This window comes from Culex quinquefasciatus, chromosome 3 (assembly GCF_015732765.1).
Source record: "Culex quinquefasciatus strain JHB chromosome 3, VPISU_Cqui_1.0_pri_paternal, whole genome shotgun sequence".
Taxonomy (NCBI): Eukaryota; Metazoa; Arthropoda; class Insecta; order Diptera; family Culicidae; genus Culex; species Culex quinquefasciatus.
In genome coordinates this window covers 143456219-143517166 of record NC_051863.1, presented here as the reverse complement: position 1 = coordinate 143517166, position 60948 = coordinate 143456219, and the positions used below count along the sequence as shown (strand labels likewise).

General features: G+C 36.5%; 5 protein-coding genes across 6 annotated transcripts in view; 2 read left to right on the top strand and 3 right to left on the bottom strand.

Moving 5' to 3' along the window:
* The first annotated feature begins 1840 nt into the window (after window positions 1-1840).
* Window positions 1841-21789, top strand: LOC6054526 (UDP-sugar transporter UST74c). The gene is made up of 5 exons (XM_038261254.1): window positions 1841-3429; window positions 17189-17433; window positions 17496-17700; window positions 17758-17981; window positions 21617-21789. Exons 1-5 carry the CDS (start codon window positions 2416-2418, stop codon window positions 21771-21773), a joined length of 1845 nt encoding a protein of 614 aa, XP_038117182.1. The 5' UTR covers window positions 1841-2415; the 3' UTR covers window positions 21774-21789.
* A 55-nt stretch (window positions 21790-21844) lies between these two features.
* On the bottom strand, window positions 21845-23433 carry LOC6038236. The gene is made up of 3 exons (XM_001848010.2): window positions 23312-23433; window positions 22223-23245; window positions 21845-22160 (listed from the first exon to the last, which is right to left on the bottom strand). Exons 2-3 carry the CDS (start codon window positions 23229-23231, stop codon window positions 21925-21927), a joined length of 1245 nt encoding a protein of 414 aa, XP_001848062.2. The 5' UTR covers window positions 23232-23245; window positions 23312-23433; the 3' UTR covers window positions 21845-21924.
* A 4306-nt stretch (window positions 23434-27739) lies between these two features.
* Window positions 27740-41286, top strand: LOC6038238 (ubiquitin-conjugating enzyme E2 N). Its single transcript, XM_038262310.1, has 2 exons — window positions 27740-29052; window positions 40438-41286. Exon 1 carries the CDS (start codon window positions 28084-28086, stop codon window positions 28540-28542), a length of 459 nt encoding a protein of 152 aa, XP_038118238.1. The 5' UTR covers window positions 27740-28083; the 3' UTR covers window positions 28543-29052; window positions 40438-41286.
* Window positions 41287-45256: 3970 nt separating this feature from the next.
* LOC6038239 (chymotrypsin-2) lies at window positions 45257-51088 on the bottom strand. The gene is made up of 3 exons (XM_001848013.2): window positions 50676-51088; window positions 45522-45915; window positions 45257-45453 (listed from the first exon to the last, which is right to left on the bottom strand). The coding sequence occupies exons 1-3, from the start codon at window positions 50945-50947 to the stop codon at window positions 45301-45303; spliced, it is 819 nt and encodes a 272-aa protein (XP_001848065.2). The 5' UTR covers window positions 50948-51088; the 3' UTR covers window positions 45257-45300.
* An 8464-nt stretch (window positions 51089-59552) lies between these two features.
* Window positions 59553-60948, bottom strand: part of LOC6038240 (glutaminase kidney isoform, mitochondrial) — a 20984-nt gene continuing 19588 nt past the window's right edge. For both annotated transcript variants that reach the window (XM_038262286.1, XM_001848014.2), the window contains one exon: window positions 59553-60948. This exon is cut by the window's right edge and continues 644 nt beyond it. In XM_038262286.1, coding sequence (XP_038118214.1) covers window positions 59988-60948 — 961 coding nt within the window. In that variant the 3' untranslated portion in view covers window positions 59553-59987.

Genomic DNA, 60948 nt, shown 5'->3' with positions numbered 1-60948 from the left:
TCTAAGTTTGTTTAAACCTCGGTTTAAACAACCCATCATTTTCTAATGTCGATATCTTAGCAACTAATGTTCCGACACAGAGTGTGTGTGGTTCCGATCTTCGATGTTAAAACATGAAAAATTCGTGAAATTTTCCAATCTTTTCGAAAACAATCAATATTTTGAAATTTTTTGAATCAACACATTTTGAAAGGCCCGAATGATTACATCTATAGTTCAGTAACAACATTTCAAAAGGGCGAAACCTACGATCCTGCCATTTCGGGAAAATCAACATTCAAAATTTTGCAATTCCGATCAATTCCTATTTCCACAAAAAAGCATGAAAACCATCAATTTTGTCAAAACGTAATAGAAAATAGCAATTTGAAATTAATTAAGGTGTTTTTGCTATTAAAAATTGAGAAAAACAAATTACGCCTTTTTGAAGAGCGTGCCTCCATTTTCGCCCCACCGTATTCGCCACCCACTCAACCAAAACAACGGTTTAGCCCGTCAGGTTACGCCGCAAAGCAAAAGTAAACAACAGATTCGCCCTTTTGTTTTTTGTTCATTTTTCGGGTTTTTAAAGAAAAAAGTGGTGAAACAACTATTTTATCACTGTGAAACGTTACAGTCAGTGATAATACAGTGATATTTGCAACCTCAGTGATAAAAAAATTGGTCTAGAAAGCCTTCAGAAGGAGTCCGATTCAGGCCAAGAATCGTTGAGCCAGGATACACCGTAAGTAGCAAGTTGGTTTGACGATGTGGTCTATATTGAAGTGACGTTCCTTGGGGTGTCCCCGCCGGAAGTGGGAGACATGGCACCTGACGACTAGGCCACCCCGCGACACCATCCTGCCTTCTCTATCTTTGCATAGCTTCAATGGTTACGGAGGCGATGATTTTGTACGGCATTCCTCCTAAACCTCCCTACACTAACTTTTGTCCTGCAACTGCTAGACCCAGAATCCCCGGATGTTCCAAGAACCGGTAAATTATGGACCTTCATATCTAGATTCTGAATCCAGACCAGATCCGATACTACAATAATTGAAATTAAAAAGTTTTGTATTTAGGATCATACAAATCTGTGTTTGTTGTGGAATTGTGGTCAGAGACATCAGAAACATACATTTTGATCCATTTTGAGGATTGTCAGGTTAAAATTCACTAAATTATAACGAAAATTTGGTGTTTCTAAATATACGTCGGAACTTGCAGAAAACACTACATTCGCCCCTCGTGATTGGATGAAAACACAAGGGCGGAAACTCAATTTGGTTTGTTTTGATTGATGTTGTTGATTAGCCCTTTTGTTTTTTGCTTGTAAAACTACGTATTTTCGGAATTTTGTGATGATGGAGGGTGTTTTAGGATCAGTTTTGTTCGCTTTATATGATTCTGACAAAAACTCAGTTTGTTTACATCTGAGGGATTCGCCCTATTGAAAAGTTGTTACTGAGTTTTATTTAATTTCAACACGCAGAAAAATAAGGCATATTTGAATCAACAAAACGTTTTGTTGATTTGAAAATCATGATTTTTGCTGAATCAACGCTAAACGTCAAAGCAGCTTTTTCAAAACAACAAAAGGCTTTTGTTGAATTGAGAAAATCAAGGTTTGTTTCAACGCAAAATCGGCGTTGATTATATTCAACAAAAATTTTGTTGATTCAAACCTCGTACAGGCTGATTTTACAAAACATTTTTCTGCGTGAATAAATCAAATTTAGATAAAATAAATTCAACTCTTTTCGCCTGCAACAAACGTAAAACTCTCTATCTCCTTTCTTTGTTCGCTCTTCCTGCTGCTCTCTCTTCATTCACGCCAGCGCTGCTGCTGAGCTGTCATTCTATCGTCATTCTTTCGCGAGTTGTCAGCGCAGCCGGTCGCGGTTTCAATTTTCCGTCGCGGGTGTTGATTTCTTTCCTCCTCGAGCAAAATTCCAAAAGGAGGAGAAGGAAGACGGTTCGGTTCTCTGTGTTCTGTCGACTAATCTGGACTAATTAATTGGCAGAAGTTTGGATCTACGTCGGGCAAATCCAAGGAAAAAAGTGCCACGTTAATCAATAGTTTTCGGGGCGGCGATGACGAGCCGTGTTCCGACCGCGAAAGACGGAGGAGGAGGCTGAATCGGGAATCTCTCTTGCTAGTGCTGCGTGTAGTTGTGCACGTGTGAGTGTGTGTGTGTGTGTGCGCCCCTGGAAGAACCTTGAGCGCTGTGTGTGCCATCAAAGACGGAACGTCAAAAGTTAAGTTCTTTTTTGCCACTTGAGCATCGGTTCCGAACTAATCGAAGGCTATCATCAAATTAAAGTTAGTTGTGAAGGGGATGAAGTGGGAGGTTTCGTGGACGTAGAATGATAAAGCTAAAACAAGAGAATCGACGAAACCTTTCGACAGTTTGAGATAAGCAAGAGTGGGTCGCGATGGGAGCGATGGACGGGGCCGGAAACGGCGCCGATGGGGTGACTCATCTGATGAAGCTGTCCAGTGCGCTGTTTTACGGGATGGCCTCGTTCCTGATCACCGTGGTCAACAAGACGGTGCTGACTTCGTACCAGTTTCCGTCGTTTCTGGTGCTGAGTTTGGGCCAGCTGGCCGCCAGCATCGTAGTCCTGTTTCTGGGCAAACGCTTCAACATAGTCAAGTTTCCCGACTTTAGCCGGGATATCCCGCGGAGAATCTTCCCGCTGCCATTGATCTACCTGGGCAACATGATGTTTGGCCTCGGTGGAACGCAAGCCCTCAGTTTACCCATGTTTGCCGCGCTCCGGCGATTCTCCATCCTCATGACGATGATCCTGGAGCTGCGAATCCTCGGCATCCGGCCAACCACCGCCGTTCAGGTCAGTGTGTACTCCATGGTCGGAGGCGCCCTGCTGGCGGCCAGCGATGACCTCAGCTTTAACCTGCACGGGTACATGTTTGTCATGATCACAAACGCCCTAACGGCGGCCAACGGAGTCTACATGAAGAAGAAGCTCGACACCGCCGACATGGGCAAGTACGGCCTCATGTACTACAACTCCCTGTTCATGTTCGTGCCGGCCCTCATCGGCACCTGGGCTTGCGGCGACCTCGATCGAGCCTTCGAGTTCCCCACCTGGGACGATCCCTTCTTCGTCGCCCAGTTCCTGCTGTCCTGCGTGATGGGTTTCATCTTGTCGTACAGCACCATCCTCTGCACCCAGTACAACTCCGCCCTCACCACCACGATCGTCGGCTGCCTCAAGAACATCAGCGTCACCTACATCGGCATGTTCATCGGCGGCGACTACGTCTTCTCCTGGCTCAACAGCATCGGCATCAACATCAGCGTGGCCGGCTCGCTGCTGTACGCGTACGTCACCTTCCGCAAGAAGACACCCGCGGCGGCGTCCAGCGGAGGCGACGACCGGAAGCTGCTACTACCGTCGGCCAGCGGCCGTATCGACAACGTGTGACGAAACAGCTGCGGCTGTTGAATTTGATTTCGCGAGAGCTGTGTTGGCTGTGACTGGCCCGAGAGGAAACCAAAGTGCGTGTGCGTGAGCGCGATTGCGAGTGTTGAAACTGTGTGCGATATAGAAGATTTTTTACCGAGAAGAAAGCACTATTTAAGTTCACCATTAAGCCGAGTTTAGTTTATTTTAGCATGTATTGGATCAGTAAACGCGGAGTTCGACGTCGACGGCGCCGAACTCGGAAGAAGTGAATTTATATGAATTTTTACATTCGTGGAAAGAAAATGTCCCTTCTTGACTCAGCTCGTCAGATATTTGCGGTAAGTTGTCATTCTCAATGTTCACACCTGGGTGTGACATTTGATTCCACATACATCTTGAAACGTTCCAACGTCTCAAGACTAATCAGTCTCGGAATAGCTGTAACCTGCCGCTGTTATCAATCATCGTTGTTGATAATGTGGAACGACACTCCGTTATCAATGGGAACTTTGATTCAGTTTAGAAGTTGAACTCTCAAAATGATTCTGTCTTGATGATTAAAAATGACGAAAACAATTAATTTTCCAACCCGAGCAGACGGAAATAACTTAGGAATAACATTTTTAGATATTTGAAAATACTAGGCCATGTATGTTATTTATAACAAGATTTGTTATTCGTCGTGATTTTTTTTTTGTTATTGGATTGTTACTGTAATAACAGACTTATAACATTTTAAGTTATTCTTAGAACAAATCTTTGTCATTATTTTTTTTAACAACTAATCCGATCATCCCAATAACATTTGAAGATATGCTTCCATAACAGAAAATCTTATTCCCAAGTTGTTTGGGCTTTCAACCAGTATCAGAACAATAACAATTTTTGTTATGATAACATAAACTGTTATTAAACTCTAATGCAAATATTTATTTATTATTTTGCAAAAATTGATTTTCCAAGAAGATTGCACAACACTTTCTGTTATTTTAACAGTATTTGTTATTGAAATGGTATGGATTTTGTTATTACCGTCTGTCCGGGAATTGTTTGCTCAACACTGAATAATTTTGTGAAACTCAACAGTGACTCAACACTCCTTTTCTTGCATTGTTAAAAAAATCTTTTTGGTTCTATCAAGTCTTGGTCCTGAACTCTACAGTAGAGTGCTCAGAAAAAAATTACCCCCTGCTCCACAAGCGATGAACAGTTCTGGAGTTTTTTTTTTAAAGGTCCAATAAACCAAATTTCTAGTTTTTGCCTTTTGGGTGTTTTGAAACCGCCTTGAGTCAGGGATATTAAAAAACACCCAAAAAGCAAAAACTGAAAATTTCGTGTATCGGACCTTTTAAAAAAAAAACTCCAGAATTGTATGGGCTATTTCAAACTCCTGTGGCAATTTTGAGCGAAATTGGTTAAGATTAACCCATTGATACCCGAGCCTGAAGTTGGCGAAGAAAATGCTTTTCATACGAACACGACTTTTTTAAATCGCTAATAACCTTTCAGGATCGAGTTTGACAGCTTTGGTATATTCCACAAAGTTGTAGTGCATTAAATTTCCAATGAGAATTTCACTTTTGGGAATATTTGAATTGAAGTAACGCACCCTGCAGACAAACCCGTAAAAATGTTTGGTTTTTCATACATTTCGACGCCAACATTTCAAAAAGCATCATGTACAAACCATGCGTTTTGAGAAAAACGCATTTGAATGTTGAGCATCCATTTTCAATTCCCATTTTAATATAAAAGCAAAATAAGATGTTCTAATAATAACAAACGATGAAAAACGTTGCTTTCGTTGATACTTGATCATTCAAATTCAATAAAACATTATTTCCGTCGTTTTATTTAAGAAAAACAAACATAACCTTTTTTTGAAATTACCAACGTCTATGTCACCCTGCTGTCATTGAGGAGGGCGCTTTGTTATGATTCGTTTTTCTTCGCCGAATGTACATGGCGCTTTGTTCATGATGCTTTTTTTTCGCCACGAGGTTTATGTAGTCTTTTATTTGACAGGTTGACAGGGCTATATAAACAGGGACTGCTGATGGCAGAGATTTTGTTTATGTTACTTTATTTAAAATCATGATTAAACAGACTTTACTGAAGTAACTTTTGCTCATTTTTGGTGGAGAGGTAGCTTATTAGGAGTACTTTTAGAATATGCAATAACCCAGAAAGTGTTAAAATGTACATGATGCCTTTTGAAATGTTACCGTCGATTTTTCGATTTTTCCTCGAGCAGCAATGGAAGAATCTTCATCAAAAGAAAATCTTAAAACGCTCATCAAGAAAAAAAATCAGAAGGAAACATGGCTCTCCTTTCTAGCGCACGAGAGATCGGTAAAAAGAAACTCAAAAAAATCATCTGGATTATTCGGCAGAACACCGATTTCACTACTACACTCACACGGCGAAAAGTTACCTGGCACTTTTCGTAAATAAACAATCTTGTCAACAAAACGAAATAAATGAATTTAAGTGGCGCTAACATTGAAATTCACAAAAAAATCATCAACTGATTGATTTTCTTCGATAATTTCAAGAGCGATTTTCTTTTGCGTGTTTCGCCTTCTCTCTATTTTGCGGGTGATTAAAGTTCGCAAGATTATTTTGCGATTATTCCATCCCTGCCCTCGAGTATCAATGGGTACATGTTGACCGATTTTGCTCTTATTTGGTCCAGTCCAGTCCAGTCCAGTGTCCTAAAATAGCTCAAGGAACAATATTCAGCTTGTGGAGCGACGATTCATAGTTCCATATTCTTGGCACCCTACTCTACAGCTCCTAATTTGCCTACCTCTGTACTTCGTTGCAATATTATTTTTAATCAAATTTCATTAGAAATAATTCACCTCAAGTTTAATATAAATTCACGGACGACCTTATAAAATTTAATAATGAATACGCCTGCAAAAAAAAGAATGAATGCTCAAAAAACTTAATCGCGTTCACAGAAGAGTAATTCTCTAGAAATCCTCAAATTTCATCGAGTTTTAAAACTTTAAAATATATAGTTTATATTTGTTGATATTGATGATGCATGCATCTCGAAGCCATTTTGCATCATAAGTTTTTCCATACAGGGGAAGGAACCTAATGCTCCATAAAATTGTGCTGGCTGACCGTACAAAAAGATCACACGTTGATATTCGAAAATCTGTACCTTGAGAAAAAAAATCTGATCGATTTGGTGTCTTCGGCAAAGTTGTTTGTTGTGATTAAGATTTTTCATAAAAATAGGTACTCGGAAATCCAAAATACCCGTTTTTTATTTGACTTTTTATTACTACAAGTTAATTTCCGAAACAAGTATTTTTTATTTTCGTTTTTTTTTAATACTTTAAAGACATATTTTGAATTAGAGTATAGGACGGTGCAAAAACTGTTTATGATTTAAAAAGAATTGATTTTTTGGAAAAATCTAAAATATTGTCAAATCAAATTTATAAAATAATTTCTAATGTCTATATTCTAATGTTCTATGCTTTTTCAATTTACTAGTTTTTTTTTAATAGGGGAAATATACCATTTCTCAGCCTATTTCTATTATCGGCCAATCAGCACTTTGATCATGAATTACAGCTTTCATAAAGTGTTTTTGACTGTTCCAAAGTAATAAATAGCTCAAACAAAAGTGAGCAAGCAACTCTCCATTGTTGATACATCTGAAAACGTTGATTTAATAGCGCAAAACGGCAAAAGTGATGAGAATTGGTCGAACGGCTTAGACTGATTAAAATGGGTATATTTCCCCTACTAAAAGTTTCACAAAATATCGTATTTTTTCGAAAGAACTCCAATTTTTCTAATATGCAATACGAATTGAAATTTTATATGCTTTTTCATTTTATTAGAGTTTTTTTGGAAAGTAATAAAATGTTCACAAATTACCGTATTTTTTTCGAAAATACTCAAATTTTCCAAATATGCAATATGGGTATCAAACGAAGCTAAATTTTGCATGCTTCATACATATATTCAAATTATATGATACAAAATTTTGCGTCGTTTGATACCCATATTGCAAATTAAAAAAAATGAGTATTTCCGAAATTCGTATCATATAAAATACGGTATTTTGTGATTTTTTTTTTGTATTTTACAAAAAAAAACTCTAATAAAGTGAAAAAATTGAGAAAATTCGTTTGATATCCATATTGCAAATTATGAAAATTTGAGTACCTTCGAAAAAATACGGTATTTTGTGAAAAATTTTGAGTACATAGGGGAAATATACCCATTTTAATCACTCTAAGCCGTTCGACCAATTCTCATCACTTTCGCCGTTTTCCGCTATTAAATCAACATTTTAAGATATATCAACAATGGAGAGTTGCTTGCTCACTTTTATTTGAGCTATTCATTACTTTGGAACAGTCAAAAACACTTTATGAAAGCTGGAATACATGATCAAAGTGCTGACAGGCTGATAATAGAAATAGGCTGAAAAAGGGTATAGTTCCCCTACTTTACTTTGAAACTTACTAGATTTTCAAAAAATATATTCTTAGTGAAAGTATTGAAAATGTAACATGATACGGTTTAATTAATCGATTTTAGACAGATTTTAAAAATGAGTTATCGTCCATTATCGGCGATAAGATGATCGCCGATAGAATTATCGCAATAATGATAACGATAGATTATCGTTATCTTCCCGACGTTAACGATAGAATTAGTGTTATCGTTATCCAGCCTCGATAATTTTATCGTTAACAACCTTGAAAGCAAAGTCGATTTGCGATACTGTAAAACATTACTTAGTCCCGAAGTATATGAAAAATCTCCATTTTGAACTCAGACAATCATAGAAGATTGATCCATGATTATTTAAAAAAAAATTGGACGTAGATTAGATTGGCCTTCCTCTCTCCTTTGATTCAATGAAAACCTACTGTTTTCACATTGACCTTTTAACATTTTGACCTCATCGCGATACTAAAAAAAATTGCAATATTTTTCAAATTTTGGTAACGTTTTCCTTCTAGCCCACAAGATATTGAATTTAAAAGGCCTGATATTGTTTTTCTATACCGTCATTGGGGGTGACCATGGATCAAAAAACGATACACCTCTCGTAATTTCTTAATAACAAAAACAATTTAAATAACATCGAAAATCTTTCAACGTAGATTTGTTCTTAGATAGTTAACTAACATTTTCCCAAAATATGGTGGATTATGATGAACACTACCTTAAATGCCAATAGTTTGAAAATTGACCCAATCTCACCCCTTAGAGGGGTTGACATTGAGTCAAATGAAACTAAAATGATGCTCAAATACAACGATATGTTAAAAACAAGTCATTCAACAGTGTTTCTTGTTCGAGGGAATCGTATTGACATGCTACAATGTTTGAAGTGAAGAATTTTAAACATTTGGGTAGTTTTCGAGCAATTCCAATAAAAATATTAGAAAAATGATTTTTCGAGAGGTCATTTTTGGCGTACCTGAACTTTAGACAGCTGCCAAAATAACAGGATTTGTTCTAGGAACAAGATATTTTTTAGAGAAGTCTTCTTAATATGTCCCCTACACAACCCTTTAAACACAATTTAGTTTCATTGAGAAGAATCTGAGAAATTGTATAATCCGTAAGAAATCACTTTGACCCAATCTCACCCCCCAGACCCAATGTCACCCCCACTGATGGTAATAAAATAAGATTCGTTAAAGAAATCGTGCCTTCCATTTCAATAGGGCACATATTTTTTTGCAAACAAGAGTGTATCGGTGTATCCCTCTCACACCTTAAATAAATTGTAATTCTAGAGTAAATTTTCAAAACAACCTATGAGTCATGCATAGGAATTGCAGATAGAGCCTTTTGAAAATTTAATCTAGGTTTTAGTAAATCTCAAATGACTCACTTTTGTTTACAAAAGTTATATGCCCTATTGAAATGTTAGGCTCCAAATCTGTGGTTAGTTACATTTTCTGTTTTGAAATTCAAATAATGCCACAACTTTAAATTATTCTACACATGTCCGTATCACTCTTTTTGGATTTGTAGTTATGTATGATACCGTTGTATCTTGTTCGTCAACTTCTTCAACCGAAAAGATTGCGAAAAGAGCAACCACCAAAGCAGCAAGTTCTGATGAATTTGCACCCCAAAAACTGAACAACGCTCATAAAATTGACTGGACGCGTACAAATCTCTCCTCACTTCCTCAGCTTTAACTCTATTCCGTTGGCACATAGGGGAAATATACCCATTTTAATCACACTAAGCCGTTCGACCAATTCTCATCACTTTCGCCGTTTTCCGCTATTAAATCAACATTTTAAGATATATCAACAATGGAGAGTTGCTTGCTCACTTTTATTTGAGCTATTCATTACTTTGGAACAGTCAAAAACACTTTATGAAAGCTGGAATACATGATCAAAGTGCTGACAGGCTGATAATAGAAATAGGCTGAAAAAGGGTATAGTTCCCCTACATTATAATGTGTGCGGTGGCATTTTAAAGTGGCATGACGACGGAGTTCCCCCCGCGAGGCTTGTGCTCCAAGTCCAAGTTCAAGTTCGCCTTTGTGGCATGGTGGCCTCATCGTATAGAAGAGGAGCTCTCGCGGGAAAGCAAAACGAACGCGGCGATAAAGTTCGAGGCAAAAGCGAATAGTTGAACGAATAGTGTGCCTCAGCCTATATTTATTGGAACGAGCGGAATTTTGTCCAACCTGGCTTTCGGACAAGACAATGACCTCGGGCAAATTAACCGTACACACACTTGACGAGTTAAGCGCTTTATCCGGAATGCAACGCAAAATTTCTTAAGAACTTTCAATGTCAAGCAAAAGTGACGAAAGCTTGTCGTATGACGTGTGGCACGTGCTGTCCGAAAAGTCACATACAAAAAATAAGCACCTGGGTGCAACAGAAATATGTGCTACCGATATGGTGGAAGTGCTTATTATGAATAACAACAACAGTTTGCTGACTCTCTTTTCATGCCCAATCGTGCAGGTAAATTACGCAAGGTCAACGCGATTTAATGATGGTGATGTAAGCACGAACTCATCATCCATTTGATTCTCGTCATTTGTTTGGGATTGATTGGAGGTTAAACGTGTTTTTCTCAGTTGTTTTAAGGGTTCCTAGCAGATTTAATCTAATAATTAACCAGTCAATTCTCATATTTTTTTTTGCGTTTCGAAACCTTCAATACCAAAAATATTGACATACTAAAACATTTAGGTTTAAGCTCTAGGTTCTTACAATTAGCATTTATTGTTATTTTGTTTGCAAATGTTGAGCTTGACACAATAAAAATTAAAGCAGAAAATAATACTTGAATGCAAATTTTAAATTTGTCTTGGACCAAATTTCACTTAAATGATTGAAAATTGATTTTTTTTTTCTTTTAATCAAACATTGCATTGTACAGTAGTTGTTCGGTAACTGGGCGTTGTTTAACTGGGCTGCTTTTTAACTGGGCGCTCGATAACTGGGCCGTAGCCCAGTTAAAAAGCAGACAAACGTCAAAAAACCAAAACAAACCAAAATGACCTAGGGGTTAATGGATGCAATAATCATATTCAATAAATAAAAGAACTTTTTTCAAACTTTTGTTTAATTTCAAGTTACAATTAAAGAAATATGAAAAGTAAGCATTGTAAATAAATTTGAGTAACTTTTATTTTTATATTTCATCTGGAAAATATTATGCATCAGTGGTCCCCTCGTTATTTTTTGTTCAGTCTAGTTAACGAGCTGCATTCGGTGACTGGGCTACGTTCTCAGCCCAGTTAACGAACAACTACTGTATTGTTTTACGACAAGTTTGACGCATTTTTTTTCAGAAGTTTCGATGCCATTTGAATAAACACAGCTTGACTTACGTTGATATTAGACAAGAAATAAATATACCTTTGATACTAAGGATTTCGGCAGACATTTGCAACCTCTTTCTTTTCATCACACTTTTATCAAGTGATATTCGCCCGATCAGAGGTAAATAACACAGGAGTACCAAATTTTGGTATTAGGGGAAATATACCCATTTTAATCACTCTAAGCCGTTCGACCAATTCTCATCACTTTCGCCGTTTACCGCTATTAAATCAACATTTTTAGATGTATAAACAATGGAGAGTTGCTTGCTCACTTTTATTTGAGCTATTTATTACTTTAGAACAGTCAAAAACACTTTATGAAAGCTGTAATCCATGATCAAAGTGCTGATAGGCCGATAATAGAAATAGGCTGAAAAAGGGTATGGTTCCCCTACTTGGGAAAAAAACAGGGACCAAAATGAGCAATTGGTTGCCTAGTAAGATGGTAAAATACCATGAAATCATACCAAAACCTTGTGTGTGGAAGACCACAACAATACTAAACCATGTTATTCCAAGGGTAAACCATGTTATTCAAAAAAAAAACAATTTCGTTTGCGTACTTTCTTCAACCGCGCAATAGAGAGGTGGCAAATTACGCAAAAGAAAATCGCTCACGAAATTCTCCAAGAAAATCAATCTACTGATGATTTTTTGTGAATTTCCTTGTCAGCACCACTTAATAATATTTATTTCACTTTATTTACACACATTGCCTATCTACAAAATGTGACATGTCATTTTTCGACGTGTGACATTACACTTGCAAGTGTAGTAGTGAAAAAGATGTTCCACCGAATAATCAAGATGACCATTTTTTTAAATTCTTTTTACCGATCTTTCGTGCGCGAGAGAGGAGAGCCATGCTCCCTTCGGATTTTTTCTTCTGATGAACGTCCAGAGATTTTCTTTTGATGATGATTATTCCATCGCTGAATATAACAAAATATTTTGCAACCACACGGAGAAAAAAGAGTTCCCAAAATCGTGAACACGCGTTCATGAAAATGGGAACCCCGAACTAAGTGTTCAATTTGCATGGTACGTTTTTCAAAAACGTACCATGGGATTTGAACACTTTGGTCGTGGTTCCCATTTTCATGAACGCATGTTCAAGATTTTCGGAACTCTTTTTTCTCCGTGCAGAAGCATCCAATTTGGTCAATTCTACCAAAAGTTATAATATTTTTAAGAAAAAAAATAGGGGTCAAATGACTAACCGTGCGTTTGACTGATAATGCCACAAAATTAAACTGTCAATACCTGGATTTTGCAACATTGGTAGTACCATGGTTTTTTTATTGTATTCCAACGCCCATGAAATATAAGATTTTGGTATGCCTGTGGTCTTCCACATCCATGAAACCAAGGGCACATTTTGGTCGCTGGCATTTGTAAAACCAAGCTTTGGTACCGTAAAACGAGGTGACTTAGATGGCATTCATAGGTTTGAGATTTTTCCGCAAAATGGAGAGTACAAATTAAATACAAGGGTCCTGATTTTCGGTTCAATGAACAGAAACCACTCACTCATTGCCTATCCATTCGTCGCCTATTCCAACCCGCTAGCATTCATGAGCGAATGATACTCGCAAGCAGCCAGCGAGTGGTCCGAACTGTTCACTCAGCGAACAAATACATCGTGTAAATATTTGCCTACTCCGTCAGTTTGCCATCAATTTGATTTTGGATCTTGGTGGAATTTTTTTTGAATGGTGTCTATAATGTTATGAAATCAAAAAAAAATGCAAAATTTAATTGATAACATTGATTTTAAGCAACCCAAATCAATGAGTATAACGCATTGTATCAGAGAAAAAATGTTTTCAGTTTAGAGTGATCGGTGACGTTCGGCCTGCCTGAGCCGTTCGGAGACTGAGCCGATCAGAGAGAGAAGGAGAGTAGAAGAGAGAGTGTTCGGGAGCGAATGGTGTGAAAGTGACAAACGGTAGGAATTCATCAGGGCAGTATCGCGTCGCCTGCTATTTGTGCTCGCGAGTGGAGTGGTTGTATGTATGTTAACTATAATTGTATGTTATAAGTATGTTAACTATAATTAAGAAAATGTTGATGAATAGCATTATTTTAATCTTCTCAAAGTGTCACGATTTTCTCAATGAACATGATTTTGAATCGGAAAATGGAATGCATTTTTGGATTTTTTGGACACTAGGAGAAAAAATAAATAAATAAAAAATAAATATTTATTTTGAAACATGATTCAGAAAAAATCTCCAAATTCAATATAAATTGTGAAAACTTTTGATTCGTGCTTCGATATTTCTATAAACAAAACTAGTTTTAAAGAATTTCTGGCAAAAATCTGACTTTTTAACAATTTTACCTAAAATATAGATGTATTTTGTTGAAAAGCTTATAAACTTAGCTAACTAAATATAAACATTGATTTTTTTCATTAAAAACTTTATTAGCAACACAGCAAAAAATCCGATGGTAAAATCGCATGCAAAAGCATGCACATCACCTTCGTCAAAATAAACACTTAATATTACACACTGCATGTACAATTTTTGCAACGCACAAAAAAAAGTTGCAACCGACGGGATTCAAACCCAGCACCAACAGTAAGGACTGGCGCCTTAGCCCACTCGGCCATCAGACCGATGAAGAACTGTAAGGATAAACGCATATATGAGCTTGACATTTTGGTCAAGTAAGTTTCTCATACTAATGGGCTACATATTTCAGATTGTAAAATCACATAAAATTGCATAAAATAATGCAATATTTATTTTACACCCAGGCCTTTTACACACAGCTGGATTACTACTTTTTTAGCTGTGAACCTAAGTGATGGTACATTTGACGTAAAAATAAAGTTTGAACTCATAAAATATGATTTTAAAAAGAAAAACAATGACAATGTTACCTCGGAATTAAAACTAAGAATTTTTAACGTAACTAGTTTTTTAAACACTATTGAAAATACTTTTTTCAAAAATAGTGAACGGACTTTGTGGGGCCTACACCAGTACATGTTTTAAATAGCATTGTGATATCATTTTCGATTTTTTTTACTGACTTAAAAATGAACTGCTGGACTAACAAAATATTCAAATTTTACTAAAATGGGGTCGCCGAACTCGTATTTAAAGTTAAAAGTAAGAAAAAAAATACGAAAAAAAATTATGATCATGATTCGATTATCCGAAGTCTCATACAAACCTTCGGATAATCGAAACTTCGGATAATCGAGCTTGAACTGTATAAGTTTAATATCGAAACATCAATTACTTTGAGGAATACTTCCCAAATCTGATAGTAAAAGTTTAATTCAAGGGTTTGTTGGTTTGTACTGATTTTTTTTCGATTCTCACTGAATGATTTCTCCTGAGTTTTTTTTCCATTTTTCCATTTTTCAACTGGTAAAGTTTTTCTTAACCAGTTGAAAAATATTCCAAAAATAATTTGAAATCTTATCAATGTCACTCCGGTTTACGCTATGCTGTTTTTTAGCCCAGCAGTTCATTTTTACGTCAGTAAAAAAAAATCGGAAATGACATCACAATGCTTTATATGCAACAGCAAAATCGACTCACCTGATAATTTCATGTTGTTCTCAGTGAATTTTTTCGCCACGTCGAATACATCCTGTCCTTGATGAACGGCATATTTTTGAAGTTGAGCAATTCTCTATGAAATGGTGCCTTCGGTATGCCCAAAGAAGCCATTTTGCATCATTAGTTTGTCCATATAATTTTCCATACAAATTCGGCAGCTTTCCATGATGTATGATGTATGAAAATTCAAAAATCTGTATCTTTTGAAGGAATTTTTTGATCGATTTGGTGTCTTCGGCAAAGTTGTAGGTATGGATACGGACTACACTGGAAAAAATGATACACGGTAAAAAAAAATTTTGATTTTTTTATTTAACTTTCTATCACTAAAACTTGATTTGCAAAAAAACACTATTTTTAATTTTCTTTTATTTTTTGGTATGTTTTAGAGGACATGAAATGCCAACTTTTCAGAAATTTCCAGGTTGTGCAAAAAATCATTGACCGAGTTATGAATTTTTTAATCAATACTGATTTTTTCAAAAAGTCGAAATTTCGGTCGCAAAAATTTTTTAACTTCATTTTTCGATGTAAAATCTAATTTGCAATCAAAAAGTACTTTAGTGAAATTTTGATAAAGTGCACCGTTTTCAAGTTAAATCCATATTTAGGTGACTTTTTTGAAAATAGTCGCAGTTTTTCATTTTTTAAAATTATTGCACATGTTTGCCCACTTTTGAAAAAAATATTTTTGAAAAGCTGAGAAAATTCTCTATATTTTGCTTCTTCAGACTTTGTTGATACGACCTTTAGTTGCTGAGATATTGCAATGCAAAGGTTTAAAAACAGGAAATTGATGTTTTCTAAGTCTCACCCAAACAGCCCACCATTTTACAATGTCGATATCTCAGCAACTAATGGTCCGATTTTCAATGTTAAAATATGAAACATTTGTGAAATTTTCCGATCTTTTCGAAAACAATATTTTCAAAATTTTCAAATCAAGACTAACATTTCAAAAGGGCCAAACATTCAATTTAACGCAATTGGATGTATGGGCTTACAGATATAAGTTTGATTACATTGCTCATAACCGAAAATAGAATATTTTTTTCAGTGTGGTAGAAACCTGGATAGTAAATAAGCTTACGTAAATATTAAAACGAGTCTAATTAAAAAGCTTTCAAAGACAAACTTATGGGAAATTTGACGAGCTTTTCGGTAAAAAATATTTACGAGACTGAAAAATCAAGTCAGGATTGGACATAGCACAATGGTCAATATGGAGACTTTTATGTAAAATTGTCTGCACAGCTAATAATGTAGTAATCCTGCTGCGTGTAAAAGGCTTGGGTGTAAAATAAAAATTGCATTATTTTATGCAGTTTTATGTAATTTTACGCCCTGAAACATGTAGCCCATCAGTATGGGAAACCTACTTGACAGAAATGTCAAGCCCATATATGCGTTAATCCTTTCAACTTTACATCGGTCTGATGGCCGAGTGGGCTAAGGCGCCAGTCCTTACTGTTGGTGCTAGGTTTGAATTCCGTCGGTTGCAACTTTTTTTTGTGTTTGCAAAAATTGGACATGCAGTGTGTAATATTAAGTGTTTATTTTGACGAAGGTGATTTGCATGCTTTTGCATGCGATTCTACCATCGGATTTTTTGCTGTGTGGGAAATCGATTCCCACTATCCGTTTTTAAAAATTTTGACGTTTAGACCACTTTTCAAAAAAACAGTTTCAGTAAATGATTTTTGTATTTTTTTAGGAGAGACATACCATCCTGTATTTTTCATCAGTCTTTTTGTAACATCATAGGCTATTTCCTCAAAAAATATGAGCGAAAAAAAATCGTGACATCACATTGAAAATTAATTTTTAAACTTAAAAATCAAAAAATCTCTTAGAAGTGGCGTGTATTTTTGTTTCAGTGTATTTTTTTTTTCAAAAAGCCCGTCCAATTTCCTACAAGTTTGTCTTTGACCACTTTTTGATACGATGCAACGGCCTTGAGTCACAGTAATTTTTATATTGCAAAATACAACAATATTTAAATACCTTACGCCCTTCTCAAATGTTATTTTCGAGTACTATTGGCTCCATATACACAAAAATGGCTTATATAGGCCTAGGATAACATGTCTACAAAGTTTCATTGAAATCGGAGAGGGTCGGGTACAAAAGTACCAGAAAAATTCCTGATTTGAGCTGGAATTGCTCTATAGTGCTTTTTTTTTTTTTTTTCAGAAAACTAGTCAAATTTCCTACAAGTTTGTCTTTTACCACTTTTTGATACGAACTCTCTTCTTAAAATTCATTATCTTGTATCATGTGTATTACTAGTCTCATACCGGTAACATCAAATAATTTGTCTCAATCTTAGCAAATTTAAACCACGATGCTTCTACGTCGAGTACATCCCGTCAGATTGGGCCGCACAATCCAGCGAAGTTTGACCACAACGATATCTCGAAATGAGTCAACAACCACCACCTCCGAATCACCACAAACAGCACCTCCTCCTGCACCGGATGCATTTACGGAGGAATTCTTGCGCAACCAAATCAAGGTCACCGAGCTCCAGCGGGTCATCCTCGGTGTGGGAAGTTCCCTGGCCGCTCTCATTAACCCACGAAGGTATAAATTCTTAAATTTAGTGATGATCATAACTTCTAACGATTTTGATTTTATGCTAAAAGACACGACATGATCGCCTGCCTGGGCGAAACAACCGGCGTGCCGGCACTGGACGCCATCCGCCGCCAGATGCTGGCCTCGGACGAGGGCCGGCAGATTCTGGCGGACCGGCCGCGCATCAACACGCGTACCGTCGACATGGCCGCGCTCAAGGCCCTGCCCGAGACCAGCTTCGGCCACCAGTACGTTCACTTTCTCGAGAAGCACGTGAGTTTTTGAGCGCAAAAAATGATTCTCTTTTCTGAAATGTTTGACTTTTTTCAGGATATAACGCCCGATTCCCGGGCCGAGGTCCGCTTCATGGACGATCCGGAGCTGGCTTACGTGATGACCCGGTACCGGGAGGTGCACGACCTGGTCCACACGGTGCTGGGCATGCCGACGAACATGCTCGGCGAGGTGGCCGTCAAGTGGGTTGAGGCGCTCAACACGGGGCTGCCCATGTGCTACGGTGGGGCCGTCTTCGGGGCGTTCCGGCTGCGACCGAAGTGAGTGATGGTTTTTTTAATTCTTTTTTTTTTTATTTTGGTGAATATTCGTATCTTTTTCAGGCTGGTATAAATTTTATTTAAAGTTATCGGTTGGCTTAAAAATCAGGAGGCCAAAAAATATATTTTTTCAAAAAACTTCAAAATTTCAATGAAAATTTAGAGCAAATAGCTGAAATCAATAGAAAATGCATTCTCCGGCTTTTATAACCATTTTAAGCATGTTTGGTAGCCGTGGTCAAAAAAATTAAAGTTGCTCAAATAAAAAATTATATGAGATTGCCCGAAAGAGTACTCAAAATGGAGGCTCAGGCCAAAATTTCAGCCCATTTGGTTGAAAACTGGCTTGCCTTGAGCAGGAACAAGTTTAAATGGGAATTAACCCGTAAAACTGGAGCATTTCGGTAAATTATTCTGTACAAGTCAGCCGTTAACAAATGACGACTGTTGCATACCATGGGCTCCAAGGGGATCGTCTGGGGAACAATTCCTCCGAAGGGCGCAAGACTATCCGAGGCCCCTGGTTTTGCCTTGAACCGGATTCATTCCGGCGCTGGGACCATGAGAATTTCTGCGACGCCGGAATAAATCCGGTTCAAGTCAAGACCAGGGGCCTCGGATCGTCTTGCACCCTTCGGAGGAATTGTTCCCCAGACCATCCCCTAGGACCCCATGGTATGCAAAAGTCGTCATTTGTTAACGGCTGACTTGTACAGAGCAATTTACCGAAATGCTCCAGTTTTACGGGTTAATTCCCATTTAAACTTGTTCCTGCTCAAGGCAAGCCAGTTTTCAACCAAATGGGCTGAAATTTTGGCCTGAGCCTCCATTTTGAGTACTCTTTCGGGCAATCTCATATAATTTTTTATTTGAGCAACTTTAATTTTTTGACCCGGGCTAATGTTTGGGTTTATTCAAAAATCCTTTACTGTACAGTACCGCAAAAAGTTTTTATTTGCTAAAATGTTTGTTTTCGTCAAATCTAACCAATCCTCCCCACCCCCCCCTCGAGCCGAAAACAAAATCTTTGAAAAATATTTGCATCAACCTTATTTGGTTCAAACTTATATTTTACACTTTTGGATGTAACAAAAATGATGAGCTAATGAGCAATTCTCTACCAAAACCGGAAATGGATTTTATTTGTATTTTTTTATTTGACTCAAACTTTGTGGGGCCTTCCCTATGACCAAAAAAACTATTTTGTGTCATTGGTTCGCACAAACAAGTCTCCATACAATTTTGGCTGCTGTCCATACAAAAATGGTACGTATATATTCACAGCTGAAACTTTTGAATGAGTTTTCTGATCAATTTGGTGTCTTAGGCAAAGTTGTAGGTATTGTTGAGGACTATTGAGAAAAATAGGTACACGGAAAAAAAATCCGAATTTTTTAACATTTTTTCACAAAAACTCAATTTCCCAAAAATACATTTTTTTTTATTCTCGAGATTTTTTGATATGTTTTAGGGGACAAAAACCCGCAACTTTTGAGCCATAGAGAAGTATGGTCAAAAAAATCTGCCGCCGAGTTGTGATTTTTTGAAAAAATAGTGATTTTTGGAGAAAAAAATTTTTATGCAAAAACTTAATTTTTTATGTTAATTGAATTTGCAATCGAAAAGAACTTTACAGATTTTTTACAAGCTGCAAGGGCTACGTTTTCAAGATATAGCCACCGAAAGTTTGATTTTAGCTAAATATTTGCAGTTTTTTGATTTTTAAAAATAGTGGCCATGAGTGACCATCTTTGATTTTTTTAAAGTTCAGAAAATTTGCTATAAAATTGGCTAAGAGACATTGAAGATTGGACCTCTGGTTGCTGAGATACAGCGGCTGAAAGAAAAAGAAACAGGAAAATTGAAGTTTTCTAAGTCTCACCCAAACAATCCACCTTTTTCTAATGTCAATATCTCAGCAACTAATGGTCCGATTTCCAATGTTAAAACATTCGTGAAATTTTTCGATCTTTTCGAAAACCATACTTTTAATAACAATAATTTTGAAATCAAGACTAACATTTCAAAAGGGTTGAACATTCAATATTACGCCCTTTTGAAATGTTAGTCTTGATTTAAAAAAAAAATTGTTTCCGAAAAAATCGGTAAATATGAATCTCGAAAATCAAAAAATGCGTATTTTGGGCAATTGAGTTCTTGTGAAAAAAGTTAATAAAGAAATCGGCAATTTTTTTCCTTGTACCTATATTTTCTCAATAGTCCTCAACAACTTTGCCGAAGATCAGAAAATTCACTCAAAAGTTACAGCTGTTTGAATACGTACCATTTTTGTATGGAGACTTGTATGGGTGCACCAATGATACAAAATAGCTTTTTTGGTCATAGGGAAGGCCCCCACAAAGTTAGAGTCAAATAAAAAAATACAAAAAATAAAAATGGTCCAAATCGGCCGATTTCGTAGAAAATTACTCTAATGGACGTGTTTTTTTAAGCACTTTGGCCACTAAAGCGATTATTTTCAACATCACTGACGTGTAGGCCTGATACTTGTTTCTATATTTTGAAAATGTTACCAAAAATATGAGAAAATTACACAACATTGTTTTTGCATTGAAAATAGAATTCACAATTTCTAAAATATAAGTAACATAAAAAAAAACATGTTTCGTATTTTTTTTTTTTTTTTGCAAAACTTATATTTTTGCAGTAATTTACAAATTTGAAAAAATAATAGAAAAATTGCTAATTGCTTCGTTTCCGAGTTTTTAAGGCTTTTTCTATTATTTTGATGTTATGATAAAAACTTAACGATTCAAATTTTATTTCTTCATTCAAATTATTTAAAAAAAAAATAGTACTGACATTACTTTCTGAAATTCTTTTTTTTACTTAGCTTGGCCATAATATTGTGTCACTGTTAACTGACAAATATAGATTTTAAAAAGATAACAATCCTTTTTTTTCCATGAAAAAGAAAGCGAAAATTTTAAAATTCCACCAAAAGGTGGCGTTAAATGTGTCGGATCATTGTCAAGTGTGAGATTCCTGAGTAAAATATTATGATTATTTGCAAAACGATCCGCGTTAACCCTGACGAGTTATTAGTGATTTAAAGAAGACGTTTTTGATTTTTTTTACCAGCTTTAACGATCTATCTATAATAGCGACCGTAACCGATTTCGGTCGAAAATTTCACAGTTACTAATTTTTGTATAAGGAATCGAATCGGTATCCCTGAGCTTGAATTTGTTATTGGCACCCTATCGTGTAAGTGTCAGTGCTTTAAATGAGTGATAGAAAAACTATCATTTGATGATTCTTGCGCTTAAATATCAGAAGGTACAGCGACCGTCACTAAAGCTTGCGAGTCGTCTTCTTTTATATCGTGATTGTTCCTCGTTCAAGAACAATCACCGAAGATTCTTTTGTTTTCTCTGAAAACCGCAATGAAAGAACGTGATGATTGTGAATGCGGGAATAAGAGAGAAAAAGAGAATGTCACACGGGATTGTGTAAAAACGAGATAGGGGCCGGCATTCCTTTTTGCTGAGTATTTAGCGACGAAGGGCAGTGAAAGTTAGGAATAACTTTAGGATTTCGGGCATTATGACTGTAGATTTTTTTCCATCACATAAAAATCTTCTTCTATTTATACCGTTCAAATTAACTTCCAGACAACGCCAAAACTACCTACGCCACTACCTTCCCTGGGCACTCAGAATGGGCCGGCAGGTGCACCCGCTGATGAACGTCTACTGGGAAAAGCGATGGGAGCAGGACATGGCCGAACTGCGACAGGAACTGAACATTGAGGAACTTGTCATTAATTAAAATCCGCGCAATCAAAAAACTAAAATTGTCGTTTTTTGCTAGTAGTAAATATATGTATTTTTCATAATTCTAAAAAACAAAACATTTCTTTTTTCGTAATCTAAAGTGACTCACACACACTTTGTTGCTCTGTACAAATCTTCAATCAGCATTAAAACTTGAGTTCGTAACTCTTTGCCTTGCGCTTTGGATCGGATGGCGTCGCACCAGCAGCAGTGCTAGTGGACGAAACTGCCCCGACCGGGGAGTGCTGCAACCGTGGCCCGGCCGTGGTTCGGCCGAGCAGCAGGTCCAACAGCTTGCGGTTGTAAATGTCCGGCAGCGTGATGTCCAGGTCGATCGAGTTCTGCATGATTTCCGAGCAGGCGCGCAGATCTCGGCGCCAGTCTGGAATTGAGGAAAATGATTTTAACTTCTTCTGAAAAAATGTGATTCGATTTAGAACTCACATTGATACTCAAACAGGCGCACCAGAACCTGCTGACATTGAGGTAGCATTTTGTGCTTCAGGAACAGCTCCATCAGTCGGTACACCGGTTCGGCGTTGAACTCCTGCATATAGGTGAAGCAGAGCTTGCCCAGTCTTCTCGCGATCGCGACCCTCAGCTCGGCGTGTTTGTCAAACAGTGCTCTGGCCGCTTCCTGATCGCTGAACCACTGACTCCGGAAGCTGCCCTCCCACACGTAACACAGCAGGAACTCGTCCTTGAGCTGAAACATGCAGAATTCTCCCAACTCGATCACAGCCAACAGGACGGCTTCGCTCTTCTTGCCGATCGTTTCGTCCACGATGCCCTGCAGCAGCCGGTTGATGTCCTGCTTCGTTATAGCCGGACAGTCCTGCAGGGCTTCCTTGAAGTTCTCCAACGCTTTGGCGGAGTTTCCCATTTTCCACTGAAGCAGCGCCTTGTAGTGGAGGTAATCCTTACTTAGAGCCGTCTGTTCCGACAGGACAACCCTGCAAAGCCCAACCAACTGCTCCAGTCGTTTGCGGTCCGTTTCCCCGGCAAAATATTCGCACATCATCTTTAGTACCTGCCGAGACGGAACACGCCTATACTCCAACATCTGGTCAAACAGCAAGTGGACATCCTTCTCATTCCCCTCCTGAATTGCGGTCTCAACCAAATTATCAATATGAATCTGCTCCAGCGGCTCAATGTTCACCACCAACGGGTTCGAGGTCAGATCGTCAAAGATCTGCGTCAACCGGAACGGCGATCGTCGGCTAGGAACCCCCACCGGCGACGGCGCCACGACCACCGCCTCACTTTTACGCGGCGGAACACGGTTCTTGTTGTTCAGAACCTTCCACTTGAGCGTTTTATTCTCCACCAGCTCGCTGATGAACGAATCGATTGCGTCCACATTCGTACTCTTGCGCTGCTGGCCGAACAGAATTGCGAGCGCAAAGGGTCGCAGTGCCACCGGAGGATGGCGCACCGTTAGCAGTGCCATCGTTTGTTTCAAATCTAGAACATCACGAAGCGGTTACTCATCAGGCCGGATAATTAGCGCGATTAAAAATAAAGTCTCACCTTCTACGTGACGATCATCACGGAAATTTGCGATGCAAACCACGAAAGAAAAACATCTGACGATGTTGTTGTTTACTGGGGGGTGAGCAAACAAAGGTTTTGTTATTTTGTGAAATTCATGACCGCAGTGACGCAAAAACGGTTAAAACGATAAGATTTTTAGATGGGCATCGGACAAGCACGCTGATATGAAATAACTTATTTCTGTGTTACAATTTTCAAACACGATTGAAAACCATTTCTGATCACTTTTTTTTTTATTCAAATTCAAATTCAAAACAAATAAACAACATTTTACGCTGGCTCAGGCCAACTCCAGCGCTGAGGTACAAATCAAATTGGCTTCCTTCTTATGAATACCGCGATCAAATTTGCCACCGAAACAAGACCACCACGGGGGGGCAAATCGACACCAACATTTCAAAAAGCATCATGTACAAACCATAGGGCTTTTGTTAATTTGATTGCGGTTAACCACGGTAAATTTTCTTGAAATACTCCATGCGACGCGCGGTGTCGCATGACACATTTCAGAATATTTCAAATGAAACATTTCTCTGCTGAAATTCCACCAAAACATTGACCAGGCTCACCACACAAAAAGCTAGGTGCAGCAGCTCACCAAAGCGGTTGATTTCTGACCGTTTCTGACAGCTGTTTGTTTTGTTGTTTTTTTGGTGGTCGGCCGCCTTCCCATCTTCGCCGCCAGCTTGGAATTCTCGCCCAACCTGCCGGAAATGCTGATCGCGTACGGTCTCAAGTTCGAGCAGCCCAAGAAGGAATCGTTGAGGGTTTAGAAGCAGGTCGTGATTGTGCGCAAACCGGCCGCCTCGTCCCAGCGCAAGGAGCAGGAAGAGTTGCAGCTCAAGACGCAAACGATGACGGTGGACAGCGCGTGAGTTGAATTTTGAATCAAGACGATGAAGAACCGGCTGGAGAACTTGCCGCTAACGAGGGATGGCGGGGATAAGTTTGAAGAATATGGCTCATTTGCTGCTGCAGGGACTTCACAGCAAGGACGCGGAAATTTTGAGCAGCGTGTTCAGTAGGAACGAACCGGATCTGACGCAGCGGTCCGCATTCCGGAGCAATACATTTCGGCGCTACTGGTGGAGATTTCCACGCTGATGCAGCAGAAAACTGTGCAGTAAGTTTTGAATTTTGTTCGCTTGAAAAGATAGAGATAAAGAGCATAGATAGATAGAGAAAAACGCATTTGAATGTTGAGCATCCATTTTCAATTCCCATTTTAATTTAAAAGCCAAATAAGATGTTCTATTAATAACAAACGATGAAAAACGTTGCATTTATTGATACTTGACCATCCAAGCTCAGTAAAACATTATTTCCGTCGTTTTATTTAAGAAAAACAAACATAACTCCTTTTGAAATCACCAACGTCTATATCACCCTGCTGTCATTGAGGGGGACGCTTTGTTATGATTCGTTTTTCTTCGCCGAATGTACATGGCGCTTTGTTCATGATGCTTTTTTTCGTCACGAAGTTCATATAGTCTTTTGTTTGACAGGTTGACAGGGCTATATAAACAGGGACTGCTGATGGCAGAGATTTTGTTTATGTTACTTTATTTAGAATCATGATTAAACCCAGAGCAACATTTGAAAGGGGCGGTACGACATTGCTCTTACGGCCTTTCGTCCCATTAAAAGGCGTGTAGTGAAAGGCCGTAAGAGCAATGTCGTACCGCCCCTTTCAAATGTTGCTCCAGAAACATTTGGTGGAGAGGTAGTTTATTAGGAGTACTTTCAGAATATGCAATAACCCAGAAATTGTCAAAATGTACATGATGCCTTTTGTAATGTTACCGTCGAAATATGTTATTTTTATCGGTTTTTGCTCTTGGTTGAAGCGGTATACGCACTTCAGCGGTGTATGCACTTCGGAAGGAATCGGTCAAGAAAAATTTTAAATGGGTAGCAGCGGCAGCGAAAGCAAGCCAGAGAGAGTGAAGCAAAGCCCCAAGAAAACGCTCCCTCTCCTTTGTTCTGCTGTTCGTAAAGCTGTTTCTTGACCCCTTTCCTTCCGATCTGCGTACTAGCCTTGAACCCTCAAAATCAAAGTTATTTTAATGTTTTTATATTATTATATTTTCATGTTTTTTTTTTTATTTTCCTAATTGTTTTGTTTTGTTTTTTATTAATTTTATAAATAATTTTATCAATCTTTTTTATTTTTTATCTCTTATTGTTTTTATTTTTTTTAAGTTTCTTTTTTTGCACAGCTTAAAGAGCTATTAGACTATGGCAAACAAACAATCTCGCACTTTTTCGTGTTTGAGTCTTTGCCAAACTCGCAAATTTGTTTGCGGCAAATTGCAAACAAATTGCCAAATATATGCAGGCTGGCATTTAATTCTCGGAATTCTCGGAATCCAAAATTCAAAAATCAAAAAAAATCATAGATTTAAAAATTTTATAATTTAGAAATTCTTTATTCAAAATATAAAAAAAATCTGAAATTTAAAAATTCAGAGATCCAAAAATTTCAAAATCTAAATTCTAAAATTGAAAAAAGTAGAAAATTCAAAATTTGGAAATGTCAAAACATTAAAATTAAAATATTTGATAATGCTACAATTGGTTTTTTAAAAGCAATTAAAATTTCAAATTAGAAAAAAACAAATTTATGAATCTATGACTCTAAAATGATTTTCTGGCGGCATATTAAAATTTAACAAAAACAAAATTAAATAATGGAAGGACTTAATAATTTAAGGATTGGTACAATTAGATTTTTTTGAAATATCACAATTTTTGTTTTTCGATTTTTTTTTATGTATTTATAAATTTTTGGGCTCTTCAATTTTCAAGAGAGAGTTGTGCCCTATCCCTCCCCATGTCCAGATCTAAATCCATGATAGAGCTGTCAAACCAAGACTGTCAGACCAAAGAGAAAAAAAATAAACAAGCTTGGTTTTGGACATAGGTGCTCACAAATCTGGCAAAGACAATTTTTAATAGTCAGGACCCGGTGCCTGCAATTCATGTTACAGTTTATGTGGAATTCCAATAAGAATGTAACAGAAAAATCAGGCATCGGGTCCAGACTGTTAACAAAAATATGTAGAAAATTATTGAATATTTCGGCGTCCTGGACACAAACATTGAAATAAAGCAGCTAAGAGCCTTATTCGCTCACTTAAATTTTTTATCGCGTTTTTTTTGTACACACAAATTTTCTTTTAATTTTTGAATTCTTCAATTTTTGTTTTTATTATTCAGCATTTTAATTTTTTAATATTGTCTTTTTATTTTTTTTTCTTCCAAAAACCTCAAGCGCGAGTACCGTCACACGCGCTCAAACCAAACGGTCAACTCTTCTTGGAGGGGTTACAAAAAGAATGCGCAACTTTTTTTGACCGCATTCCTTCCGACCTCCATACCGTACTTAGTTTTTAAGACCCAATTGGAGTAAAAAGAAGTTTGGGTGAGCCATTCGAGCCGTCGAAATCCTAGGTTCTTACAGAAATTGGCAATAGAGACTACAAACGACTTGTGGGTCGTTAGCGTGGATGGTTTCTAGTCGTTTTAAATATTGCAGTTTTGATAGAGAAGTTTTTGGTAAATCAATTCACTCAGTTTTAACAGCTAGAACATGTTCACTGTTCAACAATAGAGTTATCTACGTACGGATGTATTGCGTGTACGTAGTTACACGTAGTTTGTTCCGGACAGCAAATCAAATGGTGTGCTAGTGTGCGTGAAAGCAGGTTTAGATTACAGATTGTCAAGGGAAAAAGATTGGCCAATGTTTGACAGATCCGAACGCGCTGGACACCAACCGCCCTTTACGTCCAGCAAAACTGGCAGTGTTGCAAGCGCAAAACATACGTTGCCAGTGCTGATTTATTTTGCATCGACCAAATCTGTAGTTTAGATAGCTTTTTAGATATATACTCAAACCCCGGTGGTTTGACACCAACTGTTGTCAAACGAACGGGGTCACTTTTCAGTTTGACACCCTTTTTACACGGAGTTTACACACACTATCAAACGTTTGTTTTGATAGTGTGCGTGAGCGCCGTGTAAAAAGTGACAGTTCGTCACTTTTTAGTTTTACTTTGACCAACCAACGGGGTACAAACTAAAAAAGTGTCAAACGAAAAAGTGACCAACCCTTGGACCAACCACCGGGGGTTGAGTCCAGAGCAACATTTGAAAGGGGCGGTACGACATTGCTCTTACGGCCTTTCATTACACGCGTTTAAATGGGACGAAAGGCCGTAAGAGCAATGTCGTACCGCCCCTTTCAAATGTTGCTCCAGGAGTGTATCTGTGTAATTCATTTACACAGTTCTGTGTTATCTGGATTTTGCGTGTATATCCCCACGCGTCAAAAGTGACAGCTAAACGGCCAGCGCAGTGTAACCCCGGCTGACAATCGATGAACTCGACGAAGCAGAAATCGCCAAAACTTTTTCGCAGTCATTCAAACGCAACCAGCCAGCAGCCGTCGTCGTCGCCATCATTCATCATTTCGATTGCGAGGAAGACCTTCGGGGAGGAGAAAGAAAATTGGATTTTCAAATCCACCAAAAAGCACACCGCGCGACGTGCCGTGACTTCGAGTAAAGTGTTTCGCCTAGTTTACGTGCAGAATCTCTGGTAGGAATCGCGCGTGGGAACGGAACGAATAATCTGGAATTTCGTCGGTGAAAATCTCGTTTTTGGGCTAGAGAGAGGAGGAAAAGTCTCGGCCTGCTGCTGCGTGCGCGAGTAGGACAGGAAACAAAAGAGGAGGACACACAAAGATGGCTGCGCTGCCCCGTAGAATAATCAAGGAAACCCAGCGCCTGATGCAGGAACCCGTGCCCGGAATCAGTGCCGTGCCGGATGAGCAGAACGCGCGTTACTTCCACGTGATCGTGTTCGGGCCGGAGGATTCGCCGTTCGAGGGTGGCCTGTTCAAGCTGGAGCTATTCCTGCCGGAGGACTATCCGATGTCGGCGCCGAAGGTTCGCTTCATCACCAAGATTTACCACCCAAACATTGACCGGCTGGGCCGGATCTGTTTGGACATCCTGAAGGACAAGTGGAGCCCGGCGCTGCAGATTCGCACCGTGCTGCTGTCGATTCAGGCCCTGCTCAGCGCACCCAACCCGGACGATCCGCTCGCCAACGACGTCGCCGAGCTGTGGAAGGTCAACGAGGCCGAAGCGATCCGGAACGCCAAGGAGTGGACCCAGCGGTACGCGAACGTGGACAACTAAAGCGGTTCTCCCCCCGTCCGGAGGGTGGTGAGGGGATGAAAAGGGAGATTGTGTGCGAGAGAGAGAGAGAAAGTTCTACTAAATTAATTTTATAAAGCAAAAACAAAAGCAAATTAAACCCGAATCCTTCGAATTCCATCGGAAAAAAACGACTTCGTCTTCGCCAAGCAAGCAGAAGTAGCCTGCACCGTAAAACGGGAACAAAAACATCTCCCCCGCGCTCGACCTACAGCACAAACAGCTGAAAGTTTAACGCGATAACAAAGGAAAATCGAGAGCCAGCAGCGAAATAATTGTCCAGCAAAAGCGCAGCACAGTTGCTTTGCTGCTGTCCGTTGTTGTTTCAATTGATTTTTTCGTCCGTTCCTTTCTTGTGTTGCTGCTGCGAGCAGTTTGTGTGTCTTGCCTGCTGCTGCTGCTGCTTTTTCACCGTTCCTTTCGAGAATGTTCATCATCCGCCGCCGTCGTCGTTGGCAGTCGGTTCCAGCCGTTGCGTATCGGAAATCGAAGGTGAGTTGTTACGGTGGTTGTTCGTAGTCTTGTGTTTTGGGTGGTGTTTTGACGGAGGAGTTTCTTGGGTACAAAATGAATGCAGAACGACTGAAGAGTTGAGCCATGAATTGCTTTTGTTTGATGTTCTTGATTTTAGGTATCGGTTGCCACTTTGTTGAATTGAAGTCTGTAAAGAACGATAAATTCTAGAGTTGAACTTGTACAGGTCAAGCTTTTTATTAACTCAAAAAAGTTCCATATGCTCAGCGGATATAAAAAAAAACGGAATCGACGTAACACCTCATAATGTGGCCCTCTTAAACCTTGCGGTTTCGTCAATGGATCCACAGGCGTGTATCATTCTTTTTGCAACAAGACTCCGCCTCCCGGGTCTCCTAAGTGTGAAGGTATGGCACGGAGAGAGGGCACCGAATACCTATATTTAAAATTAGATTTTTTTTTTTGCGTTCGTCTCGGGATTCGAACCTCTGGATTGGAAGTCCAGTGCGCGGTTCGATTGATCCACATAGGCAGACAGTGTACATTAGGGTGGTCCAAATCCGGACTTTTTTGGGGGCTACCCCCTGAAATCAAAGATTGTCCCATCACTAGGCTAAATTCCAAATTTGAGCTCATTCTGACCAAGGGAACCCCTCCCTCCAATCGCTTAAAGTTTGTATGGAAAAAATCGTCAAAATGTATGGAGAAAAGCAACTGTTTTACTTTTTTACCTGTAGAAGGCGCCATAGTTATCTGATTCTTAACATTTCTCAAATGTAGAACCTTCATTAAATTTAGAACAACTTTCCCGAAGACACCATGTTTTTAGGATTTTTTCCCGCGAAGTTATTAGCGCCCAAAACTGACCATTTTTGCGCGGCCAGCTGTAAGGGGCTACCTAACAACGATGTTTATTTCCAATTCGTACACGCACGTGCTCACTCTCAGGTTCAAACTCTCTCACGAGTTTGCTTGCCTGCCTGGCTGCCTGCTTACCAAAAAGCGCACGCTGTTTCTCTGCTTGGACTTTTGTCGTCGTCGTCGTTTTCGTTTGCTATCCACTGCGCTGCGTTCTTGGCATGTTTATTATCATTTTCAACTAAAATAGCAGGTTTGTTTTGAGATATATTTAGCATATAAATTCTTAGATTATGTCAATTTTTTTTTTAAAAGTGCACTGAAAAAAAAATAAAATAAAAGACAGCTTACGCTCATTTAAATAATTACAGCAAATGTCAGGCGAACAGGGTTTATTTGTTTTTCCAAGCATTACAAGCAGTTGTTATGCTAAAAAACATGATAATGGTTCAATTATTTAAATAAAAAGCAAATTTTGCTCCTTTAGGTAGTTTTTTTTTTTACAAAAATATACTTTATTAACAATCAATACAAATCAAGGCATACATTTATTGCTGCAAATTTTCATTCATATTCTCTAAAATTATTTTTTTTTGTACTTTCTGGAAATTTCTTTCTGTGTTGCACAAATATTGTAACTGTTTCTCATTTTTTGTCAGTTTACCTGTAAATTTTTCGATTAAGGAAACACCTTTTTCTGCACAATCGTTAACGACCTTCAGATCTTTCAGTTGCTGCCTTCCTTTAAGATACTCTTCGTTGTTTTCCCACTCATTTGAATTCAGTTTAAAAAAAAACTGAAGAAATTCCCGTTATTTAAAAAAAAAACTCCATTGTATTTCTTGTAACAAAAGCAGATAAATTAATTATTTATTTTTTTTAAATTTTGACATAATCTAAGAATTTGTATGCTAAATATATCTCAACACAAACCTGCTAATTTAGTTGAAAATGATAATAAACATGCCAAGAACGCAGCGCAGCGGATAGCAAACGAAAACGACGACGACGACGACAAAAGTCCAAGCAGAGAAACAGCGCGCGCTTGTTGGTAAGCAGGCAGGCAGGCAGCCAGGCAGCCAGGCAGGCAAGCAAACTCGTGAGAGAGTTTGAACTTGAGAGTGAGCACGTGCGTGTACGAATTGGAAATAAACATCGTTGTTAGGTAGTCCCTTACAGCTGGCCGCGCAAAAATGGTCAGTTTTGAGCGCTAATAACTTCGCGGGAAAAGATCCTAAAAACATGGTGTCTTCGGGAAAGTTGTTCTAAATTTAATGAAGGTTCTACATTTGAGAAATGTTAAGAATCAGATAACTATGGCGCCTTCCACAGGTAAAAAAGTAAAACAGTTGCTTTTCTCCATACATTTTGACGATTTTTCCCATACAAACTTCAAGCGATTGGAGGGAGTGGTTCCCGTGGTCAGAATGAGCTCAAATTTGGAATAGTGATGGGACCAGAGGCGACGCGTGGCCAAAATGTTTACCTGTTCAAACAATCTTTTCAGTAATTTTCAAGTTTTTTAGCTCAATTATATTCAAAAAAATATCTTTTATACATAATAAAGAGAAATTAGACGATGTTACACCCAAAACTGGCAGCGCTAGTCCGAGAGAATGATGGTCTCGAGTCGAGAGAATAGTGGTACCATTCACGGACGCAGAGAACACAGCTCGAGATGGGCGATAGAACTATTCTCTCGAGGTTCATTTGCAAAAAAAGTTCATCCGTCAAACAAAAAACCAAAAATGTTGACAACGGGAATCGAACCAGAGACCTTTGATAAACCAATCCAATGACTTAACTACCTCGGCCACCACAGCTTGGTGACCAAGGAGAAGTCAGAAGTCGATGTATGACACTTGTTGGAGATTTATTGATTCAACTAACGAATGAACTCATTTGTTATGATGGTGTGAGTTGGTACCATTATTCTATCGATTTTGGCACTGAGCCCTCAATAAATTTTGAGAGAACGATTATCTCGACTCTGAATTTTGGGTGTAGCAATATTGTTATGAAAATTGTTGATCACATGATTTTTATTGAAATAGTAACTTTTTCAAATTACAGCAATGATCATTCTTTAAGAAGTGTAAAATTAAAAAGCTTTCTAAATTGTAGTTTTCTATAATTAGCTTGTTTTGTAAATAAAAAATACTAAATCAAAAGTTTAGGCGTAATCCAACCACAAGTTTTTACTTTGAGTTTTCATTAGAATGACTTCTCTTATGTTCCATTGGATTAGATTAGAGCAAAAATTATCCATTATTTTCAAATCTCACTAAGCAAACATGCTGGATGTTGACCATTCTAATCCTGAAATCACGTGCTCTAGTTTCCTGACCAAAACTTTTAGACCATAAAAAAATGTATTTTACGTTTCTCTTCAAAATTTCCCTAAAAAACCAGGAGGAAAAAAAATAATATCGATGAAAATTAAATTTTTCATTTAACAAAAACTCGTGCAATCGATTGGACGTTTAACGTTTATTTTTGCATTGATTTTCAAAATGGGCTTTTCAAGCATATAACAAATGTTGAATTGATAGCCACAAATAAAAAATAATTGCCATAGTTAAGTATAAAAAATCTGCGATTTTTTGTTATTTTACTGCATCTCATATCTCAATATAAATCCATAAAATAAAATAAAAAAACCCGATTTAATCCCACCTGGGGTGAGACAGAGCCTTTCTTACTAAAGAATATAACAATGGTAGAACTTTTTTCAATTCATAACATCGACTTTGTTTATTTATAACGTCAGCACAAAAGAAAGTCTTATGATGAAAGCAAAGTATTATATGATATTATATGATATGATTTCCAAAAGAAACAAAAAACGCAATTTTCACCAAAAGAAAATATTCAATCGTACAATATGCTTGTACGTTTGTAATCAAACAAGCGTTTATGCCAAACGCGATCATAGCAAGCTTCCCATGCGCCATTGACAATGCACACCGCGGTTTTGGTTTTTTAGCTTCGGTGAAACGCGTATGCCGCAGGGAAGCTAGCCTAAGAAGCTTCTAAGAAAGTGACAGAGTCAGAGATAGCTATTTTCAACAACCGCACCACTACACACTCCATCGCGAGAACCTTAGGTAGAAAGCCATTGGCGTTGCCAGCATTGAAAACTTTGAAAACGATATAAACGATGAAAGCTTGGAAAGCTCCTATTGGAATCCAATGAACCCTGTTAGATAAACTTACGACAAATGAAGTCTACATTTTGGCGTTTTTAAGAGCGCACGGGAAACAAATTGATTGTAGCCGGATGAATGTCCTATGTCACAAAAGTTTTTGAATAAACATTGGACAGATATGCAAAAACGGACAGGGCAAAAGAAACCGAAAAGCTACGATATCTTACATGTTGTAGAAAACATCGGTAGACAAGCTACTACAAAACGAGTATAAGTCGAGCCTCAAAATATATGCGCCAGCATTCTCGCGCCAGTATTCGAAGCTCAACTTGACAACTTGTCGACATGGCGACGAAACGTCGAAAATCGATGCAGTGTGATTTTTTGTCGATTTTTCCGATTAAAATTCACGCTGAATCGACATATTTACGAAGATGGAAATGACGTCCTGGCTTAAAGTAAAACCTATACCTTTCTTTAGTAAGAAAGGCAAAACATCACTTTATAAAATTTTCTGAAAAAAAATTAAACCATCAAATTTCAAGAATTCAAACCAAGTAGACATTATTACGACAGCTTATTTAAGCTTTATTTTGATTTTTGTTGTTGTACAAATTACATATAAAGAAAATTATTGTATGCTTGGTAGGTTAATGATTTTGTTCTATTTGCTTCAAAATTATTTTGCAAATCTGTCGATGAACTTGCTTGCTAACTTTTGACAGAGCTTTTTATTACTTTATTTCAGTTAAAAACGCTTTTTGGAAGCAACATGCCGTTCTACTATTTATAACAATTAAAAAAGTTTTACAAAAATATTTGAGTTAACACGCCAAATCGTCTTGGAATCATGAAACAGCCAAGCGCATTTGTATACATAGAGCTCTCGATGAAAATCTAACGCGCACTGAAAATCCTCCGAAGCAGCCGCCAACCTGTTCGGATTTCTCCATGCACGAGTTCCCATACGACGCATCCAAAAATACACAGAAAGCCCACCCTATGTGTACACGCTGGACGGTATGAATGTGGTAGTTCAGGCTGTGCATGAAAGCTTTTGCACAGTCGACATAAAAGCGCGCGAGCCGAGACACGAGCAGGGAGAGAGCAAAGTTCAAAGAGAGAGAGAAAGCTCCATATTTTGCTCTCTCCCTGCTCGTGTCTCGGCTCGCGCGCTTTTATGTCGACTGTGCAAAAGCTTTCATGCACAGCCTGAACTACCACATTCATACCGTCCAGCGTGTACAAATAGGGTGAGCTTTCTGTGTATTTTTGGATGCGTCGTATGGGAACTCGTGCAGGGAGAAATCCGAACAGGTTGGCGGCGTGCGCGTTGGATTTTCATTGACGCTCTATGATACGAATGAGCATGGCTGTTCCATGATTCCAAGACGATTTGGCGTGTTCGTTCAATTATGTTGATGAACATATTTTAATTCTTTCTTCAGACAGAAATCAAAATGATCACCTGTCCTATGAACAGGTTGAACAGGTGGACGCGACGCCTCTGGATGGGACAATCTTTGATTTCAGGGGGTAGCCCCAAAAAAGTCCGGATTTGGACCACCCTAGTGTACATATTGCATTTTTTTAGATTATTGCATATTTAAAAGTAGGGGAAATTCTCGTATGTTTGGCACTCGCTCCTAATTCCGTCCAATTTTCTCATTTTCACTATTTAAACAATTAATTTTGCAAAACTTTTCATAGAAACTTGCTTGCTCACTTCTTATTGATCTATTTATTTTTGATGTTACTTTTCCAATGCATTTTTTCCATCTTTTATTAAAAATTGAACTTACAGGAGGGGCAATATCTGAATACACATTTTCCCTTCTTTTTCAAATTCAATCTAAAGAAGGGATACAGTTTTTGCTCTTATTCAAATAATTATCAATTAAGTTTTTTAATGCAACTTTAGCCGGGAACGTGGCCAGTCGGCCTGGGTTCGATCCCAGACGGTCCCGGTGGCATTTTTCGAGACGAGATTTGTCTGATCACGCCTTCCGTCGGACGGGAAGTAAATGTTGGCCCCGGACTAACCTAAAAAAAAGGTTAGGTCGATAGCTGAGTCCAGGTGTAGGAGTCGTCACCCTGGGTCCTGCCTCGGTGGAGTCGCTGGTAGGCGGTTGGACTCGCAATCCAAAGGTCGTCAGTTCGAATCCCGGGGTGGATGGAAGCTTAGGTTTAAAAAAAGATTTGCAAATGCCTCAACAATCTCAAGCGTTTCGGACAACTAGTTTCGAGTAGGAATCTTGCAATCGAGAACGCCAAGGCAATGCTGTAGAGCGAAAAATTTGATTTGATTTTAGATTTTTTTTGAATGCAATTTTTCTTTCTTTTCAAATATTCATCTTGTAGAAGGGAAAATTTCTTGAAACATTTCTCGTTATTTTAGTACAATTTTCCACCAAAAAACTGAAATGCAAATAAATCATGGATTTTGAATAAAAGCAGGGAAAATACATAAAAATTACGCATATGTCAAACATTTAAATAAATGGCAAAAAGTGAATCTTCAAAGAGAATTTACCTTCCTCCTTATTATTTTTTTTTTTTTTGAATAATTGCTTTAGAAACTTAATTTTCATCCCTTTTTAGTTTTCGGTTGGATTTAAAAAAAGAGGGGGAAAATTGCATAAAAACCTTATTGCTAAATATTTTAAGAAAGGCAAAACTTACATCACTTTATTGGTTTGAATTTTAAATAAAAAATGGAAAATTGCATATAAAAACAAGTTGCAAAACAACTTAAAAAGAGAAAAATGTACAAAATTAGGAGATTTTCTCTTTGATTTTTTTTTATAAGTGTATGAAAAATTGCATTAAAACACTTTATTGGGAAATATTTAAAATGACAGAGATATTTGATTTTTGAAAAAAAAGTCTTATTCTTAAAAAATAAAATAATAATTAAACAAAACAAAAATATAATTATGCCAAACGCCCCTGATGATTTTTGAACGAGTTATGCCAAATATCCTTCTGGAAAACCGGTTATACCAAATGGGGTGCAGCCCTTTTAATGAGCTGTAATTGAATGTCCAAGTGCTGATATGGCAACATTAGAGGCACGCTGGAATTAGATACTCTTCCCATACTGCTAAAACTCCACCAAAAATGAGCAAAAATTAATTCAGTAAAGTTTGTTTAGGGTGATACGGGAAGTCTGTCTCGACTCGAGTTTTTGGAAGCACTTTTAAGCAAAAAATAGCTTAAGTAACAAAATAGCTGTGTGTTGCAGACGAAAGCAAGTAATCTGTCGAGTTCAGAAATGCATTTTTATGAACAGAGAGTTTGGTAGGAATGAAAGTCCAAAAATGTACATGGCGTCTAACTAACATTTCAAAAGGGCGTAATATTGAATGTTTCACCCTTTTGAAATGTTAGTCTCGATTTAAAAATTGTGAAAATATTGTTTTCGAAAAGATCGGAAAATTTCACGAATGTTTCATATTTTAACATTGTAAATCGGACTATTAGTTGCTGAGATATCGACGTTAGAAAATGGTGGGTTTTTTGGGTGAGATTTACTGCCGTTCTACGCATAATTGTCCCATGTTCAAAAAAGAGCAACTGAGAAAAACGCGATTGAAATTTTTCGTTCGATTTCTGTGTTTCTACGCATAATTGTCCCGTGGGTCCCTATTCGCCCTATATGTCCCTAATTGCCCCAGTTAGCAGTTTATCACTCTTACTTGTGATCCTCTTGCTATACAATAGGTAAACACGACATAATGCTTCGTAAAACTATTGGTTCCGGGGAAGAAAATACTTGGTGGGACAATTATGCGTAGAAGTACAACGATGGGACAAACAGACTTGGTGTTGTTTTTGATGAGTTTCCGAACAAAGTACTAGATTTTATGTGTTTTTCTTAAAGTATACGACAAACTAAACTTAAAAATGGCAAAAAGTCAAAATCGTTTAAAAATGACATGGGACAATTATGCGTAGAACGGCAGTTTAGTAAACATCAATTTTCCTGTTTTTTTTACCTTTGCATGGCAATATCTCAGCAACTAAAAGTCGTATCAACAAAGTTAAAAAAAGCAAAATAGGGGAACAGCATCTAATTCCAGCGTGCCTCTAATGTTGCCATATCAGCACTTTGACATTCAATTACAGCTCATTAAAAGCGTTTTCGACTGAAATCGAGTGATGAAAAGGTCAATAAGAAGTGAACAAGCAAGTTTCTATCAAAAGTTTTGCAATATTATTTGTTTAAATAGTGAAAATCAGCAAATTGGATGGAGTTAGGAGCGAGTGCTTAACCTGCCAAACATACGAGAATTTCCCCTATAGAGATTTTTTTCAGCTTTTCAATATTTTTTTATTCAAAGGTGGGCAGACATGTGCACTAAAATTTAAAAAAAATAAAATTGCTACTATTTTCAAAAAAGTTACCTAAAGTTTGCTTTAACTTGGAAACGGTGAACTTTATCAAAATTTCACTAAAGTAGGGGAAATTTACCCATTTTAAGCATAATAAGCGGTCGTGTTTGAATGATACTGGATAATCTGGAGTGTTCCTTTAAATTCTTTAAAACCAAGTAGAGCAACTTTATGTTAACATTTCTGTGTATTTTCACTTTTATTAAAAGTTATGCTATTCCTTTTACAAGCATTTGAAAAAAATATTTCCCAAGTGCATTCTAATCAGTCGAGTGCATTGGGCCACGGCCATTTTCCTATTTTCAGCTTAGTTCTTTTTTTCTTCCAGCGCTCTTTGGGTCTGCTTAGTGCTGCCAAAATTGATGAAATTGAAAGCGAACACTCACGAAAAGTAGCATTTAAAGAGAAAATTTCCTGGCATCACTGGCTCACTCCAACAGACGCTGCTGGTGGTGTTGGTGGCCACCCTTTGTTCTTTCTTTGCCTTCGCTTCTCGCTCGGTTTTCTTCAGCCTTCGATTGGAATGGGTCGTCAAAAGACTTGGCGCGTTTGTTTTTTTAATGGGGCTTGCTAATTATTTACATGTTTCAGGATTATTTTTCAAGTGAGTGACTAACTAATGTGCAAAATAACATGTTCCCGGTAGTTGGAAGCAATTTTATATCTTAAGCGCTTTGAAATCGTTAGCGCAAGTGAAAAGATATTGATGGCGACTTTCGTTAAGCAGTTAACCTCTAATCTTGCGTGTGGATGTATGTGATGAGAAATGGTCTCGCAAAATAGAAATTATGATCAAAAGTGCATTCAATTTGATCTTTTTTTGGCCAGTAAATGGCATAAATTTGCGTGCTTACTTGAGGCGGTGCTGTTGCTGGTAAGTTTATAGCCTGAACAGTATTTTTGGAGCTTTAATCGAGCATCAAACTCTTCATATGACGAAGATAGGTGTTTGATTAGAAAGGGTATATTTTCCCTACTTTTTGATTGCAAATTTGATTTTACATCGAAAAATAATGTTGAAAAAGGTTTTGGATCAATATTTCGATTTTTTGAAAATATCAGTATTGATTCAAAAATTCATAACTCGGTCAAAGATTTATTGCACAACCTGGAAATTTCTTAAACGTTGGTATTTTATGTCCCCTAAAACATATAAAAAAAGTGTTTTTTTTTTCGCAAATCAAGTTTTAGTGACAAAAAGTTAGCTTAGCTTAGCTTGGTTGACCGTACTCTAGCCGAGCATAAAGCTCGCAATAGCTAGGTTGGCGCCGATAAGGAAAATAAATGCGCCAGGAATGTGCCGAATGACACATCACCACTTATTTGTCCTTTTGGTCGACTCCTCACGATCAACGGGGGAGGTGGGGAGGGATTTGATGATTGGATACCCTATAGAGATGCCTAAGAACTTAGACGACCTCCAAGATATCCGGATTTGGAAGGGGAAAGGGTTTGATGGGATACTTCACCGACGAATGAAGTAGTGGGCATTGGTTGATAAATATTATGAACATTATTGCTTATTGCGAGATAAAATCACGTTTCTCCATCGCTGTGAGTGACAGGAGATTATTGCCGCCCAACTACCGCAGTGTAAAAATCAGCAAGTTGAACTGAAATTCTGCATTGATTTGGCTGTCAACTTGGTTTGTTTTGAATATTTTCCAAAAAGTCAGCTGAAAACTCAAGGCAACCTTTGACAACAGCGAAAAATTTGTTCTGCGGTTGTCATGTGGCTGTCATGCGACCATTATCTTGCGGTCGTATCACCGCGCGTGAACTCTAACGCCCGCAGTAATAAAATGCAGTAAAATAATCTGTATATATAAAAAAAATCGACGGTTTTGTTCGAACGCGAATCAATTCAACACGGAACGTCGGATCGAGGTGCTCTTTGTTGCGTTGGGTTTGTATGAGTCCAAGGAAGGTTTATACGCTAACTAATTGACACTTTGGCCACTCTGGAACCGATTCCAGAAAATTTGCAGATTGTATGGGAAAAGTTACGTAAAATCAAATTTTAATCACAGGAGGCTGAAGAAGCAAAAAAGTTAAAAACGTCAACAAACGAAAAAAAGGCAGAACGAAGTTTGTCGGGTAAGGCTTGTAAAAAATAAATTAGAACGCTCTCACCAAATTCAGTTCCGGGATCATCCAATCTCCCGACTGCGATGTAAACCTCTTCCGTGGTACATTTCAAGCTCTCCATCCAACAGTCAAACGCTTACCACCGGCTCGGCTCGCCAATCCGTCAAGCACCAAGAATAGTTTGCAATTTCTTCCATTCACAACATGATCTCATTAAAATAATCTTCAAAACTGAAACGTTTATTTCACCAATTCTCAAGTTTTAGTGACAAAAAGTTAAATTAAAAATCACCAATTTTTTTACCATGTATCATTTTTTCCAGTGTAGTTCTTATCCATAACTTTGCCGAAGACACCAAATCGATCAAAAAACTCCTTCAAAAGATACAGATTTTTGACCGATTTCGTAAAGAATTGCTCACATAAAGCTTTTTGAAATGTTACAGTCAATTTGTGTGTATGGTTTTCTTTATGCAATGAAATTTGTGTCAATCCTGCGCCCAATCCTTTACAATTACGGTCGGTTTAATCTCCAGACACCTGTTGCAAACTATTTTCTGTGCCATGTCACAGTTTTAACTAAAAGGGGAAGCCCGATTACTGTTCTATTTCCAGTCGTGTCGGCGTTACGTCAAACTGTTTCTTGCACCTTTCTTCGAGTCAAGTTCGAGCTTAAAATTTCTTTCCGTCCAGTCTGTTCTGTTTGATAATCCAATTATGCAAACAGACAAAAGTGAGCCAACTCGTTGTTCTTACCTCCGAAAAGAAAAAATAAAGTTTGTTTGTAGCTTATCTATCGATTTGCGTCTATCTCTGTTTGTCTTTCACTCTGTGTACTTAATATGTCCCTGAATCGAACCACGAAAACAGTTGAGTAATTCCTCTATTTGTTTCTGTTCTTCCTTTCTTTCAGATTGTACAACTCCAACCCCACACAGATCCGGTTCATTTGAGTATGTAGCCAGTGTCACACCTCTCTCCTTTCCTGAAAAAGAAAATCAAGCCTTTTTTGATCTGCTGCATCGGTCTAGTTGTAATCGTAACGTATAACTTATTTCTCAATAAAAAAAAAAACCGCAAAACGCTAAAAAAAACGGAAAAAAATAAAAAATCAACTCTGCTGTGTTAAACCAACAACAAGAATTATTTCAGCAAAAAACTAATCTGAATCGCCTTATTTGTGGATCTTTTTCTTTCAAAACTTTCTCTCTCCCACACCCATTACTCTCGATCAAAACAGCTTCTAAACCGTACACGTGCGTGTGTGTTTGTGTTTCTGTCAGCAAGACTAGTGTTACGGCTTTTTTTCTCGTACGCGCGCTCGCGATTAAGTTTCATTTTCACTCATTTTCTCTAGAAATCGAAGCAGATAAAAAAACAACAAGTTCAGCCAGGTTTAGAATTCAGCACACGCAAGAAATATTTAAAACGAAGTTCGAATAACAAATCACGAAGTAAAACAAGCAACACACACACACAGAAACACTTGCGAAGAAAACAAAGCAAACACACTAAAGCTATTATGACTAAAAAGAAAGTGAAAAAGAAACAAAAGAACACGCAGTTTAAGTAATTAAAGGAGTATAAATATTACTATTACTATTAATAATCAACTCTTATTTAGTGAATCCAATACAATTGCGTAAGAACAAAAGTGAGTGTAAAACTGGAAGAAAATAATTATTACGGTAAATTTAATGTTAATGCAAGCAGACGTAAGAATTGTACATTAGAAAATGGAATAAAAATCACTTTAGAAAAAGAATTCCTCTTTCGCTTTTAAAATGGAACGAGAAACGAAAGCCTGTATCTATTGAGACGCTAATCAAACAATCGACTTGTGACACTGAAATTCAAAAATGGCCATGCAAAATTTAATTTCGACTTGAAAATTCATTTAATACACTTTTCACCCATTTGATAATATTATTCTATTTTTTTTCATAATAATTACACCGACCAACAATTTTTTTAGCGCAGGCTCAACTCGAAGGGAACCATGAACTTTGGGGTCCCCAGAAGCACGTGCAATTTGAATTTTTCAAAAAATATTTAGACTGGGCCGAATGGTTTTTCTCCAAAGTTTGTTTGAAGAATTAGGGCGGTCTACACAAATTTTACACCGTGCATGCAAGCGAGCGTTTTCAGTAAATCGACGATCTAAATATTACGATAGTTTAACCCTCTACTGCCCAAATTTATTTTTTCGAAAATTTTTATTTTCCCTTGTTCAGGAGGTCCTTTTGAGCAACTTTTGTTCAACGAAAAACTTTACTTCTCTTGTTTTATGTGTTTCTTGTTTCATTTTTAGTATGTTAATTTGCATTTATCTTGTTTAGTTTATGTTTGTTTCTGGTAGTATTTGGCCTATTCTACCACCTCCTATCATTACATTTTGCCTATCTAATTTTTTCATGTTTTTAAAGCCATTTTTCAATTGTTTTCTTGTTTTTCACATTTTCTGCTATAAAATGGCACCATTATCATTTAAATTTTAAATAAATACGTAGAGGCATAGTCTGAGACACTAGAAAAATTACTGCATACTACTGTTTACTTAAGATATAGGAAATGTTAGTAAAAAACACAGCCAAAGTTGACACATAAAAAAATTACATTTTTAAAAACATTGGCAAAGTCACATAAAACAAGTAAAACTTCCAACCCATAAATTTTCTAAAATTTCAAGAGTTCTTCTTTCCAATGCTTTTTAAAGATCAAAATTTGGTTGAAAAATGGATTTTTGGCGATTTTTTAAATCGAAGCCCGCCTGAAGGCGGGGTTGGGTTGTAGAGGGTTAATTTAGATCACCACTTTTAATTTCTATTAGCGATCTAAATATTTTTGTCGACGCTCTAAATATAAATATTGACGATGGTTGGTTTATTAAAATTTAGATCGATGATCTTACTTAATCATCTAAAGGAATGATCGTTTTTCGTGATATTTTTTTCTTACTTAAAAAGGCCAGTTAGTTTAAAACTTTCAAACAATCAAATTCTAAAAAAAAATAATGTAAACTTGTTAATTCCAAAATGCAATATTTAAAAAAATCTAAATACCCTGAATTTTAAAATTTGTAAATTAATTTTTAATTAAATTAATTTATAGAGCTCATAAATAAATAAAAATCATTTGAAATTCTTAAATACCAAAATTTTAACTTTTAACAATTTCAAAATTTAAATCATCGAAAATTCAAACGATTAAAAACGGTACACAACTTTTTTTTCAATGATAGATTTATACAATTTTAAATTTATATTGAATTTTGAGTTTAAATTTTTTTTTTTTATACTTTTTCTAAATTTACTGAGCCTTTAACATGAAAAATAACAATTCTTTAAATTTGATTATTTTTCAATTGATTTCCGAGCAAAAATCACGTTTTAGACCAGTTTTGAGCACGCTGTATCTTTTGACAGGAGCAAGATAGCACAATACTTTCTTCGGGAAATTTTTAGAGATTTTTTTTTTGTTTTTTTTCCTAAGCCCTTGAAGTTTGTATGGCAAAAAACCATCAGAATGTATGGAGAAAACTGAAATTCAGATAATTATCTCCTTTTTCCCGTAAAGTTTTCAGCTTATTTAATGTGTTGGTTTGAAAAGTTTAGTGGAAAATAAAAATGATAAAAATCAAAATGTAAAAAAGAGGGGGTTTCCATACTAATTCCCACACAAAATTCAAATGCAATGCGCAAAGTGTGGACGCAACCAATCGCTCCCAAATTTTAGGGGGTTGTTTTGAGGCCCAAAAGGCATCAAAAATACTTTGTTCTGGTTTGATTTGATCATTTTTAAAAAATTTCATACAAAGACGAGCAAGTCGTGTGCCATAACGAAGCCCAATTTTTAAATTTTGCTTTTTAAAAAAATACAAAAATCAAAAACTGAAGATTTTTATATGAAAAACAAAATAAAATATTTTTATCTTTTTTTAAATTAACAGTTGAAAATCGGCCATGCACACGGGGAAAACCTATTTTTTGCATTATGATTTTTATTTATTTATTTAAAAACCAACACAATAGGGTTGAAATTGAGTACATGCTTTAAAACTTTCTCCAAGAAAGTATGGTGCTATCTTGCTCCTGACAAAGATACAAAGTACTAAACCGACGTCGTCGATTTTTAATAATGATTAAATAAAAATCCAAATGCAAAAAATTGGTTTTCCCCATACAAACTCCCATACTAAATTCAATTGCTTTGCGCCAATCGGAGGCTCAACCAATCGCTTCCAGATTTTGGAAGGTTGTTTTAGACCTCAAAAAAAAAAAAGAAAAAATATGTTGCTGATTTCATCTGAGAAATTTTCATTTATCCCATGCAACTAGATTCCACCCTAGTGATACAAACTTTTGTTTCATAAAATTTCAAAATTCGGGTCGATAAAATTTCCATAAATAAAAAATAAACAATTACTGTTTTCCAAAATAAATTTTTAAGCTGTCAACATTTTAAACGTTTTTTTTCAGTATTGGTTCTATCCCACTCTCCAGAATGGTCCATTCCCCAGTATGACCCATTCCCCAAAAAGTTTTTTTTTATTTCGTGTTTTACATAATATCAAAAAGTGATCAGTTTAAAGTGTGAAATGTTTAGATTTCGCTTTTATTTTGAGAGCTGCTGACTAAAGTTGAATCCTTCTTTAAATAAAGGAATACTCTATTGATTTGTGACAACTGCTGACACAAGTTGACTTTTCCTTCAGCAGTTTTCCCTTCTTAAAGGAGGAAAAAATCAATCAGCAGTTATCACATTATTGATTCTAATATTGAATATTATTACTTTATTATGCCAATTGACCAGTGCCATTATGCCAAATTACGTTATGCCAAACACTAGATGGCAACGATCTAGCGGTGTTTCCCTTATCAACAGCATGTATGAATGCGCTGAAAAGATAAAACACCATGATTGCTAAAGCTAGATCAGTTGCGAATAGGTAACAGTCATTGGCCACCAACGGCGCCCGCCATGTCAGTTTGTAGATCTCGATTTTAAGGGACAGGAATGTTAGTTGGCACTGATGGTTTTAGGCTGGCTTTTTGGCATATTCAAAGTGGACCTCGGATTCGTGGTCAGGGACGAAATTCCCCTTAAGGACAAAGTTTCACGCAAATGGAAGAGGGGTACGAGCAAATTTTTCCGATTTCGCGTGAGTTGGCAGGTCATGAAATTGATATTTCGACAAACAATTTTGGAATTCATTCAGGCGGTGATCATCGTGTAAAAAGTGAGCTAAATCCAGTGATCATTGCAATTCATAGCAAGCCAAAGCTATATTTTTCTATTTCTAAAATTTCGAACAAGTTAGCATGGAAACAACTTATGGAGATATTCGACATACCGTCAACTGGGGCGAATTGGGACAGCAGTTATAACCATGTCAGAGCTCAATATTTTTATTTTTCTGGTTGGTTTCGGATAGAACAGACTCAGACCAGCAAAATGTGTACACCCATTTTCACATTTAAAACCCGTAAGTGCTCTTAACACTGCTGTCCCTATTCAGACTATAGTCCCGATTCGCCCCAGATAACGGTACCTGCATTGGAAAGATTTGTAAAATATCACAAATTTCTTAATGAGATATTATCCTTTTACGTGAATATCTCTTTTAAATAAAATAATAAAAAAAAAGATTGATGGGATCGTGTATTTTTATTTTCAAAATGAAGCAAAATTTGGAATAGAATAGAATGATTAAGCGAACACTAAGTTTCAAAAATTTAAAATCTTTTTATTCATACATTTCACATCACAGAGTTTACTATTCACTATTGTTGGCCACGTTTGTGCGAATCCAGTCGTGATAGTACGAGATCCTGGCGTGAGCATCCGGATAGCCACGACCGCATGGAATTCCCCAGTTGACCAGTGCCACCAGCTTTCCCTCCCAGGTTAGAGGACCACCAGAATCACCCTGTTTTGAAAGAAAAGACAAAAATTACTATCAATTCTATCTAGAATACTAAAAAAAAATCAACTCACATTGCACGCGCCCTGCCCGGCCCGGGTAAACGTACACAGATGGCCAATGTCCACGCTGGGATCGTTGCCGTGCAGTTGTTTGCACCGGTCGTGGTCCACGTTCAGCAGGTCAACCGTCTGCAGCTGACTCGGTGCCACTCCACCCGCGGACAGACGGCCCCAGCCAGTCAGCGTGACGGTGGCATTGTCCGGGACGTATTCCGACGCGTACTCGACCGGTTTGATGCGGTCGCTAAAGGTCAGCTTGGACGCCAACCGAACGAGGCCAATGTCGTTGTGGTACGACGGTCTGTTGTACCGGCTGTGCTGCAGGATGAAATCAACCTCAAACTTTTCGCCCCCATCCTTGAGGTTGTTGGTTCCAACGAGGACCTTCAGCTCGCTTGGTTTGCGGCTGAAATTTATAACAGCAAAAATATCACATTTTTTAATTTTCTATTCAATTTCCTTCTAATAGTTTATATTAGAGGGTGACGAGCGGGAATTCCCGGGAAAAATTTCCCGGGAAATTGACCATTTTTGGACCTCTCGATTCCTGGGAAATTCGGTCGAGACTCCCGGGAAATTTAAACTTATAAATATCGAAGCAAAATAATGTGAACTTATCAGAAAAAAACATTTAAAAAATTCAAAATTGTTTAGAACATTGAATGTCCAATGTTCGATGATCAAGTTCGAATAAACCAATGTTTCTCTAATCTTCTTATTCAGAAAGTGTAAATTTTAACTTGTCAAAAATTCCAATAACTATAATTTAGAGAAGCCAAAAAAAGGTGGACCCAAAAATTTACCTTAAAAATTATTTAGCAGTTACACCCAAATCAAATGTTTTATTTTCAAATATTGTTTTTTCTAATTATTTGTAAAAGGGAAAAGCTTTTTCAAGTTAAGTTCAATTTCCATATCTTCTCTTGAGCATAGCAATCCAATCTAGTTTTTTGTGAACATTTGGGTTTTCCTGATAACTGTAAATATTTTTTCAATGAATATTTAATGTTGAACTAAAAAATAAAAAAATAAAACAATTGAATTTGTTGTTTTGAGTCGTTGTTTATCATAATGCAAAATTCCCTATAGTGGGAAGTTATATATAAGGCTGGTACAAATATTTTTAAAAGTTTTTGTCACCCCCTTCAAAATTGGCCCGGAAAATCAGGGGGCAAAAAAAATATTTTTACGATAAACTTCAAAATTTCAATGAAAATTCAAGTGCATCCAGCTGAAATCGAATTAAAATACATTCTCCTGCGTTTAAAATCATTTTTAGCATGTTTGGGTTTATTAAAAAATTTGATTTTTTGAAAATTTTCGATGCAAAATCTTTTTGTTTTTGTCAGGTCTTAGATTTTTTGAAAACTAATGATTGCAAAACAACTGAACTAGTGTAAAATGCATTTTAAAACACTTTTTTATTTAAATGTGAAGACTATGGCTTGTTATTTAAATTTTTATTATTTTTTTATTTTTTTGCCCCCCCCCCTTGACCTCGGCCAGGGCCGAGGGACAAAAACTTTTTTAAATATTTGCATCGGCCTAAGCGATATTAGTTATTTTTTTACAAAAATCTAATAACAAGTTTGTGAACCTTTTGAAAAATCACTCAGTGCGAATTAAGAATCGTAAATATTTTAAACTACAATTTTGAGTCTTAAAAAACTCAAGAAACGATTTAGTTTTTGCAGATTCAGAAAAAAAAATAATCAAAAGTTTTATATAGTTCCTCGGGTTCCTCAAAACAATGAGGCTGTTCAAATTAACGTTTCATAGAATTAGTATGAATTAACAGTAACTGAATTCATTTAAGAGAAACATATTTATTACTTTTCATTTTAAATTTTTGACACTGTTGGCGTAGTAAAAAAAACTCCCGGGTCCCGGGAATTCTCGGGAAATTGCCAAGTTCAACTCTCGATTCCCGGGAAATTGAAAATCTCGAGAATCGTCACCCTCTAATATTTTTTCTGGATTATTCTTTTCTTTTTGGTTTAAAATAGTGCCCATGGTTGTCTTTGTCTGGTTTTTTTTTTTCTAAATTTTGGGAAATCCGGATTTTTTTAGCTCGCAGGACCTTTTCAAAACAAACTTTCCTACAAATTTATCTAAGATAGAATTACAACTCAATCAATATTTTTTTCAGTTTAACCATTTTTTTGGTACTATTCTTTGAACTCAAAAATTTTAATAAAAAGTAGGAAAACGAACTCAGCAAAATCATGATTTTTTGTTCAGAGTTATAGATTTCCGGAAAGATAAGACTAGATAAGAGTTATAAATTTCCGGAAAGAATTTGAAACTCACATTTGCAGCTGAACCGGCTGTCACATTTTGCAGGCGACTAAAGTGAAAACGATCAATGAATAAGTGGAATTCATGGGAATGTTGTTCACCCATTGATGTACTGGAGAAATTTTGGTTCACCTCTCCTCCCTTGGCCGAGGAAAGATCTTTTATTTGTTCTCAAAAATCGATTTGACACAGCTAATAATTTGGTTGAAAATTCATAATATTTATCAGATATTACAAAAATTTATGCACGAGACAAAATTTATAATTTAAGAGTTATCAATGCGATACAAAAAAGGGATTCAAGTCACCCCTCAGACTAGAGCGTCCAATTTCCCGTCCCGGGAAAAAAATCCCGGGAATTTCCGGGATTTCCCGAAAAAAATATTTCCCGTTTCCCGGGAAATTTGTAAATTTCCCGAAATTCAAGCGGAAGTATACATTTTCTTAAATTTTTGGATCTATTTTTTGAAATTGCTCTGAAAAAATAATAAGTGAACAAACTCAACATGATTTTGTTCAATTAAATGTATTGTTTGGTTTATATATAATTAATCAGATTATCAGAAATTATTATATCAGAATTATTTCTGATAATATTAATTTTTGAAGCAACTAGGAATAGATCTTGCTTAATGAGTATTAAATTATTACAATTAGGTAAGCATTTAACAGATTGATGTTATTTCATCAAAACAATATTAACTCCTTACCTTCAAATTATAATTGAGATTTTTTTACGTAATTGTTTACCATGATCAAATGAGACGAAAATCGAATTTGTGCAAAAAGAATTAATTCAATTGATTGAATACCTAGTAGAGTACAGGGGTCAATCGGGACACATGGGGCGAATTGGGACAGCAGTTTTTACCATGTTGGAGCACAATATTTTGATTTTTCTGGTTGGTTTCGGTTAGAACAGATTCAGGCCAACAAAATGTATACATCCATATCCAAATTTAAAAGCTTTAAGTGCTCTAAAAACTGCTGTCCCTATTCAGACTGTAGTCCCGATTCACCCCAGATTACGGTACTAAAGAAATAACAATTTGAAGTACAATAATATTGGAGCACTGGTTAAATCTGAAAAAAAGAAGATTTTTTGTGGAATGATGTTAATTTATCGTATAATTTAAATCATGTTGCATAATAATACACAAAAATCATTGAAAAATTACTTTCTATTGTTTGTTCTCAAAAAATGCAACAATATATTCAAAGCTTGCTTCAAATGTTTGAAAACATTGGGTTGTTTGGAGTAAAACCAACACTAAAAAGCTTTACCATTTGTTCAAGAGCTGAAACAAGTGTTTGTCATGAAAAACATAATTTCTGCTTGTTTTTTTCTCATTTCAATAAACTGGTCACAGAGGAAAGTTTAAACTTTCTCATCAAAAAATACCAAAGTACATTTTCTTGTAGTTGAATGATTTTTTACATGCAGTCAAGCTGTTAATTGATCTTCACATCTATTCAAACCATTAATGTTGATGTTCTAAACAATTTTGTTGCATAATATTAATTAAAACCGAGATCATAACAATTTTCAATAAATTTAAAATTTCCCGGTTCCCGGGAATTTTGTAACCCCGGGAAATTGGACGCTCTACCTCAGACATATTGAATTATTGCCGATTTTACACGAATAATGGACAGTTCTTGTTATTTTAGCACAGTTTGGTGTATTTTTGACGGCGATGTGAAAATTTTCAACTGACTGTTTTTTTTAATTGAAATGTTTTTACAACTGTGCCAAACAATTTTGAAATGATACTCTTAAAATGTTTGGGGACCTTGATTTCCTTTCAATATTTTATATAAGTTGTTCCAAATTGTTCAATATATTTTCAGAAATTGTTCCATATTGAAGAAATTATCAAAATGCAACTTCTAAATCTGTTGCATACTTACATCACAATTTGTGATAATTTGAAAATATTTTGTATTAAAATAAGTTTAAAAAACATTCAATATTCAAAATTGGTATAAATTTTTCATATGAGTACAAAAACTGTAGATTTTTGTACTTTTGAGAATTTCAAAACAAACAAAACTGCTTTAGTTTCGTTTGTTTTAAAATTGTTTAAGGTGCAAAAATGCTTAAATCTAGACCAAATCTGAATATTCAATGTTGGGTATTTTCTACAACAGCGGTTCTCAACCTTTTTCGACCAATTCCTCCCTTGGATTATTTTCAAGACCTTCATTCCCCCCTTCAATCATAAATATAGTATCAATTCACAATAATCATAATTTTGGCATTAATGTATATAGAGAGATATTTTTTTATTCATTACAAAATATTTTTTCTACACTTGCAATAAAATTACAAATTCTCAGCTCATTTTAACAATTTTTCATAATCTGCTCATGGTCAATGGAATGCAAATGTCTAAAGAAAAATTTAAACAGCCATTAAATCTTAAGAAAAATCTCTTACAAAAAAACATTAAGATTAGCTAATAACCGAAAAAACAGAACTTGAGAAAATTATAGAAAAAAAAATGCACTGTTCATGTTTGAAGGAATTGCAATGAATTCTGTATCACAGACATTAAGTACAGTTAAATTTTAAAACTAGAACATATTTTTTTAAGAACTCTTCATGTTTCATACAATATGAAAATTCAGAGAAATTGATTTCTTCGAAAAAACATTCATAACTTTTTGGTCGTTATTTTTTACACATTTTCAAAAATAAAACTAAAAAAATTGCAAGGAAATACACATATTTCACAAGATTTTTTTTTGTTGATAAATGTGCCTTAGAAACACTGTTCTACAATGTTGAAAAAGTTTATCTATGAAAATCTTTGTTTTTTTTAACATTATTAATCAAAATTTTCCTAAAAATCACGTTTCACTCACCCAGCGATGCAATGCGCCGCGGTCAGCACCCACCGCTCGGCAATGATGGCCCCTCCACAGTTGTGCCCGAAGGACGTCTGCAGGGAAATCTGGAACGGTGCCGCACCCTCCTTGGCGTTCTCCCCACCCACAATCCTCCAGGACCGATCGTCCTCCGCGTCCAAACTGCCATACTCCACGGATGCCGCCCGGACAGCTCCTCCAAAAAGAACCACCAACCCCAAAACGGAGCAAACCACCGTTGACCACTTGCTGCTGTTGTACTTCACCATGATGACTGCCGTGTCGTAACTCTTGTTCAGAACCTGTGCTGCCACTTTCGAACCTCAACTGCGACTGACTTCCGACGGTGGATGCGCGTGGCACTTATAATCTGGCAATGAAAAGTGCTCCTGCTGAGAGAGCCCAGCGCCAGCTTTAATCAAGTCCCCTCACCAGCTGTGGGAAACCCCTTCTTGGCCCACAATAATGGAACAAGGAAACTCAACAATTGATAAGGGGTTTAAGCTTTCTTCAACTAGTTTTGCCAGCCAGACGGATAGCGTGCTGTTTGGATAGTAAACGCGAATTGATTGATTTTTTCTAGTCTCATCATTCTGGCTAAGCTTTTTACAGCCAGTTTTGATCGTTAAACACACTTGACTTGAACGGGACGTCGCATAAGTAACATTTTTTTTACTAGCAAATATGAACTTGTAAATAGTGTGACAATGCCAATGCAATGTAGGTAGTTCGACGTCGTCAGTTCTAGTTGACACAGTTCCACGGATAACAACTGTTGGGTTTTAAATCAATGTCAAATACCAGGTATCAGGTTGAGATTAAACGGCACAGTTCAATATACAGACGAGTCCGTTGACTTCAGGGTCTTGGGCGTGGAGACTGAGGAGCAATTATCTCCAATGGTCAATGTTATCCATAAGGCAACTTTTCTTTTGACTTTTCTTTTTCCAGGGACTTTTTTCAGGCTATTTTCTTGCCATTTCACTAGCAAAAAAATGTATTTCAACGCTATTTTATCACTGCCTGTAGATGGACTGTTCCTTAATTGTGGGATGTATTGTGCATGTCCCGTTACTCATCTGTTAGCAATCAAGAGACATTTAATGTATTTGTTGTAAAAACGTGGGTTTTATAGAAAACCTAGATGTATGGGTATCAAAAGATCGCAAATTTTATGCCCCTTCCGATGAAACGTAGGTTGACTTGTGAATTGTGGATCGGTTCGGATGCCGGCGGATTTTCCGACGACGTAATTCCGGGTTGGTACGAAATTCCAACGAAAAATCTATTCTATCTATACAAAGACCCCAAAAATGGTGTTATACCCACTACAGAATGTTTATTTAGCAATTTTATGGTAATATATTGACATTTAGTTGAATTTAAAGTTTGCAAAATAAAGTTTAGATAAGTTTTATATAGAATTTCAAGAGTTGCATAAACTTTTATACTTAGTTTTTAGTGAACTTTATATCAATCCAAATTATTTTTTTAATCAGTCAAGGATGCCTATTTGGAGTTGGAAGACTGGGGGTGTAAATACTTTTTTTACATACTGTACTTTTTGAACTGGCAATAACCCAGTACCTAATTAAAATAGTTTTTTTAAAAGGTAATAATTGTTGCCAGTTTTTCAAGGTTCTCTTCTCAAAAATTCAATTGTGTGCTTTCAATAGAATGAATCTTTTTTGTAACTTGTGCAATGCCTGAATACATTTTTAGTGGGTCCAAATTTGAGAAAAATTAGGTTTTCTCAGTGTTACCTAATCGTAATATCCTTCATTTTTCTGCATTTGGAAATCCTAAAATAATGTTTAGACTCCCTTTTAAAATGTTAAAATTTTGAAATATTGTTTTTGATAAACTCAACAAGAATTGTAATCATTGCATTGTACTAAGCCGAGCGCACTTTTAATTTGATATATTCTCAAAGACTGGTATAGGCAGTAGACTGGCTCGTCGTTATATGGGAAATTTTAAAATTGGTCAAATCAACCCAGAACAAAGTTTTTTCGGTCCCTTTTGGGTCCCTGAACAACCCCCCAAAATTTGGGAGCGATTGGTTCAGCCCACACTTTGCGCAAAGCGATTCAATTTTGTATGGGATTTAGTATGGGAAAACTAACTTTTTTGTATTTTGATTTTTATAATTTTCAGGTTTCACTGAATTTAAAAACCAATACCGTAGGAGTGTAGCCCTGATTGTCCTCTAAAACTTTCCCGAAGAAAGTATGGTCCTATCTCTCTTCTGAAAAAAGATATAGCGATTTCAAAAGTTCGATTGGAAAATAAGTTGAGAAAATTATATTTCCTGACAACACTGGCAGTACATTTACGTAATATGAGTACGACATTTGTTTCTAACTCGTTTCAAGTGCATCCTAGGTAAATGGTGTCTTCTGGAAAGTTGTTGTATATACACAGGGCTATCTTTTAAAAATATTGACGTACAGGGTGACACCACTACAGGGTGTCAAACCAACCCTAACTTTTTCTGTTGGCCATTTAGAGGATTGGTGTATTCGGCAAAGTTGTTGAGAAAGTTATTTAACGTAACTTTTTATCATTAGGGGAACAGGGTGACACCACTACAGGGTGTCAACTCAATCCTAACTTTTCTGTTGGCTATTTGGAGCATTGATGTGTTCGGCAAAGTTGTAGAAAAACATATTTTATGTGTCCTCCAACAATAAGTGACGTGGTGACACCACAACAGGAGGGAGGGGAAGGTTACTCAACTCAACAAATTCTCAAGATGGTCTTTTAAAATATTGATTTTGCAGCAAAAGTGCATAGATATTAATTTTATTTTCTCCAAGCTACATAAATTTATTTCGATGTTTTAGCTTAACTCGTGTTCCGTCATAAGCCCAAGCTGAACCTCCTTCCATCAACAATTTTCCCAGGTTTAGGATTTCCTGGAAAATGGACAACATAAATTTAAATCCTGGCAATTCCAGGGATCTCAGGTTATTTTTTAAATTGCCACAAAAACTATTTTTTAGTACATATGTTTTAAAACCTTAAAATCATAAAATAAGTTTATTGTCATGATCTGGTGAGAGTCTAGACTACAATCTTCAAGGAGAAAGCAGTTGGTATTGTTAATGTACTTTGTTATGCTTGAAATTTTGAATCAACTGCAATTGTTTATAAAATGTGTTTCAGATTAAATAAGTAAATAGAAGCTTATAAAAAATATGTATTTTATAAGGTATGAGAAAAAGAAAAAAAAGAAACAATGAAAATTACATCCAGTCATTGCTACATTTTTAATAAGTTTAGAATTTTGGTTTTTTTAAAACTTATATTTTTAATATTATCGATTATCTTCATTTAAGTCCGCCTTTTGGTGCAAATCAGAACTTCAATATAAGTTGGAATAGTAAATTTTACAGCATTTTTGGTGCATTAGTTTTTTTTGTTTTGTTGTTATGTTAAATTTTAACCAAATCAATCAGAAATATCAAAACACTGTGCAAAAATGTGGGTTCAACATTATTCCCAAAACGATACATTTGTCCCAATTTACAGAAGATGATTGCACCGAAGAAAAATGGTAAACTATGAAAATTTATTTTGAATTTAAATAACATTAGTTATCTTAAATTATAACCTAACATTTTCACAATGCATAAAATTACATAAAAATGAACATTTTTAAATTTGTACTCTAAAATTTCTACAATTTTCCATAAAAGTAAAATTCACGCTGTCTCAATATCATTTTGAACGCTATAAAAAAAACTAATCAATTACTCAGTATTCAACTGTTCCACTATTTTCACAACAAAATTTAAATTTCCTGACCAAAATATGTATTTTATCAATTTCCGGAAAACCGGAACAAAATATAAAATTACCCGGGATTAGGGAATTCCCAGTTTTTCAAAATTTCCCGGTCATTCTGTCCCGGGAAATCTCAGGATTGACGCACTAGCTGATTAATTCAAAGTGAGGAACAGAGTTTACTGGTATTAAATGGATTTAGTAAGTCACCTAAGGTGAAAATTATCTGATAATTGAGCATAATTATCCCAAATTTAGTGAAGTTTGATGAAACTTGTTTGAATGACTTTGGTTTAAAAGTAAGCCTAATCTCAAAATGAAATTAGATCAAATGAAACAAAAATGATGCAAAGAAAGGTATAAATTTGTCAATTCAACATTAGACCGATTCTTAGCGAAGCTACACTAAAAAGTCACTTGATTCAATTTTCAATACGATTTTTTAAATTAAAAATTTAATTTTTGTTATGATTTAAAAATTTCTATGTTTTTAAATACGTTTTCTTACCTCAAACGCCAAAAATATTGATCAAATAAGGACTGCAAGCCATTGAATGAGAGATGAGTTTTTTCATAAATCTGCTCCTTTCGTTGTCCCGTCTCGCAAAGAAATGGCTGGCAAAAACTCAAATTTCAACTAATTCGTTCAGTTCATGGCGCATAAGATTCGTTTTTAAATTTTTGATAAAGTGTAGAAGAGCAAAATAAAAATAATATATGCTGGCAAAACAGTGGCGATTATCTTACAGTGCCTTTTAAAATTCCAGTTTTACGATGTTGTCCCGTCACACTACTTTTTTCATTCAGGGGTAATTCTCCGCCAACTCACACAGAAGTTGCCCCGACCCCTCTTCGATTTGCGTGAAACTTTGTCCTAAGGGGTAACTTTTGTCTCTGATCACGAATCCGAGGTCCATTTTTTGATAACTCGTGGCGAAGGGACGGTACGACCCCTTTCATTTTTGAACATAGACTGCTCTACAACTTTGTAGAACATTGTTACACTCTTAAAAATAACCCTGCAAATTTAGGAAAAAACACGAAATTTTAAAATAAAAAATTTTGTTCTAAATGAAAAATAGCCCTTCGAAAAGTACATTAAATTTCCCTTTAAATGACACGTTCCAAAAAAAAAACAGTTGAATAACGGAAAATGGCAGAGTTTTTAAAACTTTTTTCATTTTTTTTGTCGATGAATAATACGTTTTTTAGGAATTCTGTGTACGCTATCAAATCGGGCGTACGATTTTACATAAAAGTCTCTTTGAAAACAAATTTCTATCTCATCACCGTTTCAGGCTGCAAATTATTGAAAAATACCACTTTTTTTAGCATGTTCTAAAATGGAAGGGGTCGGGTTAACTATTCCCGATTTTGTGTGAGTTGGTAGAGAATTACCCCCAGGAGAAGCACAGGTACAGTATTGTTCAAAAATATGTTAAAACAATTGGGGGAGGGGGAGGGTGTTTCTTCTTTTATTTTGCAACTACAGCCAAAACGCTGATACAAACTTTGTTAACTTAATGGCAAAACTGCGAGGAACCCACACGACTTTTAAAACTGAATGGAATTTTTGGGATGTTTGGAAAGAGATCCAATGTCACCCACATTGATTTTATCAAAACAGAGGTTTTAAAACATGTTCGGATTGCTCTTTCAAAACAAGGAGATAAGTCAATGGAATCAATTCAAACATATTTTTTAATTCTATTTTATTCATTATTGCAGAGTTGTTTAGCCGAAAAAAATGTATGATTTGAAATGCACTTGAAACTCGTGAAGGATTCTAGCTAATTTTTCATGAATATTTTTATTTTAATTTAGCTTTAAAAGTTTGTAGAACATTATGACATTTTTATTGGAAATAAAAAAATCTAAGTTTTTCATTCATCTTCCCTTTAAAATTGCCTTCGAAAATCAGGAGCTTGATAATTTTTCAAAATGATTCCAAATTTTTGATGTAATTATAAGTTGCAACAGTTTAAACACTGCAAAATCCTTTTTTATTCGATTACACATTTGAGCAAATTTTAAAAACTTTTTGGAAATAGCTTGTTGGCAGAGAATCGTGCAGCAGGCCAAGCTAATGGTGTAGCGCCAATAAAAGTAAAAGTAAGTAAGGAAATAGTGATTTTTTTGCAGCTCACAACTTTTAAACTAAACAATTTGTTTTCCACAACAACATTATTGGCATGTTTGCAAATATTTAAAAAAAAACGCCAGATATACTAAATTATTCCGGTCATAAAATAAATTGCGAACGGATTATTTAATTATTGATATCCCGCCCAAGGTAACCAATAAATTGTTCGAACATTTTCTAATTGCGTGTAGCGAAATATTTTATTGCTATTGGCTATTGCTTTTTTAATATTGCTAGAACTTTACTTAAGGGTACTTTCAAACTTAAGTAAAGTTATTGAAGTTTTTTTAAGATCACTATTTGGACTATTTTAAGTATTGTTTTATTTTTTATAACAGTTAATTACCATTGCAAATAAATTTATCTCGCCAATACCAAGTTGAGCTATCGAGAATATTTTTGTCCTCTGCTATTGGATTTTCTTGAAATAATTTTAGATAGCAGAATAAGCTATTTTTTAACAAATCTTTGTTTTTTAGGTTATTAAATTATTATCGAAGAGTATTGTAGCGTACATTATTCCCGACTGTATTGTACTTTTAAGAATCTTTACCAACTTTGAGCCAGGAATATCAGTGTTATTGATTAAACACCTTTTTTATAAAATCATTTCAATTGCGGTTCCCTCGATTTGCATAAAGGAGTATCAAAAGATCTAATGTAATCCGCGTTTTTTTCCTCTCAATAATATTCAATTAATCATTCGATCATAATTTAAGTAATTCTGAGCACAATTAACTTATTAACATAAAATTCACACATTAAAATTTTAGAGGTTGTTGAGATACTCTATTTCAAATAAAAATTCTTTAGGGATAGGGTAATTAAAAAATAATTACAGGTTTGAATGAATTCATTAGAAAATATATATTGAAACTCGGTTAGCAATGTTTGCCAAGTAAAAGCACACTTAGAACTGGGACTTTTAACTGGCAAAACAACGTCATACATAAAACCATAAAAAAACAATTTTCAAAATTTTCACTCAAGATCAACTTATGTTCGATACCAATACTTGAATTTAACAAAAACGTCTGATTTGTTATGCTTATGATAGATTGGAGATTAGAAGTCATGTTGATTACAGACACATGTATTTTTAAAACATATATCTGGAAACTGTCTGAAGTCATTGGAGATTAGATCATTAGCTCGACCTAGTTATGAAATTACACCCGGTTGTTGTGTAATCCTCTTAACCGAATGTCATGAAATAAGCTTCTTTGCACTTTTGCTGCAAAAATCAATATTTTAAAAGACCATCTTGAGAATTTGTTGAGTTGAGTAACCTTCCCCTCCCTCCTGTTGTGGTGTCACCACGTCACTTATTGTTGGAGGACACATAAAATATGTTTTTCTACAACTTTGCCGAACACATCAATGCTCCAAATAGCCAACAGAAAAAGTTAGGATTGAGTTGACACCCTGTAGTGGTGTCACCCTGTTCCCTAATGATAAAAGTTACGTTAAATAACTTTCTCAACAACTTTGCCGAATACACCAATCCTCTAAATGGCCAACAGAAAAAGTTAGGGTTGGTTTGACACCCTGTAGTGGTGTCACCCTGTACGTCAATATTTTTAAAAGATAGCCCTGTGTATATACAACAACTTTCCAGAAGACACCATTTACCTAGGATGCACTTGAAACGAGTTAGAAACAAATGTCGTACTCATATTACGTAAATGTACTGCCAGTGTTGTCAGGAAATATAATTTTCTCAACTTATTTTCCAATCGAACTTTTGAAATCGCTATATCTTTTTTCAGAAGAGAGATAGGACCATACTTTCTTCGGGAAAGTTTTAGAGGACAATCAGGGCTACACTCCTACGGTATTGGTTTTTAAATTCAGTGAAACCTGAAAATTATAAAAATCAAAATACAAAAAAGTTAGTTTTCCCATACTAAATCCCATACAAAATTGAATCGCTTTGCGCAAAGTGTGGGCTGAACCAATCGCTCCCAAATTTTGGGGGGTTGTTCAGGGACCCAAAAGGGACCGAAAAAACTTTGTTCTGAAAAATCGATCATGTCGAGCCATCCTAATAGGCAGCCTTGTTTATATTACATGAATAAGTAAGTTTTTTAATGGTAACGCTCGTACTTAATCACTTATTTGATAAAAATACTTTATATCCCTGTATAAGCCCAAAAATCTAAAACATTTTTTGTCCCTATTTTGGGTGTATTGTTTCTAGCATACGACCTTTTTTGTGCCTTTTTTGGAACTACCTTCTGATTGGTTGAAAACTAGAAGCAAGTGGCGAACTTTTTTGACGTACGGTTCAGCCCCAGCCGCACAAATTCGGTCGACAAACATGTTAAATCATTGTGACAATTTTGGACCTAAGGGGCGAGTAGCAATTTGCCAAGAAAAAAGTGAAGAGTGCTCGGAAGAGTGATATATTTATTGCATTAAAAAAATCGAAAGATAAAAAAAAGGTAAGCAATCAGGTGGTAAAATTAAGTTTTTTCCTACATCACCAAAATAGGTCGATTTTTTAAGTGACAATATTTAAAAAAAACATAACACATAATATTATCAATTTTAACATTTGATGTGGTCGAAAATTAGCGCATAAAAACCAGTAAGAGAATTATCAAAAAAATAGTTATTTGCTCAATTTTTGGTTGTGTTAAAAGTCGAACTAAAAAAATGGGTTATTTTATTTTAGAAAGTAACTTTTTTAAACAGTATCCAAGCAATACCTACAACTTTGTCGAAGACACCGAATCGATCAGAAAACCCGATCTCGAGATACAGATTTTTTAATTTCAAAAGCTTTCTTTTTGAACAGCTCCCAAAATTATATTGAGCCTGTATTTTTGGTCATAAAAAATGCATCATAAATTTAAAAACAAAATACAATGTAATTTAGTATCATATAATCCAATTTATTTAACGATGTATTGATCTGAATCCCCCCAATAAAACAATAATTTTCGGTTTGCAACAGACTTATACACTTTATTTCACACATTGTATGTCCTCAGGAATTCCATGTTCGAGCATTAGTCTCACATTGTACATTATTTGTGTTTATTATCGTAATTGACACTTGTCAAACATTTTTTAATTGAACTACACTCAGTAAGTATATATTGTAAAGATTCATCTACGCTAAGCCATTCATTATTGTCTTGCTTTATTCCTTCTCAGTGATTGAGTTTATCAGATCTGCTTAACTAAATTTAAAATTAATTTGTGGTAAAATTATGCTTGTCGAATGATTTTTCTCAAGCCATTTTTTATGCACGAAAGCACGTCTATCTAAACGTATAACTAAAATGTTTATAATACTTTTCATTTGCGCATGATAAATTTATGATCGATGAATTAGCTAAAATAAGTAAAGTTACTGATATTCGAGCAAATTATTTCAAGATGTCCGTCGGATGTTTCTGGCTCAACTCACTCCCTGCCGATGACCCACTCTTGACACTATCCTGGTCCGAATTATATCCCGTTTCGTTGCCCAACTTTTTGGCCAGCTCAACCTTATCGTTCCATTCCTTCAAAAAGTCGACCACCTCCACGTGTCCAAATGTCTCAGCCTCATCGATGGGTCGATTTCCCCACCGATCCTTTGCGTCATGAGGTACTCCGCAGTGTTCAAGAAGGAACTTGACGCACTCGAGGTGACCCTCGGAACAGGCCAGATGGAGGGCGGTTCGACCGTCGTAGTCCGACAGCGTAATGTCCATTCCGGACAGCTTGTGTCTCCGCAGAGCGGTCACGTCTCCGCTGGCGGCTGAAAATAGGAGGTTCACCACGGAAAGGCCCTTGGTTTCGTACCGATGACGGCGGGGATCCTTCTTGTTGGAGCCGTGCTTGAGGTTGTCGTACAGGTGAAAGTTGAAGATGTTGACGAGTTCCTCGCAGAATTGCACACCTCGGCAGCTGTTGCCGAGCGGGTCCAGCGGAGGTGACCACATGAAGATGCCCATAACGTTGGGGATAACAAGCATCACACCTCCGCACACTCCGGATTTGGCCGGAAGTCCCACTTTGAACGCAAACTCGCCGGAAAAGTCGTACATGCCGCAGGAGTGCATCAGTGACAGGACATCGCGGACATTTTCCGACTGGAGGACCTTCTCCTCGGTCAGCGGGCAGATGCCACCGTTGGCCAGCGTGGAGGCCATAATTGCCAGCGTTTCGCAGGTGGCCTCCATCGAGCAGCACTGGAAGTAAAAGTCCATGCACTCGCGCAGGTTGGCCTTCTCCGGGTAGCATTTGTGCTCGCGCATGTAAAACCCAAGCGCGTAGTTCCGGTCAGCGGCTTCGCGTTCCGACAGGAATACCGCGTTGTTGAAGCCCAACGGTTCATTTCCC

Coding starts and splice junctions, on each gene's coding strand:
- LOC6054526 (XM_038261254.1), top strand. CDS start 2,416: ATGGGAGCGATGGACGGGGCCGGAAACGGCGCCGATGGGGTGACTCAT. Junction 3,430..17,188: donor GCGGCCGTATCGACAACGTG/TGACGAAACAGC, acceptor TAGCAAATTTAA/ACCACGATGCTTCTACGTCG. Junction 17,982..21,616: donor GCGTTCCGGCTGCGACCGAA/GTGAGTGATGGT, acceptor ATTAACTTCCAG/ACAACGCCAAAACTACCTAC.
- LOC6038236 (XM_001848010.2), bottom strand. CDS start 23,231: ATGGCACTGCTAACGGTGCGCCATCCTCCGGTGGCACTGCGACCCTTT. Junction 22,161..22,222: donor GCGCCTGTTTGAGTATCAAT/GTGAGTTCTAAA, acceptor CCTCAATTCCAG/ACTGGCGCCGAGATCTGCGC.
- LOC6038238 (XM_038262310.1), top strand. CDS start 28,084: ATGGCTGCGCTGCCCCGTAGAATAATCAAGGAAACCCAGCGCCTGATG.
- LOC6038239 (XM_001848013.2), bottom strand. CDS start 50,947: ATGGTGAAGTACAACAGCAGCAAGTGGTCAACGGTGGTTTGCTCCGTT. Junction 45,916..50,675: donor GCGGCGCATTGCATCGCTGG/GTGAGTGAAACG, acceptor TATAAATTTCAG/CCGCAAACCAAGCGAGCTGA. Junction 45,454..45,521: donor CCGGGCAGGGCGCGTGCAAT/GTGAGTTGATTT, acceptor CTTTCAAAACAG/GGTGATTCTGGTGGTCCTCT.